We start from the raw sequence: 72,089 nt of genomic DNA on the forward strand, positions 1-72,089 counted from the left end.
ATTTACAAGTTAATATTATAACCTTTTTTTCAATTATTCTTTGTGAAGGAAATAGTGCTATCTGGTACATACATGAGTATAAGGTATAGTGTTATGATAATAAGTATATTCTTGATGTATCTATGTTTATTTTGACTTTTTGGACATGATCCTTATCAGTCTTGGGTGTTTTTTTAAAGCTTGATGGGGTGGTAGGCTTTAAGAGTCCATTTTGTATTGATGTGTTCTTTTTGGCTACTAAAATCCTGTTAACTAGGAGCCTATGGGAGATGGTTGTAATGAGAACTATTTATATAGCTTTTTTGAGGTCCAGTTTGAAGAAGATGTGGCATCTATTGACCAAGATTGGTTGAATATCATGATTGTTTGATTGTAGAGCTCTTTGTATTTCAAAATATAAAATTCTTATGGTAGATAGGTGGCTCAACGTCCTAGCATTGGTTTATTGCATTGGGGCAAAGTTGCATTAGTCTCACTGCCGAGCCGACTAGGTGGTCTGGAACCACATAACTGTCGAGTCTAGACCAAACACTAACACCATGTTTCTCTTGTGTGTGCTTCATTTGGTATAGTTGCCTTATTTTTAGCTAATGGGAATATAGCTCACTCTTGATGTAGGATAGCATTAGAACTAAATGCCACTAGCACTTGTAATATAAAGGTCAACAATCAGCTTAGAGGTCTTGAGATTAGGTAGATTGATAATTTGGGATGAGGCACCGATGACACATCAATATGTTTTTGAAGACTTATATAGAATGCTATAAGACATAATGTCTAATGTGACAAGCTCTTTGGTGGAAAGGTCCTGCGTCTTAGTGGGGATTTTAGATAATTTTTTCTAGTTGTTTAGAAGGGAGGAAGAGAGGACATTGTCAGTTTGTTCAACATTATGGCATTGAAAAATTTGGAGAGAGACCAAAGTGTTAAAGCTTATGTAGAACATGTGTGTTCTTTAGAACACAAGTAAATTGATGAAGCGCGAATTTGCAAGGTGGATCCTAGACATTGGTAATGGGATTTTACATAGTCAAATAGAAGAAGAAGGTGTTGTGTCAATCCCTCCCAAAATGCTTCTTCACACAGGGTCTACACAACAACTCATTGAATGGGTGTACACAGGGCTTTTAAAAGAAATGGAGACTATGCAAGTTTTCTTAAAGAGCATGCGCTATCGAATGTTGAGGTTGATGCTATTAATAACATTTCTCTAAGTGCAATGCCTATAGAGAACAAGGAATTCTTGAGTGTGGATTCTATGCCCAGAGCTGGTGAGGTTAACTTTTTGTATACAAAAGAATATCTTAATAGCTTGAATCTAGGCGCGGTGGTTATCCTGCTTGGTTTTGAAAGAAAAATCTTCTAAGAATTTGTATTCATTAGGGGAAGGTTGAGGTCTATGGGGGCCCTTTAAGCTGCCATATTATGTTTTTAAGTACTTTTGCTTAAGGACTCTAAGCATACTTTGACTAGGCCTGACAAGGGGATCTTTATGCAATCATTATTTGAATTTCTATTTTTTCAAATATATATTTGCTTGAGCTAAAATGGGGGTAACTTTTTGGTTTCCCCAAATTCAAAATGGCTGAAAAGCCTTCCCTCCACTTTTAGGTCCCTCCACTTTCTCTCTCTACATTCTCTCTCTAAGATGCCCTCATCTCTCTAACACTCTCTTTCTCTTCCCCTTTCTCACATTTGGGTGTGCCATGGCTCTGCATCTCTAATTAGTAAGCTCCCATAACCTCTGCACTTCCAAATGCAGATATCTCACACTCTCTCATCCTCCATGCCTCATCTTTTTATCATTTTCTGCTCTCTCTCTCTCTCTCTCTCTCTCTCTCTCTCTCTCTCATGTCTTTCCCCCATTGAAGTGCAGAAAATCCCTCTGTCAACCTCCATAGCTTCAGAGCTTACCATTTTCCATTCTTGCATTGTTTACCATACAGATCCCCTACTTCCGTCTGCAATCTACATCTCTCTCTCTCTCTCTACTGTATTATGCTGCAAAACCTCAATCTACCATTTTCTTTGCCTCTTGCCATCTTCCTTGTCCTTTCTCCTATTACCTAATCAGAAGATCTATGATCTTCTAATATCTTTTACAGCAAAACTTCATTGCACTCTCCTCAGAATACCCTATCCTCACTCTTGCATTGTGTTCTACAAGAAGCTCTTTTCAGCATTGCCTAACCCTAAAGAAAATGCCACTTGAAGATATATCTAACAGAGCACCAAAGTTCAGGTTACATGTAGATTTGGCTGTTGAGTATGCTACCATCCGCCGCAGCACAAAATCAAGTGGTGTGACCAATGTGCCATTGGGTACTCTTCGATCACAAGGGCGAAAATGTATTGACCTCTAGACGAATGGATTCATATACCCTATTGACCCGCTCACCAATGCTCCACCTCATTTTGTTAATATCACTACATTTCTTAGTTATGTAGGTGATGGAGCTAATGGTCTATTTGGCTATTGTAGGAGGCTTTCTTTTGTTGCAGCTCAGGAATCGCATTCAAGACTGCATTTTCGAGGCTTATGGCTTGAGTTGCAGCAGCAACACAAGAAGGACATTGATAGGCTTGAAGAAGTGGTGAACAACTTGAAAACTCAGAATCAGGAGCTCCAGAAGAACAACTTGCTGCTTAAGCAAGCCTTTGATATTGAACGGAACAAGATGAATGCAGCTAAACAGGATGCACGAAATAAGCAACGACACCTTGCAAGCCTGAAGAAGCTTCCAGTAGGCTTTCGACAACGGAAAAGAAAGCGTTGGTCCCTAAAAACCTTGGCAACCCTAAGTGGAGCAAGAAAACGACGTGTACGAGCAACAAGGTAACTTCTATTCTTGCCATTGTTTTGTAGGCCATTCTATTTTGTGAAACATATTGATGTTATTTTGTATTTATGTTCCATGTAGAGATATTGCTGGGGATATGATGGGATATGAAGGTGGTGCTGAGGAATGTAGAGCAGGCATATTGAAACATGTTAAGTTATCAAACATATATAAGCTGCTAGAAGATCCCACATGCAAAATATCTAAGCAAATCCGAAACAAAATTTCTGGAGAGCTGCAAAATATGGTAAGTCCCATACAGATTATGGATGCATGTGATAGTGCTGGTGTTAGTAGGAAGGGATATGAAGCCATTTACAGGGTGTTTACACTAGGTCATCGTGCTAAAGGACTTCTTCGACCCATGCTACCAACTCCATACAGTGTAACCATGGCAAGAAAAAGTGCAAACTCAGAAATTGCGAACATGTTAGGTGGCTACCGTCATGTGGAGGATGCTCTGCCTATATGTACTACAAAGGTATTTGAATACAACAAGTACAACAATGTCTTTATTGATTTAAGGACCCTTCAAAGAGCTATGATTTCTTATTATGGTCTAAGCATTGAGGAGTGCCAAGGTCAGGCTGTGTTTGTGTTAAAGCTTGATGAGTGTCAAATTGTAAAAGGACGAAAATTAGAAAGAGTCAGCCTAACACTTATGAAGAGGGCTATCAAAGGAAATCTGGAACAGGATGATAATCTTCTTGACTATAGTGCACAAGCCTCAAATTCCAACAAGGGAAGTCAATCTCAGGGAAAAGATTACTATGGAGGAGTGCAATCAAAAAAGAATATATGGTAGTTGTCAGCATTTGAGCTTCCATAGGAGACGAATGATACATTGCGATGGTACCTTACCCGAACAGGCATCCCAAATGTCATATCATTGCAATCAAAAGGAGAAACTTTGCATGTGGAAGATGTAGGAACATTTACAGTTGAGTGGCACATGGCCGGTGATTTAAAGACATTGAAGTGTATGCTGGGATGCAAGCTAGGAGAAAATACTTTTTTTCCATGTATTTATTGCTGCCATTCAAAATCAGAGTATATTGATCGCGGCAAAGCTTCAGGCAAGGTTGCAGCCACCAAGACGACCAAATCTCATGCAAAGGGCAAGAAAAATGTACAACCACCTTCAATGAGTACAACGCAAAACAAAGATCCAAAGAAACCTATGCAGTGGGTTAATGGCATCGTGAATTGTAATACCAATTGTCCGCCTAATCGTGATCAAGAAGATATCTCATGGAGCCCTATATTAGAGATTCCACTTTCCCGTGTTCATATTTGCAGGCTTCATGCTAGGTTACGCATAATGGACAAATTACTGAAGTTACATATCAATTATGCATGGAATATGGAGCCTGAACATCTTCGCAACAACGAATGCATCAGTAAGCTGGAAGATGTCCTTTCAAGCATGGGGCTTCAAGGTGGTGCTGTAAAGTTAACTAAGGATACTAAAAAGTCAAGACCGGGTCAGGATAATCCAAACAAAATATGCATGGGTGGGTCCAAAGCAAGACACCTTCTCTCAAATTACGAGGGGTACAATAGTCACACAAAATATGAATTATGGAAGGCCATTTGTGAATGCACCACTTATCGTGGGAATAATGCAGAGCTTGGTCTCTCAAGCGGGCAAGGCTGTGGGAGTCACTTGACAAAATGATTCAATTGCTAGAAAAGGCTCCACTTGTTGCTGAGGAGATTGCAAACTTAAAGACTACAATACATACATTTACTCAGCAAATGGTTGATGCATGGGGAGAAACACATATCACCCACTATATGGTATTTACCTTTCTATCTATTTACTGATATTAATCGCCAAATAGTAAAATTCTGATATGATCTTTGTTGCAGCACATTATATTTGCCCACGCACAGTTTCTTCTCGACGAATATGGTCCCACCCAAGGAATGGAGCGCTCTCATTATCAAGCTAAGGCAGCATACTTTAAGAACACGCGACATGGTGGAGGTGGTAAGGAAAAAACTAATGCCTTGCATGAGATGTTTAATTGGTTTTATCGCAGTTTAGGAGGTCGACGCCGACAGAAACCAAAAGGGCAGGTGTCATTACTACGAAGGGTTGTAAAAAATGTCAATCTGTAACGAGCAATTGCATGGCGAGCATCAAGTGCCATGCATGGGATGCGTGAGTGGTTCGCTACGCGGAGGCGTATGGGTCGAAAATGGGTTCCATATTAAAAAAAATTGTAGCCTTTTTTAAGTTAAAGCTTTTTTTTAATTTCTAGAAATTTTTTTTATTAATAAGTTTTTTTCAAAAACTATATAAACCTGTAAAAGTGAGTTTTAAAATTACATTTTCACGTTCATTCACTCGTGTAAGTCAATGGATGGCTAGAACTAAGCACACTACACGCAAAACTGAGAACCCAAACGTACCGTTTGGTGCACACAATTTGATACAGGCAGTCGCCCCGTGGCACAGGCATTTCAACAAGTGCAAAAACGTATCAAAAAGAAGCATACAAGCATGGACAGAGAGGTAGAGACTCGATAGGAAGATGTACAGCCGGATGTGTTTTCAGGACTGGACAATATTGAGGATGTCTCCAAGCAGCCTGGAGACACCGGCTCATTTAGAGCCACGCGTACACCATTCCCCCGACCTCTCTCAAAAGGCTGAGCAGCAGGAGCGTGTGTTGGAAGAGAAACAACGCCAGATTGATGAAGAGGCACATAGAAGAAGAGAGCAACAGCAAGCCCTACTCCCTCAGTAGCTAGAAGAGGAGCTAAGGGTCGCATTTGAGGAAGACCAGGAAGCACTTCTATGTATTGAGCAAGAGCAGTATCAATAGGCTGCTAACTTCTATGAAGCAGAGGAAATAAGCCGTCGTGAAGAGCAGGATAGGCTCTTAGCACAAACACTACATGAGGAACTTGAGAGGCGTCAGCCCCAGTCTCCACCTAAAAAACAAAGAACAAATATTCGTGTCAAGAGAAAGAAGGAACGTGCAAACAGGCAGCAAGAGGTGGAGATGGAAGAGGAGGATCGACGACAAGTAGAGGAGCAAAGGGAGAGGGAAAGACTGGAGCAGGAGGAGCAAAGGGAGAGGGAAAGACGGGAAAAAAGAATTCAAGAAGCACGCAGATTAAAACAAGAACAAGAAAAGAAGAAGACAGAAGCAAGTAAAAGAAGACTAAATCTAGATCCAGCTGAGCAAGAAAGGCGAAAAAAATTTAGAAATGATAGACAACCATGGGAAGAGAGGTCGCATCCACCACCACCCCCTGTAGCCAACAAGAAGAGAAGATGGAAACCGGGGGCCGTGGCTCTGCGAGAAATCAGAAATTACCAAAAGAGCACAGACCCCATCATGGCGAAGGCCCCTTTTACAAGAGTTGTAAAAGAAGTCATCGACAAGTACAGTGAGACAGGGTCACTCGGGTACAGAATACGGCACTGGAGGCCCTCCAAGAGGCGTCAGAAACAATTTTGGTCTCTCTGTTTCAAGATTCGGTGCTATGCCATGCTCACACCAAAAGGGTGACCCTAAAGCCTGTTGACATGGTACTTGCACTACGTTTACATCAAGATAAAGCACTCCATAAGGAAGGATTTATAGGATAGGATTAAGCTTTTAGGCGACGGCCTTTGTGCCTTTTGTAATCTCGAACATTGTAATACATTTTTTTGAATCTATAAGATATTGTCAATGACTCGTTAACCAACGTATTCATTTGTTTCAACCGTGTTATAAAAGCAGACATTTCATTTCTTGTACTCTTGTTTGAATGGGTAAAATTGTTGATCATGTATTAAGAGCCTTAGTTAAACAGGAACAAAATTTATATTATTGATAAGGTGATTGTGAAACATTATCTTGTTATACGTGGTATTGTTGTTGGCATTGAACAAAGAAACATAGTGCAGAAACAAAATTAAATTGAATTTATTTTAGGTCCAAAAAAAAGGCTTAAAGCTCAATAAGGCCTTAGAAAAGCTCACGGACAAAAAAAAAGTTATTTGGGGCTCAAAATCACCTGGTGAAGTCTGGCATTAGATAGAACATTTTTAAAAAAAGCAACAGTTTTTCTTTTTTTTTTATGTTTCTAGGCAGAGTAATCATCACAAAAAGTGCACACAATGCATTAATGTGTGAAAAAATGATCAAATGATGCCTGTGCACTACGGCGCGAATTTAAGCCTGTCCTGAACTTTGAAAGGCATAAATTCACGCCGTAGCGCACAGGCTTGTTTTTTTCTTTTTTGTACTCTTTCTAGCATTATGTGCACTTTTTTGATGAAAATTTGCTTACAAACATCAAAAAACATAAAAACTTTTGATTTTTTAAAAATTGTTCAGATTTTGTACTGCCAGATTTCAGCTGAATGTTAAGTGACATTCAAAGAACAAATATTTGATCATTATCAATGGAATTTCCTACACATTCACATGCCTGCCAAAAGTTTATAGGGCACAGTGTTGACACAACAAATAAACAAGAGAAATGGTTCAGAATTCTTAAAAACGTTACAATTAAAAAAGTATACATTTTGTATTGATTTCGTAGAAAGAAAATTACAAGTTCCTGATTTCGTAGAAAGAAAATTACAAGTTCCTGAGAAGATTTCTGAGAGCTTCTTTAGCTTCGTCACTCTGCGTGGCTTTCTCACCTAGGCTATTAGCTATAATAATAGGATTGGTTACACCTTTGGAGATTGATGTAGCACAATGGCTTAGCACATGGCCGGTATAGTTGCCTGCAAATGTATACATAGCTGCCTCCCTGCTAATAAGTATACATTTGTTTGCATTATTTGCTAGCCCATCTTCGGTGAGAACCCCACTTAGGGCTTTACACTTGAGCTCTGCTTGTGCCTCCTCAGAGTACTCTAAATGGATTACTCGAATAAATGATGGAGAGAGGCTAGGAAGGTAATGAATCATGGAGGTGTCTCGTCCATCGGATTGCACACGAACTCCATCTCCATGTGCAGCAAACTTGTCAAAAATATAAGCTTTCTATAAGAGAAAAAGATCAGGTGTTAGTAATAACTCACTTATAAATATAAAGGCACGACTTTGATTTAACCCCACCTCAATGTCATCATCACATTGGCTAATACGTGGGTTGCATATGTCTATACTGCTTCCACGCTGCTCAACTGATGTATCTACATGCAAGCGCTTATGTGGTTGAAATGCTTCTTGAGGGACACTTTCATACTCTGTTGCTACATTTTCTATAGCAACAAGAGCATTGGAAACAGTTTCCTCAATTGTACGTTCTGTATCATAACCTTGGAATGCTAGCGCTTTGGTAAGATCATGGTCATCAAAATCAATCTGTACACCTGCAGTCTGTTGCTCAAGTGTGTCTTCTTTGCAGAAACCAGACCCAATTGCTAATATGCTTAGGGCCTTATCCTCCCTTAACCCCAAGGATTTGCAAATGTCATCAAGGAAAAGAAATTCCTTTTTATCCATGATGATGGGATTCAAAGTGGTTACATCCAACTCAGGGATCTCTTCCACAATTTCATCCCCTTCGAGGTCACGATGAGGCTCTTCATCCTCAGTTGACCCTTGTTGGAGAAGCACCAAGGCCATGGACGCTTCAGCTTCTTCTGAGAAAATCTCTTCCACCTCACCTTTGGATTCCTTCACAAGAGCTACTTCTTTACTCACTGCCTTTCCCTTCTTTTTTATGTATCCCTGGCTTCTTGCAAAAACAGTGATAACGTCATATCCCATGAAAGGAAGGTGGTGCCTACATTACCAACCTGCAATTCATAAACGGTGTCATCATCTTCGACCCTGTATCCCTGGCTTCTTGCAAAAACAGTGATAACGTCACATCCCATGAAAGGAAGGTGGTGCCTACATTACCAACCTGCAATTCATAAACGGTGTCATCATCTTCGACCCTGTAATTGCTAGATGTAAGCCCTTTCAAAAATCGGTTGAGCCTGAATCGGAACGACTTGTCACCATGGTACAGATGCCTGATTAAGTCCACTGGAACCCATTTAGTGGTGGACTCAGGCAATTGCACGACATATTGTGCCACTACATCATTCGTGTACTAGACCTGCTCTTGAAAAGCCTCTGCGTGAAGGTCTATAGTTTTCTGCATATCAATCACCCCCTCAAAAATGGCGATGTTCTGACCTGCACCTGCTGAGAGCCCAATTTTCTCAAGCTTTGCGCGTAGCGAGTTAGAGCTTGAAGCCATGGCGGGATATTGAAGGGAAATAGAAACTGCAAGATCTTAAGAATGAAATGAGCTTTATAGAGCAAAACCTATTCTTATAAAGCATTCCACTATAACATTTAATAAATTTATAAAACATACTTAAAATTTTTAAAATTAACAAAATTAAAATCCAAATTGCAGTGAAATACAGAGGACATTGGGGCTATGGTGCAATCAATAATTTTGTATTCAAAAGTACACCGCTACAACAAAAATCACTCAAAATGTTACCTAAGTCTGCAACTTAATAGTATTTCAAGCTAAGGAACCTAGGGGGCTCCAATGACACACAGAGTGTATGTTTCTCTGACCTGTGACGCATGGGTCGATTAGAAACAACAAACATTGGTTCCTTACATTAAAGTACATGACAATACGATCTCTCAACTGAGCAAAATTCCAATCATCATTAACTACCACTGTATGCTCCTCTCATGGGTGAACTTCAATATGAAGTTCTACCTCCTCCCTAGCATAGAGATCAGAGTCCAAAGCTTCCCATTCACCATGCGAGCATTTCCACCTTCTAATAGGGTACACCATAGTTAGATTTTGCTTGTCTATCTGATACCTGCATCTTACCATTGACATTACCGCTGAGCACTTTATTACATCGCCCTGATGTTCTGCCACCTTGGTGGTCCAATCGCCTTTTAGAAATGTATCTACAGCTTCAAAGGCCCCATCTTTTCTTATCCACATTGTTGGGGTGCGATGGAACTTTCCTGCTTTGAAAATAGCAATAAACACATGTAAAGGCATGAAAAGAGATAGCACTTATCATGTGGGATCCATATGCAGCCTTTAGGCTTGGCTGAATATCATGGAAAATCCTGCGCTGAAAGCTCTCCATTGTGGTGGGGTGTGGAATGGGCCATTCCAGGCTATTTAGTGCAGGAGGAGAAATTGGCTCAAGTGCTCCAAACCTTCCCCTTTGTGGCACAACATATGTTGCAGCAATGAAAAATACTCCTCTATTTGCAAGTTTGGAACTTGTTTCCCAGCATACATAAGTCTACCTAGATCAACATGACATGCTTCGAAGGTCCCTGTAAAACATTCTAGAGGCTGCCATTCCACACATGTTGAAGGGAAAACATCTGCATACAATAGAATACATTGGAGTTCTTGATATTCACATAGTCTTCATGCAAGCATTTCTCTAAAGCAAAGAAACATTAAACAAGTTCTGAAACTTACAGTTAGTTGGGAACCGTGGTGAGTTCTCATCTTCAAGATGTATTTGGCTTGAGGTGTAAACATGTTGCACCTTTGGAAGCCGCTTTCCATCCTTGTTGCAAACTTTGAATTCTAAGATCCTTCCTTTCCAGTGATGGCTTGTGGAAGCCATGTGCCTTCGAGGAACCTTGTGTGCACCCCTCAAACTGGGCTGCATTGTTATCCACATGAACCGCTTAAAAACGGTAGGAATCCAATAACCTTCATCATCCTGTACTTTGGAAATAGCCATGGACTCAATAGTGGATGATGGCCTGCGTACACACTGCGTACACATTGAAGAGCCATAGATGGCCCAAATGAAAAGAAAGTGAATGTTAAGAATATGGCAAAAAAGCAAATACCTGCTCAGAAAGAGAGAGAGAGAGAGCTAGCTAAAGCTTCAAAGAAGTTTGCTCCAAATCCATACACACACACACACAATACACACACACACACACACACACATGCACACACACACACAGAAAGCTAAACCTTCAAAAGAAAGCAAATGAGAGATTGCATTAGGTGCCTGCATGCACAGAGAGAGAGAGAGAGAGAGAGAGAGAGAGAGAGAGAGAGAGAGAGTCTCATAATAGAGCTTCCTCTAAAGAGAGAGAGAAGGGCTGATAACAGAGCTTCCTCTGAGTAGCTGGTAGAAAAGAGCCTTCCTCAAAAGAAAGCTAATGAGAGATTGCATTAGGTGCCTGCTTGCAGAGAGAGCGAGAGAGAGAGAGAGAGAGAGAGAGAGAGAGAGAGAGAGAGACAGAGACAGAGACAGAGAGTCTGATAATAACAGAGCTTCCTCTAGAGAGAGAGAGAGAGGCTGATAACAGAGCTTTCTCTGAGTAGGTGGTAGCAAAGAGCTTTCCTCAAGTTGGAGATGAAGATAGGGCTGCAAGTGAGGGTGTAGTGAGTGGTAGATGGGGAAAGTGGGTTAGTCTAAAAGGGAGGAGAGAGAAACACATCCCTACTTTTGGAGGGAAGAGGGAAGTGAGGGGGGATAACTTTTTGAAACTTTTCCTTTAAAAAAATATTTAAAAAAAAAGATATTGAAGATTTTCTTTGCTGGCAGATCTGAAAAAGGTAAGATTCTACCTTTGACCACAAGATTTAGGTTCTTAATCAACCCAACATTTTTGTACACATGTATTTTTCCTATTGGCCTTCACACTAATCATCTCCTTAATCTCATGGCAGCTTAAAGGGCCCCCATAGACCTTAACCTTCCCCTAATGTAAGAAAAGGATTGTGTAATGGGATGAGATTAATATGTAAGCACTTCCACTCTAAGGTTATAGAAGTAGAAATAATTACACGTACAAATATCGGGGATAGGGTTTTCATCCCTAGAATAACTTTTATACCACAAGTACTTTACAATGTCATTTTGATATGAGACAAAGGTAATTTCTTGTAAAGCTTGCATTTGCCTGAATCCATCAATAAATCACAGGGACAAACACTATCTATTCTAGGGTTATCCTTGATGATTTCTCTATTCAGCCACCATGGACAATTATATGTGGCTTTCTCATGAGTGAGATCATGAGATGCTGTGAAACTATTTATTTCAAAAATTGGGTTGTATATATAAACTAGGATAGCCCTTGTTTTCTGCTCAATTATTAGTTGACCTCAATGTGATGGCAAGTCTTGCAGGTACATATTCTATATATTTTGTTTGCTAGTTATTCTTTACAAAGAAGAGGGTGTCGTTTGGTTCATGCATAAGTGAGTATAAGGGATATTCTTTTATAACAGGTTCATTAATGATGTGCATATGTTTATATTAAAACTCCCTATATGTGATTTGTTCATCCATTAGAGACTTCAATTGGAGAATACATTTTGGTTGGGTTTTATAAGGTAGATCTTCATAGGGTTACAGCCTCCTTGTAGTTCGAATTGCATCATTGTGTCTTACCCATACGCTTGTCCATAAAGTACGTCGTTTATTGACCAGGGTATGTTAAATTTTATGATTGTATAATTGTAAATCTCTTTTATCTCAAAAATCCAAAGTTTTTAATGGGATTTATGTATTACCTAGGTACAAGTCATCTTATAAATAGAGCTGATAGTTTTGAGTATAGGCATCGTTCTCTTGCAACATGCACAACAAATAGAGATTAGACTTCGTGGTGGTATTTCTCTCTCATGAAAGGCAAGGTGAGCCTAGAAGCTAATGAGAGGGAGAAACCTACAAGCAAACCTATTCAATCCTAGCATGTAAGGATCCAATACCATACATGCAAGATAAAATAGAGAAGAGAAGAGCTCATAAGTATTTGTAAGGGAATGAATGTGTATTACTTAGTGTCAAAACTGACAACGTGACTAGTTTTCACACAAGGCTGGCTAAATAAAAAATGCTCTGACCACTATTATTAGTATTAAGCAAGTATGTACATGAAGTCCTTAGACTTTCCTTGATATATGTTCAAGTCAAGAGCTTGCCTTAGCCTTGATGAATCATGTGTCATTGGCTCTTGACTTTGAGCCGCAAATGCAGCTTCCCATTATGGATACACTAGCTCTCTTTCCCAACGGGTCCTTACTCTCTTTTCACACTAGAATGCTTCTTGCAAAAAAGGTAGGGGAAAAAGAAGAAGCTATTGTAAGGAGAAAACCTATAATCAAACCTATCTAGCATGCATCCATCGAGAAAGCAAGATTCAAAAGCATACAAGAAAGAAAGAAGAGAAAAGAAGGAGACCTCACAAGTAAACTATTGCTATAAGGCAATGATTATCCATTGCTTATGTTGTAAAAAATGACTTATATACAAGTGACTAGTTTTCACACCATGTTGGTTAAAGTAAAAAATAGTCCAGCTTTGATTACTAATCTTAAGTAACTATTATGTACACTAAGTCCACATACTTTTCCTATTTGACATTAAGCATAGAGTAAAGCCACCAGCACTGTCTTACAAAAGATAAGTGCCCATTTGTATAGGTAAGATGGCAAAGCACCTTACGGTAGGTCAACGGGGGAAACCATGCTAACCAATCGAGTGGTTAACAACATAGCTTATGATAAGGTCACTTTATGTATTCCAGTTCCGTACACAAACGTTCAGTGCCTGTAAGAGAGGGTAAGATACCAAAGTTCCTTATGGTAGGTCAAGGTGAGTAAAACCATGTTAATCTACAAAGTGGTTAATATACCCCTTTCCTTATGGTGACAATGTCCTTAGGCTTCTTTAGAACAAGCTTGTTTTATTGCCAAGTCCCACACTCATAACTAGGACATAGATGCCCTGTGGCTACAATACCAAGCATTAGAAACAACCAAAAGTGGCCCGGGCACATGATACCGGAAAGGGACCAACTCCTAAATGAGGTCAAGCAAGCTAAAGCTAACTAAACCCAAGCCGTTCATGTAGCTAACCAATTTACAAAAGAGTGTGAAGACACATCATACCTTGACAACCAAAGAGGCAACTAAAACCTAGACAAACTTTCATGAAGAGTATAACCCAGCCATAATAACCAAAGGAGAAGCGGTCTACCAAAAACTTCTCCGCCATCATAAAGAAGCCCTTATCAACTAGGCACACATAAAATCCATCGCCTCTGGCATATGTCCAAAAGAAGATGGATATGATTCTCTTAAAGGCCACTGACCTCAACACCTTGCTAACCATCCCCTGTCGATACTCTTACCCTCATTAATTGTACCCTAGCCTTTTACTTGCTTTAGTTCATTATTTTTTTATTGGACCCTATCTCGACCCCCACCTTCCACACCATCTTAGCCCAATACCATGAAACCACACTAACCTTGGCCATCCTTTTCTTCTTCAACCAAGCCATCTCATTGTTGGACACAACACTTTTGTATTCCATTGGATCCCATCTACTTTTGTCCAACCTCACCACTTGCTCATCAATTCTACACACTTTACTGAGGAAGGTCACTTCCTCAAACTCATAGTACCACTCCCGGCCTACCTCACCAATGAAGATCTCCTTCACTCGGCCATGCTAGTCATGAAGACCCTTGTTCAACCAAGGAGAAAAGTCCACCTACCATCAGCTTTGTCACATGCCTTACAACCAATACAACCTACATGGCATCCTCATACTATATTAAATAGTCTACATTTACCTTTAGGAAGTCCTTGTGCCACCGAATATGACACCGACCACACCATCTATATGGCTTATTCACCGTAGACGTTTCCATCGATGAGACACATGAGGTCTATGCCTTTTTTCCAAAGCCACAAGCCTACAAATGAAGAGGATGACCTTAAACATTCCTCATAGAAGGAAAACAAGGCAAGATTGACCAACATTTAGAGAAGAAGATCCGCATGCCAATGTGGCACACTCTTTTGGAAATTTAGGTGACAAATAAAATACCCAAGAGCCAATCCCAACCTTGTTCATAAGCGATCTTGAAGCCATTCCACCCACCACTTTGCCAGTACAACACTTCACCCCTCCCATAACCCTCCCTTCAATCCATTCGCCATTATCCTCAATGGTATAACCTACTTGATCCATAGTTCATCACCCCCCTACCCCCCTGAGCTTATAGATTCTTCCTCCCCAACTTAACCACCCACCACTCTGCCAGTACAACACTTCACCCCTCCCATAACCCTCCCTTCAATCCATTCGCCATTATCCTCAATGGTATAACCTACTTGATCCATAGTTCATCACCCCCCTACCCCCCTGAGCTTATAGATTCTTCCTCCCCAACTTAACCACCTTATCAAAACTGTATCCATCATCCCCCCATCATCATGAATAATTTCATGACAAGCCGAATGTCAATGAGGCACTATCACCAACTACTTAGGAAGAAGCAATGAAGATGATGGGAAGAGGTGTCCTTGCCTATCCATGAACAACAACTCACATACCCTCCCAATGGGTGAATCTCACATTATAAGGAAACTTCCATGCCAACTTTGATACACCCTTCTGTTGAGATATCGAGCTCATCTAGTGAGGTGGTGGACACTGATGACCCGCCTGGGGGATAGGCCCCACACTTATTCCACTGGCATGGTTGGATCTTGGGTGATATCTGGCCAATGGGATGACAGGCTGTGTGACATCCATTCTAGAGACTGGCATAGTTATAGCGCCAGCTCATTTAGTTGGGTTCACACTATAGAGAACCCTTGTATGTATTGGTTGAGTACCTTTTCATATATGTGTACTCTTATCTTGTATATGGTGTGTTGAGTGTTGAGTGAAGAAGAAGAAGATTTTCAGTCTCTCACCTTGTGTGTTCTCTATTAGGGTTTTGTGAGTGTGTGTGTGCTTGCAAGAGCTCAAGCTCTCTTCCCCCCTGCATCTTTTCACCTTCAATATGGCCAAATTCATTTGTTATCAACACATGAATCACTTGTTTGCCGAGTGGAAGACCAACTACCTATGGCACACTAAGAGGCTAGCACTTTATTGATCCTAAGGACTACCCCTAGCCACAGGTTACATATAGGAGTCCCAAATGATGCACATCCCATCTCCTCACTGATACTACCAAATGTGGTGAGACTACATGGTTTCCACCTAGAGAAGAGAGAATCTACCCTTGCAGGTTCATGCCAAAGAAGGTGGTTGTGGTGCAAGTTCCTGTGCATGGAAGACAAAGAGACCATCTACAACTTCCCATACATTGATGTCCCCATACCACTCATAACCACAGAGATCCTCCCTAAATTAAGAACTTTAATGGGGGTATTTTATTTTATTCTTTGCATTTTTGTCGTCCCAACACTTGGATTAATCCTGTTGGCCCTTTGGAACCTTTTTTGGACCTTAATCCAAAAATTTCTAAAAATACGGACCCTTAGGCTAAGGCTCTTATACACATATTCAATTAATTCCTAATGCACATTGGAAAGTTTATTTTTAACTTCTGTTTCAAGGGAATTCATTTTAGATATCAGGAGAATTTTTGTATCCAAAAATATCTCAATTTTGATTTACCTCTCTCTAGATATTTTCTCTCTCGAGGCCAAAACTGGGTAAAACAAGATCTTTTTCCATTTCTGAGGGGGATGATTACAAGAGATAGAAGGGGAGGTTCTTACACCTTTACATCTCAAAATCTGGAGCCTTTGGGAACTTCTCTCTTTGATTTCCCCAATTCTTAGGCTGAGGTCTTGCATTACTTTTGCATTGAAACTGAGGGTTGGTTTCCCTGATTTTGATGTAAAGAACCTTGATTACTCTGGAAGGAAGATGCTGGAGTCTGGAATCTTGGTCCCTAACTTCCTTGCCCCAAAAACCTTGATCCAAAAGGAGTTGGGCAATCCATACGGCGATGTCCATATCCTTGGCAGTTAAAGAATTTAACTTCTTTGTTCAAGGGTGGAACTTCTGAAGTTGAATTCCAGGGGATTGTGTTCCGAGAAAAAGACCTTTCTTCCATTCTAGAATTTTCCGTATCCTAAGTTTGATCTTGTTGTCTCTTAGGAGACAAAAAGTTGGAATCACCTTTCGGAGCTAGGAATCTTTTGAAAGATGATGGTGCTAGCTTGGCGCGACCTTGACAACAAAGGCCTTCGCAAAATCCTTCACCATCCGTACGGCTTCAGCCATAGAAACTGGCTTGGCATTCTTCACTAGGGTATTCAAAGGTTCGTTCATTCCCTGAATGAACCTGGCCACATCAGCTGTTCTTCATTCAACGGCGGTAGCGAGTATTTGAGGAGGAGAGCGAACGCCTGGTGGTATTCCTCCGTGGTTCGGCTTCCTTGGGTTAGCTCCAAGAATTCATTCATCTTAGTTTCCACGAAGCTGAGAGGAGGATAGAATCTCTTCCTTAGTAGGTAAGTTTTGAGATTATTCCATGTTTGGGTGTTCCGATCCAAACGGTTTGTCTCACAGTAGTTCCAAAGACGCTACTCTGGATGTTTCTATGATTTTCAGCCTGGCAAGAGCCACCTTACTTCTATCATTGTATCTAGTGACATTGAAGTATTCTTCCATGGCTTTGATCCACTTCTCACATTCGTATCAAAGCTAAGTTCTTTATTTTCCATGTTTCCATTGAGCTACTCATTACTAACTCTAATCTCTACTTCTTAATCTCTTCTCTATTGATTTCCATAAGCCTCATATTTCTCAAATCTTCTCCATACAAATAATTATTGCTTAATAGATTGGGCATACCTCTTGCCTAATTGATTGAACTTACTTCTTGCCTAATAAATTGGGCATACTTTGGAGATTCTACATGAAGCAAGTGGAGTACATGACAACCTTGAAGAATCATTGAAGCAAATACCAACAAGGAGGAATCAACGGAATTGTTCTTCACATCATTAGAGACAATTCATAATTACCCAACCAAGTAATGTTGTTGTGTTGCATCTTTTTTTTTTGCTTTGTAATAAGTAACTTTCCATTTTGCTTATTGTTAGAGTAAATGGCTTCTCAAGGTGGGAAGGATGAAAATGTGGGGAGAAGGGGGAAAACCCAATGTCCTCTTTCCACATGGAAGAGGATATTACAAAAACAAATAAAATAGATATGCAAGATTTAGATCTTAATGATGTTAAATTTGCAGCAATGAGCTATGGCGGATCAAATGCAAGAATCAACATAATTAACAAGTGATTAGATGATGATTAAGATGAGATTAGTGAGTAATTAATCTAACAGGATAATCTAGGCATGGATACTCAAAAACTAGCAAATTATCATTAGGCCAATGCCTCAATTTATAGGTTGTACATCCACAAGATGCCAAGCATCTAATCCCACTGATTTCTCCTTGATTTGTGCCACCTCCCCTACATCTGGGGGCATCTTTTCCTAGAATCTTTCCACATCCCTATATTCACTCATGTTGTACCCTTGATTCTCTCATCAGTATAGATACCTCTCACCTTTTCACTGCTACCCACTTAATTATAGACTCCCTTTTATAGTCATCTTCTACCTTCTTGCCAATGGCTGCCAGATGTTGCTTAATGCTTTTGTATTTGTTCAAGTGTGTGGTTAGAGGTTCACTTTACTTCATATCAAGTTTGTAGAATTGCATTAGCGGATTTATCTTTGAATTTTTTGCTTGAGTGCTAAATAATTTGTTAACACTACTAGAGCTTGAGAGCATACCGACGTTAAAATACCGACACAAATGTCGAACGTCGGTATGCCCGTCTTAATCTTGGAGGAAACAAGTCGGGCGGGCTAATTTTAAATTTTCGTACACCGACGCGTATACCGACGCTTTTATCGTTGCACATACCGATGCATATTCCGAGGTATATACCGGCGCACATACCGACGCACATACTGACGCTCGTAAGTTTTTTACAGCCGAGAGCGTATTGTTCTCTATTTTTCGCGGCGTTGCAGAGAAGGTGCGTTTAAGCATCTCCTTCCTTCTTTCCTCTTTTCTCCTCTTCTCCTTCTCCACTTTAACTTGTATGCTCTTTCTTTTACTAATATGCTCTTTGCTCTTGCTTTTGCTTTTTAATTTAGGATATAGGACGTTTAGGGTTTTGTGTTTTTTTTGGTTCTCTATGCATGTTGAGAGCTCTCTATGTATGCATAGATCTCCTAATGCATGCATAGAGATTTTAGGGTTTTGTATTACTTTGTATTAGTTCTTATTCTTATGTTTAATTTACTAATTACTTTGTTTAATATTTTGTTTTGCAGCTCTTTCACTAATCTTTCACCAATCCTCTCCTTCAGCTTCGCAAAAAAGAGGTAGACCCTCTTTCCATTTTTCTTGTTTATGCTTTTTTCTACGTATTATTGCACCCATGTTTTATGGTTTAGGGTTAGTTTAGGGTTCTTGCAATTGCAAGCTTGTACATAAGATTATTGCAAAAATGCTGCAAAGCTGGTATTCAAACAGGCAGCTGCTGCAAGCGGAGTGTTTGGAAGGTGTATGGACATGGAAGGTGATGTTGTATCGATAAATAAAGAGGGGGGATGTTCATGTCTTGTTCTCCCCACCATGAATGCCCAATCAAGAGCTTTTCAGACAAACCATGGGATGTATATACAGAGATTTAATGTTTCCCAAGAAGGCTTTAATCTTTTCTTAATGAGGATCATCATCCTCATTAATCCTTATTGGGTTTCCAAATGGAGCAAAAGGTGGTAGGCTGTGTTTTCCACCTCAAGACCATGCAATTGTTCTCTAAGAAGAGATCCCAATTGCCTTCATGTTTCCTGAGAAGGGTTTTTGCATGCTCTACCACCTCTGCACTTGGCACAATTGCATGAAACCTAGCTTTTCTCATTCTAGAGCACCACCCTTTGCACCCTTCATTCCTCTCTGTCCTGGCCTCCCCCTCACAGGCCACATTGTTTATCAAGGCCATAGCTGCCTCCCCTTCAATTATCTGCCTCTCCTCACTCTCCTTCCCCTTGAAGCACACATTCATGGAGTCCAAAAACCTCCATTCAAACTCCATTGCCTTCTTAAACCTCTCCAAAAAGTCCATTGAGCCTTGCTCTGTGTCATTCTCACTCAATATACATGCATCTGGATTCAAGCTGTGAATAAATTACAGAAATTTATCCTTTGCACTCATGGTTAGCTCTTCTCCATCAACTGAGCTTGGATCAACCTCATCATTGATTTGATGGAAGCAAAATTGCTCGCAAATCACCAATGCTTCTCCATCATTAAGGCTTAAATCATCTTTTTGTAGAGACTCTAGTTGCTTAGAGATGATTTTAAGCTCCACCTTCAAACCCAATTTCTTCGCAAATGGCTCTAATCTAGATAAAAAATCAGCACTTGCATCAGCCACCACAACATGGAAAAGAGCAATGAAATTTTGCACTATGGTTAGCCTCATGAGTTTGGGGGGTCCAGAGGGCCTTGTTGCAAGAGCTTCAATAAAAGTTGGCCATTGGGTGCCTTGTGAAACACCCATGTCCACAATATGCACTACATCATGACCCTCACAAGCTTCCAACATAGCCCCATTGGCTATGGTGTACACTGTCTAGTGCCAAGGGCTAGCATCATGAAATCTAAGTAGAGCACTTTGCACAAGCTTAGGAGCACAATTAGCATAATCATTGGGATTAAGAAGCTGGCTTATTGGAGGAGGTAAACTAATACTCCTTGTCACCCTTGAGAATAGAGCTTTCAGTCCATTGGCTGCTAATCTTTGATTAGCATCTCCGGTGAACGAGGCTAGATCGTTTAATACCCACATTAAGTGCTGAGTGCGGATTAAGTTGTTGCTAGCTATGGCTGAAGCAGAGCCACCATTAGCTTGGGATTCTCTGCTTTTTGGGGGTGTAGGTTTTTGATCCTTCTCAACATTGGCTTTGTGGAGAGGTTTATTAACATTGAAGCTCTCCCCCTCATCTTCTCCTTCACTGGAAGTACATGAAATGGTTGGCTTCTTACTGTTATGGGGAGCTATAATGTCAGTTTGTTGCCCTTGATCAAGGCTTGAGAAAACTCTCTTCTTGTTGGGGCCTCCACAGCGAGCTTGGATTCTGGCTTGAGACTGCATTTAACAGAAGAACACCATGTGTCAGCATTACTTCTTGTTCATGGATATGGGCACAATAAGGGTCATGAATGGAGAAACAATGAGATCAGAGAAAACTTAATCTAACCCTTCCTCAGTGGGGGGCTGGGGGGGAGAGAGAGAGAGAGAGAGAGAGAGAGAGAGAGAGAATGAATGGGAAAAATGTACACACTTGCATCGCATAAATGCATTCAGCTTACTACAATCATATGCTCAACATTGAACCCAACTGTGAGACACAGATTAGAGAGAGAGAGAGAGAGAGAGAGAGAGAGAGAGATTTAGTCTCACAATTTCGTGTTCACAAGGGCAAATTTGCATACTTTGCATTGCATGCAGCTTAACAATTGTGAGCTCAACATCAAACCCAACTCTGTGTGTGTGTGCGCGCGCGTGTGCAGCTTAACAATTAAGCCCAACTCTGTGTGTGTGTGTAGCTTAACAATTGTAAGCTGCACATTAAACCCAACTCTGTGTGTGTGTGTGTGTGTGAGAGAGAGAGAGAGAGAGAGAGAGAGATCTAGTCTGACAATGGCACGCGCATGTAGCTTAATAATCATATAATCAACCTTACACCCAACTAATTACCTCATTAAGCCCAAATATTTATTAAGACTAAGCTAATTACCTCCAGCAATTCATGACGGGCCTCGTGATTGCTGTTTCCGTCAACAATATCGAGTATCGATAAAAACTCCGACGACTCGAAGTGATCTCCATCATCGCCGGAGTTCTCCTCATTAGAGGAATCAGTGTACAGCCTTGCGAGCTCATTAAGCATGCCGGAGTCCTCGCTGCTGAAAGGGCTTCTGGCAGTGTTACTGCTGTCATTGTACTCTTCTATCAAGAAGCCATCAATGAAAATCCCGGCAGCATCCACGGTAGCGTCAAGCTCAAGGGCAGTGGGGTTGTCAGCGATGAAATCCGACCAAAAGTCATCGTGATCCAGCAATTCAGAGCGATCTATGATTAAAAGCAGGCGAGGGGGAGTCCAGCGGGCAAGTAAGGCTAAGGTCATTAGGGTTAATGAAGCAATCGTCCATGGTGATTAGGACGGGTAATTAGGGGTGGTATGAGTCTTCTCTTCGATTCACTAAGTTATATTGCTTATTTGGAATTCTCATATGCTCACAAGTTATCTTCAATTCACTAAGTTATATTGCTTATTTGGAATTCTCATATGCTCATCACAAGTTATGTATTGGTAAATAGTACATATAATTGCTATGTATGTAGGTACATATCCTTAAAAGGAGATAGATCCTACATCCATTGAGATTGCTCGTCTCAATGCTATTGAGGTAGTGTGTATGACCGAGGACAACTTTCCAAGAACAATTCTCATTGGCCAGTTGCATCTTGTGGTGCATCTGGTTTATGAAGTGGCATTGTGTGGTGTTGTTCATGTTCAATGGATGTTTTTCCTTGTTGAAAGGTTCATGAAAACCTTAAGTGAGACAAAGAGCAAGGCCATAAGCAAAGCATGGCAGAGGGATGGTTGATGCAAGAGCCTCTTGTGTATATCTCAAAACATCTATCTCATATAGATCCTTCCACGCCATGATTGTGGAGCTCAGGGGCTTCACTATATGTAAACTCTCTATATCACGTGTGTTCAAGGCCTAATTAAAAAACCCCTTATTTGTAATTTTTCATGAATAAAAAATACCCTTTTCTATTCAATCTGTAAATACTCCCTTTAAATAGTATACTTCTGTATGTAAAAAATATATAAAAAGTGGATTTTAAATACCCCTTCTGTTGAACTCACGTGCTACGCTTACATAGTTATGAGTGACCCCCCCCCCTCCCCTCGAGTCGTGGAGCAATGATGAGGAGGATGACCGACTAATCACTAATGTGCCTTAGGGAAAAGCAAGGCAATGAAGACGGGATGAAGCATTACGCCACACAAGGTGAATACAATCTGCATTCTAAATAGTCCCATCATGGAGAAGTGGATTGGGAGATACAAGGATGAAATCAATAGACGAAAGTATGAGAGAAGAGATTTCAGAAGAGCAAATAGACGCTTGCCATTCTCACCTAGCTTGGAATCTCTACCAAATGTGATCAATATAGAATGGATTCATATGGCAATATCGATGGCATCGCAAAATGGAGAGATGATCACAAGAGAAGAGCATGAGTATGCAAGGATGTGACCCTCAAGTAAGTACATTCTTCATCTCTATCTTATGTATATCTTGTTTAATACACTATACTAAATGTCATGCTTTCTTTTAATGTTAGAACAAACTATATAATGCAATATGGTCAAAGGGAAGGCACTTTCTCATGGAGCATGTGGATTCTAAAAGAAACACATTTGGCATGATGGCAATGTTTGAGCAAGAAAGTTGAGCTAGTAGATATGATACCATTGTCATAGAGGACAATCTTGAGTATTGTGGAACTATTCAGGATATTCTTGAGTTTGGATTTAGATCATTTAGTCTATTCATCTTCTTTAATGTGAAATGGTTCAAAAGGTGATATATAGAGGTGCTCAAGTAATTGTGAAGAAACATCCAAATGGGTTCTTTCAAATTGATTCCACCAAGTTTTAGAATGATGAGAAAGATACCTTTGCACTACCTCAACATTGTCAACAGGTGAGTAACCCAACCAATCCTAAATTAAATCTTGACGTAATATAATAAAAGTGGAACCCCTTTTCTTTGTGATATTAGGTTGTGTTTCACGCCAATGGAATTGCTCCAAAGTGGTGGTATGTTATACAAGTTTTTCCTCATTCAAAACATATCTTTCAAGATCAAGATCATGTGTGGAGGCCAAATCTCTAGATGAGGTGCAAGTACTACCTCAAATCGGCTCATTGGAAGAAGACGATGAAGAAAACATTTTGGATGGGACCGATGAAGAGCATGAGGAACATTAATCCAAAGAAGATGAGGAGTCACCTATCAATCATGAATGCTTCATTGGATCATGATAGTGATATTGATATTGATATGGAATCCCATCTTTTCATTGAGCTTCCATTAGATATAGACATTGATGAAATTACAAGATGGGATAGATTCATGATCTTGACATTGTTTCGCTTCTCAAAAGTTTTTAACTATCTTTTTTTTTGCTTGGAATATGGATCCAAGAATCATAGTTATGTTCAATTTTATGGTTAAAATTCATAGTTTGATTTTAAGCATAAAAGAGGAACTACTATCATATTTTCATTACAAGCTTTTACTCTTTTAGGAAAAATTGAGAATTATTAGTAATAGCAGAGCGAAGCTATGGTAATTTTTTTCGAAAATAATACATATCTTATTTTTATGCATAATGCTAAAAGTGGACTTCCTACCATATTCTAGGATTGGACATCCTATGCAAAAAGAATGATTTTCATCATATTCATGAGAAATAATATTTTTGTAATTATGCATAATTAATTGACTACGAGAAAAGAGTAATTTTTGATAAATTTATTTTTATACAAAAAGAGGAATTCCCATGATATTTGAGATCCAAGTAATTAAATGGTAAAAGAGAAATCTTTGGTAAATTTATTTTTATGCAAAAAGAGGAATTCCCATGATAATTGAGATCCGAGTAATTAAATGGTAAAAGAGGATTTTTTGGCATAATTCAAATTATGAGTATTTATCAAAAGTAAAATTTTGAGAATTATTAATTTTATTAAGAAATATGGGTAGAATTGATTTTTGTAAATCCCATGAATCTTTTACTCAAAAAGAAGAGTATTGAATATATTTTACTTGAGAAATTTGAGAAAGAATATGAATGGATAGATGTGAATGTGAATGAATGAATGAATGAATGGATGTAGATGAATGTGATGAGTTGTGAATGGATGTGGTGTGATATGGATAGATGTGGATGTGATGTAATGTAGATGGAATGAATGAGATGTGGTATGGATAGATGTGGATGTGATGTAATGTGGATGGAATGAATGTGATGTGATGTGGATGGATGTGAACGAGATGGGATAAGATAAGGATGGATGTGACGAGATGTGAATGGATGTGATGAGATGGAATGAATGTGATGTGATGTAATGTGGATGGAATGAATGTGATGTGATGTAATGTGGATGGATGTGAACGAGATGTGATAAGATAAGGATGGATGTGACGAGATGTGAATGGATGTGATGAGATGTGAGTGGATGTGGTGAGATGTGGTGAGATATGAAGTGATGTGAATGAATGTGATATTGTGTGGATCCGGTTAGATATCAATGGATGAGATATGATGTGGATAGATGAGATGTGATATGATGTGGACTTGGGTAGATGTGAATGGATGTGAAGTGATGTAAATAGATGTGAACATGATGTGACGTGATATGAATGGATGAGATGTGATGTGGATATGTTATGACATGATGTGATGAGAGGATAGATGTAGATAGATGTGATGAGATGTAATATGATGTGATTGGATGAGAATGGTGAAGGACGATGGGAATACATACGACTGGATGTGGAATAAGCAATGTGAATTGATGTAAAAGAATGTGGAATAACGAGAATGATGTGGAACAATGTGGAAAGATGAGAGTTTGTTAGAAACTATATTTATGACTTGTTTTTAAATGACTGTTTTATGTCAAGAATGCTGGGGAAGCATTTTGACCATCTTGTGAATGAGGTCTAGAGACCTAAGTGATAATGTTGCAACGGCTGACGGAGAGTCAATGGAGGACATCTCGTGTAGCAAGGTCGGCCAGCCAGCCTTAGTTCAATTTAAATGGTGAGCTTCCGGTACGGTGGATGAGGGACCAAGGAAGCGACCTATGAGTGAAGCGCTAGGTGACCTGCGAAGGAGCCTAGAGGCTGCTGACCATACGATGCTCAGGCTCTGGGTCACCAAAGATACCCACACATGTGTCGTGGAAGAAAATGGAATAAGGAGTTAGAGTTGTGTTTCGAACTTGGGCATGGATCTGGTTGATTGGCCTTACTGGTCCTCAACACAACGGATGAGTCCATGGCTCTTTTATATGGATCTGTTGATTGATCTTGCTGATCTTCAATAGAGAGTCCATCTGAATTTTCTTATGTGATTATATTTTCGGGTACTATGAGCTAGGAACTATTGAAAAGGCCCCTGAGTGAACAGATGGTGAGAGTTATTGTTGCCAATGATGCGATAGGTACACCGATGAAGGAATGATAACACCATATTGGGGAATATGGGAATTTCCCACAAGTTTGGGACACGTGGTCAAAAGTTTGGATTAACCATAACTTGAATACCACTAATCCAAAATGAGCGCTTTATAGCTCTTTAGATTCCATTTTTCAAACGCTTTCCAACGATAGGTCATATGATAGGGTTTTGAGAAACTTACAAACATGTTATCCATGTCCCCTTTTTTAAGTATTCAAAAATGGGAATTGGAAAATTCCCAAATTCACTAATATGGTGTTTGATTAGAATTCAAGCTAGATATTTTGGAGGATTATGATCAGTGATACTATGGTTTCATTAAAAGATTATTTTAAAGATAGCTGAATCTGTGAAACAGGCAATTTTATATTGGGTGTGTAAGTGGTGTGACTATCTTGAAGTTTGCTTGAAGCGCCGGCTAGGGGGCCTAGGAACTCTTTTCCCTAGTACTCGGAGCAAAACATAACCAAATTTCTAAATGGATCCTATCACTATAGTGGTTGGGCGGTTGGCTAACCCATGGGATTGGCTGGACTGATGGATCCCTGAAATGAGACTCAATTCTGTTAAGTTACGATAGTTGAATAACCCTTGTTCTATGGAAAAGAATCAACGGCTAGGAAAAAAGCGTTGGACTCTATGATCCAAGTGCAAGTCTCTTCCTTGATCTGACCATGTGACTTATGGGTTCAGTCGGATCAGTTTTGTTAGTTAAGGCTCTTTACTACGTGTTAGAATGGATTTTTCTTGGTGGAATCGCCTATGTCTGCTATGTCTGTTGGGCGAGGGAAGTTTTTTCGAATTCGGTTTTGGAAGAACCGAGGGAGTAGTCTCTTGTCCGGATATCCGTGGGCGAGGTACCGAGTAAGAGGCTCTGCCCTGTGTAAGAAGTGCTACTTCTGCTGCTAGCACCCCAAAATTCATTGGCTAAAGTGGATCAATCGAGAAGCAAGAAATGTCAAAAGTTTATAAAGTACCAATAAAAGATTTTAATTGTGTGATGAAATTCATACAAATTGATATTCAGAATAATGAAGATTCATAAATTCGAAATCGGGTCTTCAGATGGAAGTACCGCAATTGTATGGAATCCTTGACTTGCTTCTTAAGGCCTGTATATGATGGTATTTACCTTATAGCTCCAAGGACCGTGAATACCCATATATACTGTGGATATATCTACAGCTCTTTACTGACAATATATACGAGTAAATCTAAGACCTTGAAGTTATAAGCAAAAATGCTATCCAGAGAATGAATTCGAATGCTAGTTGATATGATTTTTTGAATTCTGGTTGAGAATTGATGAATTGATTTGGATTCTGATTGATAGATGATGATTTCTGACTTCTAGTTGAAAGAAGATAAGTTGAACAAAGCCACAATGAGGATGAATGGGGAGAATCCCAGTGATGATGTTAGTAACTGGAAGACGATTATGACTTCAGCAAATCACTATGAGATTAGTAGATTGTGTTGATAGATTGCTGCTGTTTGACCCAGTGGATCTAATTAAGGGATGGCAAATTGAAAACCTGCATAACTGAATTCCTGTGGAGGAATGTTCAGATGGAATTTTCGGTCTGATGGACCATTATTGTGTTAAGAATATGAATGAATTATTCTCTGGTAATGAGTTATGTATGTTCTTCTTATAGAAGGGATCTTTATCCTAGGATTCTATGGGGGGCTAACCAAACTATAAAGAATCCTAGAATAAGTTAGATCTAAAGTCGGATTTGAATTATAAATAAAGTGGTCTTTTCACATGAGCATCTTGGTTAATTTGGAAAAAAAAGGGACTTAACAAGAATTTTTATATTGATAGGATCATGGATCGAGGTCATCGTGGTGGGAATGTTAACCCCCAACTTGATGAGGAAGAGCTCAATCTGGATGTTCATAAAACCCTTCATAGATCGCAGCCTGGACCTTTCAAGGGGGAAGGGAAAAACTTGGGTAAGGCTGTGGAGAAAAGGATCGAAGCAATGGAATAATACTTCGATGTCATCGGGTACAATGAAAAATGTAAAATGGCTCTTGCAAGGCTGAAGATAGTAGCTAGAGTGGCATGGAGAAACCACTGCGAGACAAGCCGTCTGGATCAGAACACCCAGACATGGAATGATCTCAAGATTTACCTAAGGAAGAGATTCTGTCCTCCCATGAATGAATTCTTAGAGTTAACCCAGGGGAATAGAACTATTGAAGAATATCATCAGTCGTTCGCTCTCCTCCTCAAGTACTCGCCACCGTTGGATGAAGAACAATTGAAGGCAAGGTTCATTTGGGGAATGGATGAACCTTTGAATATCCTAGTGAAGAATATTAAGATATAGGCCTTGGAGCCTTAGTGAACAAGGGTGTAAAAGGTGTGTGGGTATGAATGGTCCTAAGGGAGCTACCTAACCCTAGGCCAATAAGTAGCAAGCCTATTTAAAGGCACATTAGAGGGTAATACAATGATGCCATCTAAGTCTTTATTTGATGTCGAACGATGAAGATTTACACCTTAATGATGGTGCACCGATGAAGATTTACACCTTAATGATGGTGCACCCCACTCTTTGTGCTTGCTTGACCTCTTGTAGTTGACATGCTTTGGACATACATGCCATTGTTTGACCTCTTGTAGTTGACATGATTTGGACATATATGCCATTGTTTCCACATGCTTTCCACCTTGACCATTCTCACACAATGATCAAAACAAGGCTGCCACCCTTGCTTAAGTGGTTTGCACATAGATGTTCCTTCAACATGCTTGATGCTTTTCTGCATACCATACCTCCTGCATGGGCAATGAGGGCCTTCCTTCTTAGAGTAATGGTTATGAGGTAGATTTATATGGGAAAGGGAAAGGGAGGGTCTTACCACTTGCCTTATAGATTGGTCAAGGACAGTGTCTACTCCATACAACAAAATCTTTTGTGCATGATGTTGGTTACATGATACCCATTAGGGTTTGAAGGCACAAGCTTAATGAAAGTGAGTAAGTGGTTGAGGTAAATGCTCAAACCAATAAGGTACATCATTCTTGGCTCAAGAAGGTGAGGGCATGGCTCATAATGTTGCCTATGCCTCTTACAAAGACAATGCCAAGAGATGCTTAAAAACATGACAAACAACAAGGTAGAGCACTTAGTGATGCTATGCTCAACCTTAAAACTCATCTTAGAGAATGAAAATGTTAAATATGCAGCGGATTAACATGCCTTGGGCTTGGGAAATGAGAGCATGTGGCTTCTGACATGCTTATACCTCTTACAAACAAGAGCCTCAAGGGTGATACACAAAAATATTAAAGATGAGCATATGGCTTATGACATGCTTATGCCTCTTACAAACAAGAGCCTCAAGGGTGATACACAAAAACATTAAAGATGAGCACTTAGTGTACATGTGCCCAACTTTAAACCACTCAAAAAAATTGAGTTTGTTGATTAAAAACTAGAAAACTTCAACCTCTTTGGCTTATGGGATGAAGACAATGGCTTATGGTTGCACCATTTCTCCTTGGAAGCTTGCCAAGGTAAGCATAGAAGCGGGTTGACGATGAAGACTTATAATGTGGCACTTATGGTGTGTGCCCGGCCTCCAATATTGATGAAGAAGATCCTCCTTAGTGTTAAAGACCTTCTCCTTTAATGGTTATGACCACTATTAGTGTTAAACAACACTATTAGTGCTTATAAGCACACTTTGAGAAGCTTTGTGCACTTGAAGTTGTTGATGAAGCTTGATGAGAATGAGGCTCATGAATACCTCATGGTGTAGCCCACAACATCAGAGAATATGGAGCAAAACACTTCAAGAAGCACTTAAGAGATTTGAAGCTAATAAGAGGAGATTAGTGAAGGAAAACCTTTGATTTTGAAGCTTTAATGGAAGCTTCAATGGCTTGATAGAGAGTAGCCTGGTTTTTCTCTGATTGTGAGAGCTTGGAGCAGCCATTAGGGCTAGGATTTGGACTGTAGACTCTTGAGACAATGGGCTTCAAAAGCCCTAAGCCCACGCAGCCTATTATGCGCTGCACAGGCGGCAATGTCGCGACGGAGAGAGGGTGATTCGGCTGATGAGCTATACAAAAATGTCCTCCCGGATGTCCTCTTCACTTTCTTAGTTGAGAGCTCTCCAAGATTTTGCCTCCACGAGCTACTAGAGCTCCTCCACTGGCAGGAGGTTCAGCTCCACAAAAGAAAAAGGGATAAAATTGACCTATTTTACACCACAAAAATGACCTAATCTTGCCAAGCTCTAGATACCAAGTTAGAATTTCGTGGTGCTCATGCTAGATCAACTATGTGGAGGAGAGAGACTCACAAAATATAAGAAAATATCTTGCTTATTAAGTTGCTCAAATACAACTAGGCTTCTTGCTCTTCATACGAATGCCTTTGGCATGTGCCTTTAAATAGGCTTGCTAGTGGCCTAGGGATAGGTGGCTCCCTTAGGAGCATTCACACCCACACCTTATACACCCTTGTTCACTAAGGCTCCAAGGCCTATATCTTAATAAAGAATGCCAAGCTAGTTTCCATGGCCAAAGCAGTGCGGATGGCAAAGGATTTCGCCAAGGCCTTTGATGTCAAGGTCCTTCCAAAGCCAGCACCATCATCTTTCAAAGATTTCTAGCTCCAGAGGGTGATTCCAACTTTCCACCGTCTAAGAGATAACAAGGTCAATCTCAGGATATGGGAAGTTCTAGAATGGAAGCAAGATCCTTTTCTCGGAACTCAATCGCCTGGAATTCAACTTCAGAAGCTCCACCCTTAAACAAAGAAGTGAAATTCTATAACTGGCAAGGATTTGGACATCGTAGTATGGATTTCCCAACTCCTTTTGGATCAAGGTTTTTGGGGGCAGGGAAGTCAAGGACCAAGATTCCAGACTCCAGCTCCTTCCTTCCAGAGTAATGAGGTTCCTTTTCGTCAAAATCAGAGAAATCCCAGAGATAGACCCTCTAACCAACCCTCAGTTTCAATCCAAAGTAATGTAAAACCTCCACCTCAGAATAGGGGAAGTCAAAGAGAGATGTTCCCAAATCGGCCATCTACTTCCAAGGCAGTAACGTTGGAAGTGATTGAAGAGGAATAAGATGAAAGAGATTATACTCCACCTGCGAGATGAGGACATCTAACGTTTTTTTAAGTGGGGTAGGATATAAGATTCTTCCCTCCATCTTTTGAGGTGTAAAGGTGTAAGAACCTCCCCTTATGTTCTTGTAATTATTCCCCTCTCTGAAATAGAAGAAAGATCTTTTTTTACCCTATTTTGGCCTAGAGAGAGAAAATATCTAGAGAGAGATAATCCAAAATTGAGATATCTTTGGATATAAAAATCCTCCTAGTGTCTAAAATGGATTCCCCTAAAACAGAAGTTCAAAATGAACTTTCCAATGTGCATTAGGAATTAATTGAAAATGGTATAAGGGACCTTAGCCTAAGGGTCTACATTTTCAAAAAATTTTAGATTATGGTTCAATTAAGGTTCCAATGGGCCAACTGGATTAATCCAAGTGTTGGGATGAGATAAATCCAAGAGAATTAAAAAAAAAACCCAAAATAAGTAAATACTCACATAAGATGAAGAGTTGACTGAGTACAAGGTTTTTTAGTTAAAAATTATGAGATATTACTAAAAAAATGAGATATTTTGGAATAATGATACATTTTTGAAAACTTGGTAAGGAAAGGGGGACACTTGAGGTAGACGAATCTTTCACATGTGTGGAAGGGTTTTTAATTCAAAAATAATTGTGATATTTTTACATCTCCTCTCTCCTAGATCAAACCAAATAAAAAAGGGAGCTAAACTGGTCCAAATCTTGTCCAAATTGAGTCAAACTGAACTTGGAAAATTTTAGACCCAGTTGGACTTGTTAGTGGCCTCCTTCACCTATAAATAGACCCTCAATCATTTGTAATAAAATATTAGAGCTATACCATGCTAGTATTATATTAAAATAATCATATTTTCTATTATCCCTTAAATTTTTCTCTCTCTTGGGAGCTTGGATCTCTCTCTCTCTACAACAACTCTTGGAGTTGCTCTTCTCCTCTTCGTAAACAAATCAATGCTTATTTATATATACTTATTTATAATGCTTTCTTTAAGTAAATATCTCTCTAAAAGAATAGCCATTTTTATGGCTAAATCCCTTGAAAGAGGATGCTTCTCAATGATAGTCTCTGAATTCAAAGCTAAACTCTAGGCTTGATAAGCTAGAGATTAAGAAAATGATATTTTCATGATTTTTTACTATTAAAATAATGGTAAATTCTTTTAGATTGTTTATGAGTATTTGAAAACTACTCTAATTCATTCTAAATATGAAATGGATTATCCTGATAATTTGGGAAAAGAGGAATGTTGAAATTAGCTCAATCTAGTGGGATAATCATAGGTATGTTTAATTTTATGGTTAAAATTATGATTTAAATTCATAGTTTGATTTGAAGCATAAAAGAGGAACTACTATCATATTTTCATTACAAGCTTTTACTCTTTTAGGAAAAATTGAGAATTATTAGTAATAGCAGCGAAGCTATGGTAAAATTTTTAGAAAATAATACATATCTTATTTTTACGCATAATGCTAAAAGAATGTGTGTGTGTGTGTGTGTGTATGTATGCATATACATACATACATACATATATATATATGTATGTATGTATGTATGTATGTATGTATGTATATGTATATGTATATGTATATGTATATATATATGTACTCTTGCCATGCCACGTGTAATGCCCGAGTTCAGGCATTACACGTGGAAATATTCAAACTCGAGCATTACACATGATGCAAAGTATGTGAAGGGTCCACCCTCGAGCTCTCTATCTTGGTAGATAACCAAAGAGACTCGTCTATTCTCTCTAAACTAGCACTTGCTCATCTTGCTACAGAAACCTCAACTAATCTCTTCGGACTAGTTCTCCTTTCTTATGAGAGAGGTGGTTGCTTTTATATATAAGTATGATCGCATACAGCATGCCATACCTCCAAAAAAGATGAATCATGCTGACATAAACCATGTAGTGACTCCAAGAGTTCACTCTTGAGAGGGTGGTGAAACTCAACTCATCGACCATCGGCATGTGGCAGAGCATATCTGCTACTACGTTAAATTTACCTCTCTAGAGTGTAATGTCAAACTCCTATAGGATCTCCACCCACCGAGCTTTTCTACCCTTTAACTCACCTTGACTTGAAAGCCATTTGAGACTTTTATGATCCATCCAAACCTTAAACATAGTGCCATACAAATAATGTTGCCACTTTTTTAGAGCATGAATAATCGCAAGTAACTCTCACTTATAAGCCGAGTAGTTACACTGGGCACATTCAAGCTTCTTGCTTTAAAATGTAGTCCAGTGCATTCCCTTTGCAATAAAACCAGCCCAATGGCCTCCCCACTACAATCTCTATAAAGTAAATGGCTCATTGTTGGGGTCCACAATGCTCAATAATGGTGATGTCGTTCGCAATGGCCACCTTGAGCTTCTCAAAACTTCTTCCATGAGGATCCCCACAACAAATTGTTTTATCTTTGCGTAGTCCTTTAGATACTATTAGTAGAGCCCCAACATACCTAGAAAAATCTATAATTCCTCGATATTTCTAGGTTTAGGCCATCTAACAATGGCATCCACCTTGTCAGGATCCATCCACATACTATCTACTATATACAGAGAAAATATGGCTAAATAGTGGATCTCCTTAGTAAAACCTTTGCACTTGGATTCCTTCCCAAATAGCTTATTTTCCTTGAGGAGTTTAAACACGAGCAAAAATTTTGGAAGTGTTCTTGTTAAGGAGTTTAAAAATTTTGTAAGTGTTCTTCTTTCAACTTACTATATATAAGTATGTTCTCAAGGAAAACTACTACAAATTTTTCCGAATATGAATGTAAAACCTTGTTCATTAGCGTCATAAAAAATGACACTGGAGCATTTGTGAATCTGAATAGCATGACTAGGAACTCGTAATATCCAAAATGAGTCCTAAATATGGTCATGGGAACATCTTGTTACCTAATCGTGACCTGATGTGATCATACCTTGATCAATATTACAAAAATTCTTCACACCATTGAGTTGGTCAAACAACTAATCAATGCGGGGCATCAATTACTTTTTCTTAACCATTATTTGAATAAGAGCATAATAGTCTACACACATTTGCATAGACCTATGTTTCTTTTTTACCAAAAGAATGGGTGAAGACCATGGCAATGAACTCAGTTGTATAAACCCTTTCTTTACATACTAGGCTAACTACCATTCCACTTCCTTTACCTCTGAGTGGCTTAATCTGTAATATATATATAAGCAGGTTTGCTTATAGGTTTTGACCCTGGTAGCACATCAATGCCATGGTCAAACTCCCTAGACATTGGAACCCCATCTAGGAGATCATCGGGAAACACATTCCTAAACTCTCACAATAAATCACTCAAAACTCCTTAGACATTGGAACCCCATCTAGGAGACCAGGAAACACATTCCTAAACTCTCACAATAAATCACTCAAAGCAACTGCGTACTTTTGTTTTATTATCTTAGTATTAGCCTTGGTATTTACATTTTGTTCACAAGAAGATAAAACAGGTTTTGGAAAATAGTGGTCTCAACCAAGGCCATTTAAGTTATCACACAACTTAAATTAGTAGCAACTACGGAACCTTTATCAATCACATTTATTTCATCTATGGAAATAAATTGATGCAAGAAAGTATAAATATATACCTGCTATATGTTATCAACGTTGATGGCATGACGCAACAATAGGGACAAAATCATGGGACAAGCTGGAACCTCATTCTCACCATGTAGCCTCACTACTCTCCCATCCTACACAAACTCTAGGCTATTATCATGGTAGCTTTGACTCAAGGTAGAGCCAAGGATATACAAACTCCCTGCCTAGAAAAATATTGGCTCTGGCCAAGTGCATGACCTAAAAAATCAACACTGGCCTCATAGCTGTGCATAGCTAAAGGTACCTCCAAGACCACCATGTCCCAAACATTCTTATCATGACCATTAGCCCACCACGAATAATATACTGTACTTATACTCGCTCTTGGTCTTTTGCAATTGCAACTTCCTTAACTAATGCGTAGTTAAGGAAGTTGTGAGTGGCTCCATGGTAACAGACTCTATGACCACCTAACTTGCCATATAAGCGGACCAAATCATGCAGTCCCACTAATGGGCTACCACATTGCCTTGGGTAACATAGCAAGTGTGGTACTATTTGTATGTCTAACAGTTACCTCTATGAACTCTACCGATCAATAAGGTAAACGCTACATAGTATGCAACTACTAAGAGGATTTACCATCCTTCTTCACGTCTCTCTGGAACTACCTCTAGCTCCCAAATTTGGACATGCTATTTTACTATGTCCAGCCTCGAAACAATTAAAACATAGATTTTCCTTTATAGTTTTCTTGTACAGTTCCTTGTTAGTGGATTTAGATTGGTTTTCCTCTCAAAAATGTCGTGAATTCTTTTCCCAGTGCCTACTCTTCCCTCTTTGTTGCTCACGTTGTCCCCCTTGCCCCATGTCATCCCAAAAGAATTTCCTCTTAAAGCTAGAGTCCTCTTTACCCTTAGTTGTCTTGCTAAGATTGTATTTAGAGTGACATGAAATGTTGTCATAAATTTTTGCATACTTTATGGGCTCATTGAAATCTGTCGGGTACTTAGACTCTACAAAAGTCTCATTGTATGTGTAAGCCTCTCATGAATCCACGTAAACTATGGAATTCATCGATTCTCTATAATTTCAACACAATCTCATTGTAGTTGGAGATGTAGCGTGTGAGGGAGATGCCTGTTTCACGGGAACACAGATTATGGAAGGAGGCCAGAAGCAGTTAATGTGAGAGAGCGGGATTGTAGCCATGGGAACATAAAGACGCACATAATTTTTCCATATTTTGTGCCGAAGTGCAATGTAAATCGTTTTTGGTCAATGTGGGTTCTAAATAAGACTTCTAAGTGTATTAAGCAAGGCTCACTTATGGGTTGTCTGCCCATGTGTGAAAGAGGCCTAGGGTTAGGGTTAGTGACATCTTTATAAAAGAGATGTTAGCTAAAGAAAGGGGACGTTTTTTGGCCATTCTCATAAGCTATTGAGTGAAGCTCTTGAGCTCTCAAGCTATGGCAACTCCCTAACTCTCTCTCTATTGTACTCTAATGAGCATCAAGCTCCAATGAGTATAGCTCCACTTCTTTCTCTTAATCTGTTTTAGTATCTTTGAAGTAGATTAATCTATGATTAGTTGAATGCTTCTTTCTTTCTGTTGTGTATGCTGCATGCTTGTAGTGTGTGTGTGTGTAGTCTCCATTGATGTAAGAGCTCTTGCCCACTTCATTGGCAATGAGTTATTCATGGATAGACTCTCTCTATGAGCTTGTGGGTTTGTGAATGTTACATTCTATGCTTGCTTAAGCTTGTGGGTTAGTAGATGCACGCTTATGGATTTGCAGACATTAGGGAAAGCTAAGATTTAATCAATGTTTGAATGGGATTAAGAGATTGCCATGCATTGCTTGTTCTCTTGATTAGTGTAGTGAGTTTAAGAGATTGAGAGATTGATTGAGGTGTTGAATGGTTGAATCGTCAAGTGGTGGTTCGTGTATGTGAGCTCTCCCGCAAGGGATAAGCCTTCATGCACTAATCGGGTCGAGTCCTCAGATTGACATTGTGTTTCTTAACACATTTGTTGATCGCGGGTAGTACTCTATGAGCACTATATTGCACGGTAGAGAGAACCGCTCTACAATGGCGCCGCTGCCCCGGGGAGCGAGTGCCTACATTAGTTGAGCACCATACACACACTACCACTCCTTGTTAAGCTCCAATCGGTTGCAAAACTCTTGGATAGGAGAGCAGGATTTGGGACTAATTTTGGTACTTATTTAAGACTAATCTGTTGTTAAATTCTCTTTAATTGTCTTGCAATTCGAGTGCGATTGGCTAGGTACACTTCTCCCTTGAGGTCAGGACAAGGATTCAACACACGGGAAGGATTGGAGGTAGGAGCTAAACCTACCAATTTCAATTTGTGTGTGAAAGAGAGAGGCCTGTTTTGCATTTCTGTCATTCTGTTTGAGCATAATTTTTACAGTTTCAATTCTCTACATGTTCATTTTATTTTCTGTTCTTAGCTTAGTTTAGTTTTCTGCATCTTTAATTTTGTGCATTTTAGTTCTCTGTTAAACCTGCACCTGTAGAGAAACTGAAATCTGTACACACACATGAAGATTGAACATTTCGAATGTGCTGCAAATCTCACAGCTGCACACGCATTTAGTTCACTGCACACGCACTTCAAAAAAAGAAAGAAAAATAATAATAAAAGAAGGCGGCTGTGCGTGAACAGCGCACCGTGCGGAGAGACCCACACACCGCACCATAAAGACCGCCACCGCACCGGATAAGGGGATGCCAAAAAAAAAGTCTGAAATTTTTTTCGTTTTTTGCCGCAAAAAATTGGGAGGTTGTCTAACTTTTCGAGAGGAGTTAGAAAACACCCATCGTCGAAATTTCGGTCCCGGAACTATTTTCCCATAGAGTGAGTCAGTACGGGAAACTGGTAATTTTTAGGCGATTTTTGATCCGAAAAAATACGCTATTTTTTGGCCTAATGTGTTCGAGGGGGTTCAAAATGGATTCTGGCAAAGTTTGAGCCAACTTGAAAATTTTTGGATTTTTTTTTTAAAAATTAAAAAAACCTTAAAATTTGACCTTATGCACTTGTGGTCGGGACGTGTCATATAGACACTGCCATAGGGTCTAGGGCACCTTCTAGAGTACTGAAACCTTTTTCGAATCCCAATCTGATACCCTTTCCAGGACAACTAGCTCATTGTCTATGGACAATCTAGGGCCATCAAATAGTCATCCCTTAGCCCCAAAAAGGATACCCACAAGATCTTTTAATCCATTTGAAGCCGACATCATGGGGTTACCACACTCAATGTGAGACTTCAATATGTCTACATGAATGCTCAAGGAGCTGAGATCTTTAGGGATCCACAACAACGGTTTCTCGTTAAGATTGTAGACTTTTTCTCAGAGCTTTGATAGAGCACCTCTAGTCAATGACGAGGGTAACATGTACATGGGCGGAGATGGTGTTCACTCTACGAAGTCACCTATCATCGAGAGAATGTAGACAAATTAGGGGGGCTCTCTAAGAGTGAGTTCCTAGACTTATCAAAGCCTTCCAGTGCAAGGGAGTCTAGAGATGATTGGCTCATTGAGCCGGACATGCCTGGACCATCCAATGCCCAATCCTCAAAGCCATCCATAGATGATTTACTTTTTGTAAATCTAAATTTGGAAAGGGACAGGAAAGGCAAGAGTAAAATGGATCAGGGGACTGAGAACCAATGGGAGTTGGTACGACAAATTCTAGTGACAAAGGTCTTTCAGGATGACCCACTTCAAGAGGTCTATAAGGACTCTTTAGAAGGATATTATGCCACAACTAGATTGCCAGAGCTAGATCTTCCTCTAGCACTTGTGGTGGTAGTCGAGAAGCTTGCAAGACACGAGAACCAAATCATTGAGATAAATGGGCCAATGAATATCGAGCCTTACATTAGAAGAAGATTTGTGAGCTCACGTGGAGAGGACAACCATTATTCATGGAAGTGTTCTCAACTAATACAGCTAAACCAAGAGAGACAGCCGTTCTTGGAGAAACTGTTGCTCCTCCCCTACGAGAGTTCACTAGAGAGGGACCATCAACATCAAAGTGGACCACTGCAAGTAGACCAACTCTAGCACCAAGATATTATCCTACACCAAAAGTGCGACCACAGATCACACCACAACAACGTTTCTCTCACTATGACAATCGGAGGGTAGGGGAGCCAACTCGACCTCCCATAAATGCACCTCCTGAAATGCGGGTAACAAGATCTTTGGAGGGGGTTGGTGAGGCACGTAATAGGGGACCCACACCAATTTGGGATGCATGTGGACCATCTTACCAAAGAGAGGAACAATTCCCACTGAGAGAGAGAGGCCGTAGGCCTGATGATGAGTATTCAAGACGAGTAAGGCCATCAACTCTTCAGAAACTGGTAAAGAAGTACGAAGGGTCGGGAGATCCATATGACCATGTAGCAGCATTTAGGCAAGCAGTTCGAGCTGACTAACAAGCATACGCAAATTGAAGGATTTGAGCTCACTCTTGAGGGAAAGGCCCTTGCTTGGTTTCAGGCACTAGAGGCTTCAGACAAATCTTCTTTACGAGTTTTGGAAGAGAGATTCATTGCTGCTTTTTCCCTGATGGGGATTCAGGAGCATGACACAGTAGCAAACATCTACTCTTTCAAGCAAGGCGCGAGACTGAGAGTGTTAGACACTGTGTAAGTAGGATGAAGCAGTACATTAATCGTTTCCCAGAAGATGAGAAGCCCACCCAGAGTCGATTAATTTCTCTTCTTAAAAGGACTCAAAAATTCAACACTGCACACACATCTCTATGCAAAGAAGCATACAAATTTCAATGAGTGTTGCCATGATGCTATGGATTTCATAGATAACTTCAAATTCCAAGATGGTACTGGCCCCCCTGAGGTGCAACCTAGAGATCACTGGGGTGATGACCAAAGTTCAGGATCTAGCGCACTACTAGTAAATCCAGACCAGATAGCTAACCTAGTACTAAGGAGATTGGGACAAACCTATCGCCCACCCATGCACAACAACAGCAGCAGGGAATGAGGAGTGTACTACCTACAGGTCCTCATCTTTGTGGAGCATGTGGCGGTAACCATAAAACCGAAGAATGTAATACCTTTTCTCCTCTAGTCACAAACCAACCCACAAAGAAGTGGTGCCAAGCCTGTGCTAAGAATTATACCCACACCACACAGGAATGTACTCGCATTGCGAGAATGCGACAAGAGCGTGAGTAGCAAAGGGGTGCAATGGCTCCACAAATGCATCAACTGTATACTAATTTTGAATGTAAGCCATGGCACAAGAGCAAGCATGACTTGTACTTGGAGCTCAACCTCCTGCTCCTGGGACTGCTCCTGTAAGATTTGTTGACTACGACAATTCAAATATGTGTAGAGACTTGGTAAACCCAAGCTATGTGGAGGAGGAATATGCTTCATATTTATCCAAGGAAAATCTCTTTGAAAGTCCCACATATCCAAGCCAAGCACTGGAGCCTCAACCGGGGGAACAAAATTCTTTGATGTTGCTAGAGGCGGCTACCAACCTAGGACTCCAGGCCCTTCAGGTCAATGGCAGCAAAGGAAAGTAGAAGCCAAACTAATGGGCCCTTGTTATGAGTGCGGAGAACCCCATTGGGCTCGTGATTGTCCACATCGCCCAAGGCAAGCAGCTCCATCCAATACAACAGTACCACAGTTTCCACCAATTGAAACATATTGTCTAGGGTGTTGTGTAGAACACTTTCCAAAGGATTGTTTGCTGAAACCACATGAGGAAGCCACCTCTCAACCAAAGGTCTCACTCAACTTTGTACACTCAACTTTGTAGAGGCAGTTCCATTGCCACCTTCATCAGAGAATGAGGATGTAGTGCCACTTAGAGTCATGACTAGATCACAGACACGAAATGCCGAAATGCAAACTGATGAGACAACTCGAACTAGGGATGCAAAGGCAAATCTAGTGGACAAGACCCTACATTCCAATAGAAAAAGGACCACTGCATCCAGTAGTTCTCAAGAAGTCTCTAAACAAAACATGAAGGATCAAGCTTTTACATCCCAAAAAGTGCATGAGGAGCATCAACCTCAACCTGGGCCTAGTGCTAAACAAGATGAGGCTACCACAATCGAGGATAGTTCAGGGGGTTCTATTTTTGTGGATAAGGTGAACGAGACTCTAGATGCCATCATTGATGCTCATAGAAGTCGCATTGCAGCTTTATCTCAGCTACCCAAGAAGCTTCAAGAATACCCAAACCCTCATGAGGAGAAGATCAATCTAGCTGTACATCAGCAACTCATTAGGGAAGCTCAATCAATACTTGAGGGCCCACCTCCACCTATCCCTCGGGGCCCCACTTCTCTTAAGCCAACATTAGAAACCATACCAGAAGTGTCATCAAGTTGGAAAATGAAAAGTGAGCTGATCTCACATAGCGAGGAGTCTCCACCAATTGACACCCCATTGAAAGAAGGCATTCTGCCACCACCTAGTCTTGCCTTCCCATGCAATGATGAAGTTATTGATGCTAACGAGGACATGGCAAATGAGATGTGGGCAGCAGTTCATGAGAAAGTTAATGAGAATATGTCCTCTATTATTTCACCTCCATTCTCTGAAGTGGATTTTACCGGGGGCACAGAAAACAACTTAAGACGCCCAAGCATCCAAGAGGAAGTTCAAACAATTGCTTCTCCTAGAAGTAAGCATACAATGAAAACCTTACCATCTTATTTGGGAGAATATGAGAACTGTTCTCAAACCTTGAGGATACCCTCCATGCATAGAAGATTGACAAAGGAGATGAATATGGGTATCGTGCAAGCTACTTTGTCAGCACCAGTGGCTTGTACCTTACCTTTGCTTGATTTGATATGCTTGATTTGATAAAGCTTCGACCAAAGTTGTGGAATGATATTGCCACATGTTTGTCAGAGCAGGTATTGCTACAAAAGGGTCACCATCAATGTACTATACACCCTGAGACAAAGCATGTTATGCCAGTTCCTATCAACAAAGTAGGAAAATTTTGTGAGAACCATCAGGGAAATGCTACCCTCCCATTAGAAGTGCAAAAAGTAGCTTCAACTGTAATATTTGATAGTGGTGCAGGAGTGGGCAAGGTCCATTTGGGAAAAGTGGGGCAAACCAGCTATTAAAAGTACAAGGATGCGCTTGCAGCTAGTAGATGGAATCTTAGAACATCCCATTGGACTGCTAGAGAACATATTGGTCACCACATGTGGGATTGAATATGAGCACACATTTGAAGTAGTGGATTTTGGAAAGCATCCAAACTATGAAGTGATATTGGGTATACCATTCATGCGACAATTTCAAATGATTCAAGATTGGGGATACAATTATTTGTACCTCCGACATGATTCTGTCATCACAAGGGTCAACCTAAAGAATCACTCATATCGTGATGTAACGCGGTCTCTCATAGATGAGTTTGATTCTGCTTCATCTGATGAGGGCTCAAGAGTTACATTGTCAGATGGGCGAGAAGATCTGTGGATGTGTGGAGCCTCATGTAAGGATTTCAACACTGAGAGACTTAAGGGTAATCAAAGTGTATCAGATGAGGCATACATTCCACAACCCTTCCCTGAGCACTTAATTGATCCCCTGGAATGAAGTCATGTCCTTGCAACATTATCGACATGTGCTTTACCTAAGCCAATTCAATTTTGTGACTCAGATGGATATGACATTATTCCTATTTGAATGGTACAACCACGTGACCTTCTAGATGATTTGTACTATGGGGATGCATCCACAACAGCACGGCATGTAGAGGAAGTCTCAGTGGAGGATTTAACACTCGAATCTGCTAATGATGCTGATAAGGAAGATGGATAGGACTCTGATTTTGATGATGATGTCATAATCCCCGATGAAGAGTTAGAAAAGGCACGCCTACTCTTGAGATGAAGGGAGGTTCAAGTAGAGATCCCTCAAAGACGACCTAAACGTAAATGCTGCAAGAGCCATAAGAGAATCCGTAAACAAGATGAGAGGGAACGATGTGAGAGAATACAAAAAGAAGACGAGGAGTTTAAGAATGAACACTCTCGACCACCACCTCACTTCTCAAAAAAGAATGGATATCTATACTATGTCCAAGCACAAGATAGTATCAAAGACCAAGTAAAACGATCAGATGGATTCCAACCAGGAGAAAAGCTAAAAACTGTTAGCAAAAATCGCAAAAAAACAAAGAGACCAAAACAAAAACTCAAGTCTCAAACAGATTCAAAAGAGAGTGTCGGAAGTGCAAAGATAAAGATTGAACGAAAAACTCTGATGCAAGATTGCAAAAGAGAGCTCAAAACCGCATGGTCTTCAATTAGTGATGACTCAAGTGGACAAGAACAAGGTCTCAATGTTCCCCCCAACTTCACACAGTACACTCTTCAAGATCGGAAGATTGTTCTTCATCAGCCCATGCGACAAAAGCCAAGCATGCCAGGGGTTTCATATGATGGTCCAAAAGATGCCAAAAAAATTGATATCGCTGAGCTAGGAAAAGAGCCTCGCTATGTGTGGACTACCACAGACTTGTCCTTAGATGAGGAGAAGTTATTAATTCAAACAATAAAGGAGTATCGCGATGTTTTTGTTTGGAGTTATAAAGACCTCAAAGGAGTTGACCCAAGCATATGTCAGCATACAATTCCATTGCGAGAGGATACAAAGCCTTCCAAGCAATGTCCTTATACTTACAATGAGAATTTTGCATAAAAGATAAAAGAAGAAATAGATAAGCTCTTAGACGCAGAATTTATCTATGAGATTGAACACACTGAATGGGTCTCCCCTATTGTAGTGGTGCCCAAGAAAAATGTAAAACTTCGAGTATGTGTAAACCTCAAGAAGGTAAATGCAGCTACTGTACATGATCATTACCCACTTCCAATCACGGATCATGTTTTGGAACATGTTGCAGGGAAAAAGGCATATAGTTTCTTGGATGGATTCTCTGGTTACAATCAAGTGTCAATTGATCCGAAGGATCAACACAAGACCGCCTTTGCTATTGAAGATGGCATCTTTGCCTATCATGTTAGGCCATTTGGTCTAATAAATGCACCTGCAACCTTTCGCCTACAACCTTTCGGCAGTTAATGAGTCATGTATTCAAGGAGTACCTTAGGCTATTTCTTGAGATCTTCATGCATGATTTATGTGTTCATTCACAAGAGCGTGATGATCATATAAAACACCTCAGACTTGTGTTTAAAAAGTGTCAAGTTTATCGTATATGCTTGAATCTTGACAAGTGCAAATTCATGGTAAGACAAGGGAAGATTTTGGGCCATATTGTTTCTCGCAATGGCATTTCAACAGATATGGATAAAATTGATGTCATTGTCTCATTACCTCGGCCTATCAACCCTAAAGTGGTACAAATATTCATGGGACATTGTGGCTATTATCGTCGATTCATCTACATGTACGCTGTCCTAGCCAGACCATCATATGCTCTTCTTGTAAAGTTTAATTGGACTGACGAGTGTGAGGAATCCTTTGAAAAGTTGAAGCAAGAATTAGTCTCAGCACCCATCTTACGGGCACCAGATTGGAACCAAATCTTTCATGTCCATATTGATGCTTCAAACTTTGCAATTGGATGTATTTTGGCTCAATCGGGAGAACATAATAAGGATTTCCCAATCTCATATGCTAGTCGACAGTTGAACAATGCTGAGAAGAATTATACCACAACAGAAAGAGAAGGTTTGTCCATGATATATGCAGCGAAAAAGTTTTGCCATTACCTTTTGGCAAACAAATTTATATTTTTTGTGGACCATCAAGCACTGCTATATTTGGTGAATAAGCCTTGTGCAACTGGAAGGATTGTGAGGTGGTTTGTCATCCTTCTTGAGTTTGATTTTAAAGTGGCAGTCCGAAAAGGAACAACTCATCTTAGGGCAGATAATTTGTCTCGAATCACCTCTGGAGAAGCTCCCGTGGGGTGTGGATGATGATATGTTAGATTCAACACTTTTCCTTGTAGAGACAGCTCCTAAATGGTCTGAACCCATCTTAGAAATTTTGACAAGTGGGAAGATACAACTAGCAGGTCCTAATGTGGACCTATGGCGACCATTTAAGTTAATCTCAGGGAGATTATATCATCATGGTAATGATGGAGTGTTGCGGCTTATACCTAACCCTGACCAATATGAGGAGATCTTGGAATGGGCACATGAGGGTATTGGTGGAATCCATGCATCAGCTACTACTTGTGTGTGACGTATAACTCAGGATGGGCAATGGTGGCCTACCATGCATGCAGATGTTGAAAAATTTATTCGTAACTGTGCTTCATGCAAATTCAACAACCAATTCATAATGTCACATTATTCCAAATTTCAACTACACCAAGTTGGAGTAAGTATATTGTGGACTATCTTCAGCATGGTCATACTGATCGAACAATTCCTGAACATCGAAAGCGTGCTATTGAAGTTGAAGTAGCCAAATATATGCTGATAGAGGGCCAACTCTACAAGAGGGGCAAGGATGGCAACTTGCGCATGTGTGTATGTGAAGCTGACTAGTTGAAAATCTTGACTCGTGCACATGCAGGTGTTGGGGGTGGGCACTTTTTGGGCAATACCACAGCTAAGTTGATTAGGTGGTCTGGGCTTTGGTGGCCAACCTTACAAATGGATGCCGAAGAATATGTGAAACGTTGTGATGATTGTCAAAGGACCAAACCTCCCATCACAAAAAAGGACAATATGCCATTTGCGGCCTATGTTAAGCACATGTGCTTTTGCCAAATGGGGTATTGATTTTGTCGGTCCTATTAAACCTCTAGCTCATCACACGCATGCCGAATATATTATAGTTGCAAGTGACTATTTGACCAAATGGGTAGAGGCAAAGGCTACAGTAAAAAATGATGCCAGAACCACAGCCAAGTTCTTGTATGAGTACGTGTTTACACGCTAGGCTTACCTATTGAAATTGTTAGTGATCAAGGTGTGCACTTTGTGAATGAGGTCATAGAGTTTTTACTTCAAGAATTTCTGGTAATTCACAAGCGTTCTGCACCAATCATCCCCAGACCAATGGTCAAGCTGAGAGTACTAACAAGATTCTCTACGCAGCACTCACAAAGATTGTTGAGGGACATAGGACTGATTGGGAGCTAAAGTTGCACTCAGTTCTTTGGGCATATAGAACAGCCTATAAAACATCTGTGGGTACAACCCCATTTGAGCTTGCTTTTGGTCTAGATGCAATTCTTCCCATTGAATTTCTTGTACCTACTCTACGAGTTGCTAAACAATTAGACTGGACTAGTCATGAGCTTTCTCAACACATTGATGAATTGGAAAATCTTGATGAGACCCGCTTATTGGCGGTAATGGGGATGTATGCCGAGAAGAGGAGACAAAAGCAATGGTATGATCGAAATGTAACAACTGGCCGATTCAAAAAAGAGGACCTTGTGCTCTTGTACACACTTAAGAAGCATAAGCGAAAGCTTAAGAAACGTGGCCTAGGACCGTTTGTGATTAATGAGCTTACTCCTAGTGGTGCAGTGCGTTTAGAGACACTAGAAGGTGAGCAAATGCCTAACTTCATTAATGGAAGTCATCTCAAGAAATACAATGAACCACTAAGTGAAGCCATGCTTCAACAAATGCATGCTGCCAACACACAGAAAGAAGCACATGAATTACTTAAATGTCAAGCTCAAGAAGAAGCTAAAGCTAGAGTTGCAAAAGCCAAGGAGTGTCGCAAGGCTTCTGTATTGACCTTACAGTTGGCTACTGATGAACAATATGTCGATCCTTTCAATATTCACGTGTGTCTTCATCTTCATGAGACTACCTACTTTGTCTCTGTCTTAATTGACTCTGTGCAGATTATAATGTTCTCTCACTTGACACATGGGTAGCCTTGGGACAACCCACACTTGTGCACATTCCTATTGACTTACGAAGCTTCTCAGGTGAAGATAACCCTATAGAGGAAAAATGTGTCATTATGATGTCAATTCAGAATCACCAGATGTCCGTTCCCTTTTATGTGGCTAAGTCCAAGGCAGTGGTAGAGGTTATTCTTAGTCGATCATGGTTAAGTGCTACCAATTGTTCATTAGATTGGAAGAATAGACAATACAAATTGCAAATTGATTCGGATTGCATCTCGGGATCTGTTGCTCCACAAGTTTTATCATGTCAAAAGGGTGGTAGTTCTACCTTACACAACCCAATTTCAACATCTGCTCTTCAAGCTCCAAGACAAATGATGTGGATAAGCGATGAGTCCTCAAATGAGGGCCATGGCTAGCATGTTCCAACTACTCTAATCACTACTCAAAGAAGGCCAGGCAAGAAGGAATTGTCAATTTGGCTACCCAAAGATGCGTACAAACTTGTACCATCTAGCCTAGTCCTCCTAAAAAGCATATCTTTTCCAAGCCTAAGCCTCAGATTGTTACTCATTGGGTCCCAAATCATGTTCTTAAAGCACAAGGCTATTATGAGGGTGCAACAGCACTTTGGCTTCCCAAATGCCATGGTTTGCTAGAGCCAATCAATCAGATTCCAAAAGCCACTCTTGGTTTTTCATATCAGTGGTGCAAAGGAAATCAACACAACCTCTTCAAGATAGGATAGGTGGTTGTGACAGCACCTACAAATCTCGTTGTGTTGACCTTCCCTAAATATGTATTGAATCACCAATTGTCCCAACTTCTCCTTGTTACATACTTCCACCATCAACTTGTGTACCTAAGACACATCCAACTCTACATGAGTCTCCTTTGAGCATAGATTCTAGCGTTTCACTGCCTAAATCCTCTTATCTTACTCAAATTCCTCGACAATTGCTATCCTTCCCACCTCTTAAGAAGGACATATCCAAAACCAAAGGTAAGGCATTAACACTACAATTGAAGCTCTTTGGTAGATCAGTGTTTGAACAGTCTCACTTTTACTAATGTGGTTCCTTATGCCTTACAGGATTGTGTTCTTTTTGAGATGATCTTATCTACATTGTTTTTGATAGGGATTGTAATGATGGATATGAGTGTATAAAGTTTGAAGTTTCTAAATTTCATTATTCTATGCCCAGATACCTCCTGATGGATACTTGGCGAGATACATGTCCACCATGCATTGACCCTGATAGTACTCAACCTGAACATCGCGGGGGTTATAGTGCTCCTCCTTTTCAAACTCATTCTAGGTACTTTTATGCTCCCTTAGGTGAAATTTACTGTGGGCATCACTTTGTCACTTTATTCTATCAACAGCATCATCCATTTCCACATTGTCAAGAGTGTGCACGACTCGTATTAGGGAAAGCTTCACACATTTGTTGGCTATGCCGCTCTTACTTTCGACGATATGGCACGGGCTTAATGAAAGAAATTGTGGGAATTACACCCCAACGCCATAACCTTCTTGATGTGAGAGTACCAGAGAGAGGACTAAATCAATGTAGATTACCTGAGGAGGTTCAAGCACAACAATGGAGAGATACATGCATAAATGACTTGCAACCACCTATCTTGCAAGCCCTTCTTCCCCTAGCCTCAACATGTCAATTTTGGATCACTATAAACACCTATATTGAGCAATTCCAAAATTGGAATTGTCTGCTTAACCTTCCCATAGAACCAATGCCATATTTTAGCGAGGAAGCACTCCTTTCTCTACCACCTTCTCTAGAGGCCGGCTTTTGTACAGGGTTGTCCTTGCATCCTGAAGTGATTGATACCATCTTTCTAGCAGAAGTGGACACGGATCCACCACCAGTGCAAGGGTAAGCTCATCAACTCCACAATAAGATCGACAAGCCAGGGCACTTTTCTTCCACTGGGTTTTTTCCCTCGGCTATATTCGGTGATTGGCACCAATAACAAATTTTATTCTTTTCTTTTCTTGTTTGTTAATAAGACATTTTGTAGAGATCTCAGCTAAACAAGAGCATGCAAACAAGCCCCAATAGTCCACCTACCGTGCACACAAATTAGGAAGGGGGGAGACATGCAATGCCTACAAAGAGCAAAGAGAAGCAGTATGCACATCAGCAATGCATCAAGACAAACGCATAACATCAACGAGCACTACAACAGGTGTATTCAAATCATAATCTTTTGTTCTTTATGTGCTTTTCACTTTTGCATATATTGTTTGCATGTTCACACACAATTGGCCGGTTTGAGTTTTAAATTAGTTGTTACTATGTGGAGAGTGATTTCTAGATTCTTAGAGGACTTAGTAGAAGGTATTTCTATTTGAAGATGGTGTAAGATATATGCCAACAGAGTATGCCAAGTTCCTATGCTCTAGAAGTATATTAGTTATCCCTAGTGGTAGTTACCTCTTAGGTATGGGCTAGGTGCTACGATTAATAAAAAATTTACGAAACACATGCCCTAAAAAATATATAGAAGTGACTTGAGACATGATGTGTCTACGGCCATGTGGAATGCTTGGTAGGACCTTGGGTTGTTTTAGCACCTTGGGGCCGATGCCTTGGTTTCCATGGGGTGAACACTGACGTCTAAAAGATTAAGAAGAAGACCTTCAAGGACTCTATCACCTTGATAGATGCTGGTAGGACTCTGGGGTACATTATGGGCCCTCGAGATCGATGCTCTCATCTTCATGGGGTACTCCTTATGTCAAAAAGAAAGAAAAGGGTCTGTCACCCTTGAGATACTTAGCGGCCTTTAGATTCTCTTGGCGGAGGTCTCTTGGCCATTGCTTGGGTCTCATTGGGATGGAACCTTCCTCTTTATCATCTTTTATACACACACACACACACACACACACACACACACACACACACAAAAAGAGAAAAAGAAAGAAAGGAAGGAAGAAAGGTCCAATCACCATTGCTCATATTTAGGATTAGGGTTGCCACTTAGGAATAACTTAAACACTTGTAGAACATTGAGACTGCGGTCATAACCTGCGGTGTACAAGCACACTTACCTTTGCATAGCACTATCTACCACTTAGTCTCACCTTGACTAGTCTTTACTCACTTCTCTTAGCACTCTTTAAAACTCTAATCGGCCTTTCACTTGCATGCTCACATGTGAGATTGTCATTGCTGGTTTTTTTTTTCAATAAAAGGCTTTACTTGTCTTCCATTGTTTTTTGCAGCTTTTGCTTCTACCGTGCCGCCCGAGGACATGCTCGATGTAGGAAGGGGGGAATGTTTCATGGGAACATGGATTATGGAAGGAGGCCAGAAGTAATTAATGCGGGAGAGTGGGATTGTAGCCATGGAAACATAAGGACGCACATAATTTTTCCATATTTTTGTGCCGAAGTGCAATGTAAATCGTTTTTGGTCAATGTGGGTTCTAAATGAGAGTTCTAAGTGTATTAAGCAAGGCTCACTTATGGGTATTCCGCCCATGTGTGAAAGAGGCCTAGGATTAGGGTTAGTGACATCTTTATAAAAGAGATGTTAGCTAAAGAAAGGGGACGTTTTTTGGCCATTCTCATAAGCTATTGAGTGAAGCTCTTGAGCTCTCAAGCTATGGCAACTCTCTAACTCTCTCTCTATTGTACTCTAATGAGCATCAAGCTCCAATGAGTATAGCTCCACTTCTTTCTCTTAATCTGTTTTAGCATCATTGAAGTAGATTAATCTATGATTAGTTGAATGCTTCTTTCTTTCTGTTGTGTATGCTGCATGCTTGTAGTGTGTGTGTGTGTAGTCTCCATTGATGCAAGCTCTTGCCCACTTCATTGGCAATCCATTATTCATGGATAGACTCTCTCTATGAGCTTGTGGGTTTGTGAATGTTACATTCTATGCTTGCTTAAGCTTGTGGGTTAGTAGATGCACGCTTATAGATTTGCAGGCATTAGGGAAAACTAAGATTTAATCAATGTTTGAATGGGATTAAGAGATTGCCATGCATTGCTTGTTCTCTTGATTAGTGTAGTGGGTTTAAGAGATTGAGAGATTGATTGAGGTGTTGAATGGTTGAATCGTCAAGTGGTGGTTCGTGTATGTGAGCTCTCCCGCAAGGGATAAGCCTTCATGCACTAATCGGGTTGACTCCTCGAATTGACATTGTGTTTCTTAACACATTTGTTGATCCGTAGTACTCTATGAGCACTATATTGCATGGTAGAGAGACCGCTCTACAATGGTGCCGCTGCCGGGGAGCGAGTGCCTACATTAGTTGAGCACCATACACACACTACCACTCCTTGTTAAGCTCCAATCGGTTGCAAAACTGTTGGATAGGAGAGCAAGATTTGGGACTAATTTTGGTACTTATTTAAGACTAATCTGTTGTAAAATTCTCTTTAATTGTCTTGCAATTTGAGTGCGATTGGCTAGCTACGCTTCTCCCTTGAGGTCAGGACAAGGATTCAACACACGGGAAGTATTGGAGGTAGGAGCTAGACCTACTAATTTCGATTTGTGTGTGAAAGAGAGAGGTCTGTTTTGCATTTCTATCATTCTGTTTGAGGATAATTTTTTTTTAATTTTCTGCGTGTTCATTTTATTTTCTGTTCTTAGCTTAGTTTAGTTTTCTACATCTTTAATTTTGTGCATTTTAGTTCTCTGTTAAACCTGCACCTGTAGAGAAACTGAAATCTGTACACACACATGAAGATTAAACATTTCGAATTTGCTGCAAATCTCACAATTGCACACGCATTTAGTTCACTGCACACGCATTGAATTTGCTGCAAATTTCAAAGCTGCACATGCATTTAGTTCACTACACACGCACTTCAAAAAAAGAAAGAAAAATAATAATAAAAGAAGGCGACTGTGCGTGAACAGCGCACCGCGCGGAGAGACCCACACACCGCACCATAAAGACCGCCACCGCACCGAATAAGGGGGTGCAAAAAAAAAGTCTGGAAAATTTTCCTTTTTCTATCGCAAAAAAAATGGGAGGTTGTCTAACTTTTCGAGAGGAGTTAGAAAACACCCATCGTCGAAATTTCGATCCCGGAACCATTTTCCCATAGTGAGTCAGTATGGAAAACTGGTAAATTTTAGGCAATTTTCAATCCGGAAAAATACGCTATTTTTTGGCCTAATGTGTTCGAGGGGGTTCAAAATGGGTTCTGGCAAAGTTTGAGCCAACTTGAAAATTTTTGGATTTTAATTTAAAAAAAAAACCTTAAAATTTGACCTTATGCACTTACAGTTGGGACGTCATATAGACACTGCCATAGGGTCTAGGACACCTTCTAGAGTACCTATGCAGGAAAGTGGGACCCAATCGGTAGAAAATTTGGCAGATAATGCTGAAACCTTTTCCGAATCCCAATCTGATACCCTTTCCAGGACAACTAGCTCATTGTCTATGGACAATCTAGGGCCATCAAATAGTCATCCCCTTAGTCCCAAAAAGGATACCCACAAGATCTTTTAATCCATTTGAAGCCGACATCATGGGGTTACCACACTCAATGTGAGACTTCAATATGTCTACATGAATGCTCAAGGAGCTGAGATCTTTAGGGATCCACAACAACGGTATCTCGTTAAGATTGCAGACTTTTTCTCAGAGCTTGATAGAGCACCTCTAGTCAATGACCAGGGTAACATGTACATGGGCGGAGATGGTGTTCACTACGAAGTCACCTATCATCCAGAGAATGTAGACAAATTAGGGGGGCTCTCTAAGAGTGAGTTCCTAGACTTATCAAAGCCTTCCAGTGCAAGGGAGTCTAGAGATGATTGGCTCATTGAGCCGGACATGCCTGAACCATCCAATGCCCAATCCTCAAAGCCATCCATAGATGATTTACTTTTTGTAAATCTAAATTTGGAAAGGGACAGGAAAGGCAAGAGCAAAATGGATCAGGGGACTGAGAACCAATGGGAGTTGGTACGACAAATTCTAGTGACAAAGGTCTTTCAAGATGACCCACTTCAAGAGGTCTATAAGGACTCTTTAGAAGGATATTATGCCACAACTAGATTGCCAGAGCTAGATCTTCCTCTAGCACTTGTGGTGGTAGTCGAGAAGCTTGCAGGACACGAGAACCGAATCGTTGATAAATGGACCAATGAATATCGAACCTTACATTAGAAGAAGATTTGTGAGCTCACGTGGAGAGGACAACCATTATTCATGGAAGTGTTCTCAACTAATACAGCTAAACTCGGAGAGACAGCCGTTCTTGGAGAAACTGTTGCTCCTCCCCTACGAGAGTTCACTAGAGAGGGACCATCAACATCAAAGTGGACCACTGCAAGTAGACCAACTCTAGCACCAAGATATTATCCTACACCAAAAGTGGGACCATAGATCACACCACAACAACGTTTCTCTCACTATGACAATCGGAGGGTAGGGGAGCCAACTCGGCCTCCCATAAATGCACCTCCTGAAATGCGGGTAACAAGATCTTTGGAGGGGGTTGGTGAGGTAGGTAATAGGGGACCCACACCAATTTGGGATGCATGTGGACCATCTTACCAAAGAGAGGAACAGTTCCCACTGAGAGTGAGAGGCCGTAGGCCTGATGATGAGTATTTGAGACGAGTAAGGCCATCAACTCTTCAAAAACTGGTAAAGAAGTACGAAGGGTCGGGAGATCCATATGACCATGTAGCAGCATTTAGGCAAGCAGTTCGAGCTGAGACAAGCATACGCAAATTGAAGGATTTGGGCTCACTCTTCAGGGAAAGGCCCTTGCTTGGTTTCAGGCACTAGAGGCTTTAGACAAGTCTTCTTTACGAGTTTTGGAAGAGAGATTCATTGCTGCTTTTTCCTTGATGGGGATTCAGCATGACACAGTAGCAAACATCTACTCTTTCAAGCAAGGCAAGACTGAGAGTGTTAGAGACTGTGTAAGTAGGATGAAGCAGTACATTAATCGTTGCCTAGAAGATGAGAAGCCCACCCAGAGTCGATTAATTTCTCTCTTCTTAAAAGGACTCAAAAATTCAACACTGCACACACATCTCTATGCAAAGAAGCATACAAATTTCAATGAGTGTTGCCATGATGCTATGGATTTCACAGATAACTTCAAATTCCAAGATGGTACTGACCCTGAGGTGCAACCTAGAGATCACTGGGGTGATGACCAAAGCTCAGGGTCTAGCGCACTTGTAAATCCAGACCAGATAGCTAACCTAGTACTAAGGAGATTGGGACAAACCTATCGCCCACCCATGCAACCACAACAACAGCAGCAGCGAATGAGGAGTGTACTACCTATAGGTCCTCATCTTTGTGGAGCATGTGGCGGTAACCATAAAACCGAAGAATGTAATACCTTTTCTCCTCTAGTCACAAACCAACCCACAAAGAAGTGGTGCCAGGCCTATGCTTGGAATTATACACACACCACACAGGAATGTACTCGCATTGCAGGAATGAGACAAGAGCGTGAGCAGCAAAGGGGTGCAGTGGCTCCACAAATGCATCAACAGTATACTAATCTTGAACATAAGCCACCGATGGCACAAGAGCAAGCACGACCTGTACTTGGAGCTCAACCTCTTGCTCCTGGGACTGCTCCTATAAGGTTTGTTGACTACGACAATTCAAATATGTGTAGAGACTTGGTAAACCCAAGCTATGTGGAGGAGGAATATGCAACCAAGGAAAATCTCTTTGAAAGTCCCGCATATCCAAGCCAAGCACTGGACCGGGGGAACAAAATTCTTTGATGTTGCTAGGCGGCTATCAACCTAGGACTCCAAGCCCCTCAGGTCAATGGCAGCAAAGGAAAGTAGAAGCCAAACTAATGGGCCCTTGTTATGAGTGCAGAGAACCCCATTGGGCTCGTGATTGTCCACATCGCCCAAGGCAGGCAGCTCCATCCAATACAACAGTACCACAGTTTTCACCAATTGAAAGATATTGTGTCTAGGGTGTTGTGTAGAACACTTTCCAAAGGATTGTTTGCTGAAACCACATGAGGAAGGCATCAACTTTGTAGAGGCAGTTCCATCGCCACCTTCATCAGAGAATGAGGATGTAGTGCCACTTAGAGTCATGACTAGATCACAGACACGAAATGCCGAAATGCAGACTGATGAGACACCTCGAACTAGGGATTCAAAGGTAAATCTAGTGGACAAGACCCTACATTCCAATAGAAAAAGGATCACTCGGAGACAAAAGAACCGCAATAAGAAAACTAAGAGTGCATCTAGTAGTTCTCAAGAAGTCTCTAAACAAAACATGAAGAATCAAGCTTTTAAATCCCAAGAAGTGCATGAGGAGCATCAACCTCAACCTGGGCCTAGGGCTAAACAAGATGAGGCTACCACAACCGAGGATACAGGGGATTCTGTTTTTGTGGATAAGGTGAACGAGACTCTAGATGCCATCATTGATGCTCATAGAAGTCGCATTGCAGCTTTATCTCAGCTACCCAAGAAGCTTCAAGAATACCCAAACCCTCGTGAGGAGAAGATCAATCTAGCTGTACGTCAGCAACTCATTAGGGAAGCTCAATCAATACTTGAGGACCCACCTCCACCTATCCCTCCGGGCCCCACTTCTCTTAAGCCAACATTAGAAACCATAGCAGAAGTGTCATCAAGTTGGGAAATGAAAAGTGAGCTGATCTCACATAGCGAGGAGTCTACACCAATTGACACCCCATTGAAAGAAGGCATTCTGCCACCACCTAGTCTTGCCTTCCCATGCAATGATGAAGTTATTGATGCTAATGAGGACATGGCAAATGAGATGTGGGCAGCAATTCATGAGAAAGTTAATGAGAATATGTCCTCTATTATTTCACCTCCATTCTGTGAAGTGGATTTTACCGGGGGCACAGAAAACAACTTAAGACGCCCAAGCATCTAGGAGGAAGTTCAAACAATTGCTTCTCCTAGAAGTAAACATACAATGAAAACCTTACCATCTTATTTGGGAGAATATGAGAACTGTTCTCAAACCTTGAGGATACCCTCCATGCATAGAAGGTTGACAAAGGAGATGGATATTTTGACTAAACTAGTACCCCATTCTTGTTGGATCCGATAGTTCTTTAAAAGAGCAGGTAAAGCAGCAGCCAATGAAGGTGGATGAGAATATGATTCATGAACCGGCGAACATGGATGAGTATAACATACAGGATTTGGTTAAGGAAGAGCTGGTAAAGGTGCATAAGAAGAAAACACAAAAGGGGACTCATGTAGTTAAACGAGAGAAGAAGCATGAGCAGCGACCTCCAAAGAAATCTTTCTTGAACCCACCATCGTACCCTTCCAACAAGCAACGGTTTCCCTTGCACCAATCTATAAACAAAGAAGAAGAAGCATGCTTAACATCAGGGATTTCATTAACGTCTTCACAATTTCGTGATCACGTTAACAAAACCTATTGTTAACATATTAAAACTTGTGATCACATTGTATATTCACATGACCTGAGAAATGACCTGCCGGAACCCACTATTCCAGTAACACCTCCGGGCTTCTATCATTCCCGGCGGGCCCGCCGGGGTACAAGTTTTCCCGGCGGGCCCGCCGGGAAAGCCAAAAGCCCGGCCGGCCCGCCAGGAAAAACAAAAAAAATCGGCGGGGTATTATTCTGTATATAAACACTGCCCGACACCCATCGTACAACTTTTGGGAAGATAGTCCTTGTTTTGGGGGCGTGATATCTCTCCTCAAAGTACTTATAGAGCTCTCGAGTTGCTAGAAGTGTCCTCTTGGGAAGAACGTCCTTATTTTAGGGGCTGTCGTCTTTCCTTGTAGGCACTCCTAAGGCTTTTGGGCCACTCGTCCTTAGTTCTTTGAACTGGGGGCAGGGTGTGGTTCGTAGCTAATACTTGCGGAGATTTAGGGACAAATTTGGAGTCATTCAGCTTTGCATTTGAGCCACGTACGTAATCTACCTCATTCTGCTTTATGAATGGTTTGATGGAGCCAAGAGTCCTGCTTAGGGGCTTGTATTGGTTCTTGATACTTGATATAGTTTAGAGTAGACAAGGGTCTATTGTCCTATACTAGAGTATTGGGCAAGCATATATCTTTGATTTTTTTTGTGAATGTTAGAGAAGGTCTATTGTCCTATACTAGAGTATTGGGCAACCATAGATCTTTGATTGTGTAAAGTATCCTTAATTGGGTACAAAATGCATCTTTCATTGGGGGTGCAATGTGCATGATAGTTTCGAAGTAGTTTTGTAGTAAGACCTTGCAAGATAGTTTGAAATAGTTTTGTGTTATGTGATGATCTTTTGTATTTGTCAAGATAGTTTCGAAGTACTTTGTCTGCAGATGTATGTTTTGTTATACGTGAGTGATTTGTTGTTTTTTCATTTGTGTATTCATTGTTATATGCTTGGTTGAATAGGTTATTTGTTGAGATGGAGGACAATGTTGGATCCAGTGATACCTCCAATAGAGTCCAAATTTCAAATAGCAGGAAAAAAAAGGCACCTGGGATAGAGTGGCAATATGCAATTAATGTTGGTGATCGATTCATAGATTGGGAGTGTAAGCTATGCCATGCAGTAAAATCAGGTGGGGCGCCTCGACTAAGAGAACACTTTTTAGGCGGACCGAAGAAAAAGTCATGTACCCACCCCTCTGCACCTATAGTGGCCAAATGCATAAGAGAAGAAATTCAAAAGAAAGATTCAAGAAAACATGACACTCCTACCGTTAATGTATCAAGGCAGCAAGAACACTGTTGTTCTAATCATCAAACTCCCGCTACATCGCCTACTTGTACCTCGAACGGCAATATGCAGCCAGAAAGTAATCTACCCAGTGCATCTTCTTGCAAGCAAAACTTTGACGTAGGAAATATACCCATGCGTCAAACTTCATTGCAAGAAAGCCTACGTCAAGGTCGACTCGATGATGCACAACTCGTCCTTGCTGAAGCGATTTACTTTTTTGGGAGTGCTATGATGATGGTGCACAGTGAGCATTGGAAGAGAGCATGGAAGAAAATTGGTGAGTTTGGACCAGGGTTTTCACCGCCTACGTACCATGCTATGCGAAATGATCTATTAGAGAAATGTTATGCGCAGGTAAAAGAACGTGTACAAAGAATAATTCTTAGCAATATAGAGCTTTCTGGATGTAGTATAGTAAGTGATGGATGGTCTAATGTGCAAAGAAAACCATTAATTAATGTAATGGTTATTTCACCTAGAGGTGAGACTTTCATCCGTGCCGTGGATTCAGCTGGTTCAATCAAAACTGGGGCTTACATTGCTCAAGTCATTAGCTCTGTGATAGAGGAAGTGGGTGCCAAAAATGTAGTCCAAGTCGTCATGGACAATGCAAAAAATTGTAAAAATGCATCCAGAATCCTACAGCGACAATATCCACATATTTTTCCGGTAGGCTGTAATACTCATAGTTTGAATCTTGTATTAAAAGATTGGTATAAATCTGATGATACCAAATGGTTTGCCTCAATCGTCGACACTGCTCGCCAGCTTGTGAAATTCATGCTCAAGAGACAGAGAGTTTTGGATATGTTTCGACCTCACATGTCAGTTATGTTAAAGCTTCCTGCGGAGACTAGGTTTTGCACTCACTTTTACACTTTTGAGTCTCTTCTTAGAAATAAAGATGCAGTTTGTGAAACATTTACATGCATGGCATTTCATGACTGGGAGAACACTCAACTTGAAAAAGTGAAAGAGAAAATCAAAGTCTTGAAGGGAGCGCTTACGAGAAGAAGTTGGTGGAACAGTGTGATGGATGCATACCATGTAATGATGCCTGTTATGTATGCTGTACGAAGCCTTGATCAAAGAGCGCCTAATCTCGAAAAAGCATGGATGCAATGGTGGACTGTCCAGCGGAGTTTGGAGTGTCCTGAGAAATTAGAGCATTCAGTGGTGGAAAAGCAATGGCGTGTACCATTCTCCAGTAGACAAAGAAAAGTTCTGTTGAAGTACTTTCATGCTAGATGGATTGGAGCGCATTCACCACTGCACAGTGCTGCTTACATGTTAGATCCTGAATATTGGAATATGGATTTGATGTCCAACGTTGAGGTGGTGCAAGATTTTTATAAAGTGGTAAACACTTTCTATAATAATGATGATGATCGTATACAGTGCATAAAGGAGATGACCTCATTTCGGTTGAAAGAGGGTTTATTTTCCAACTCCCTTGTTCAACAAATGGCTAAAGAGCAACCTGCATGGAAGTGGTGGATGATGAATGGTGGTGAGCATTATGCTTTATTGCGCAACCTTGCGATGAAGGTTCTAAGTCAGTGCTCTTCAAACTCAGGCTCAGAAAGAAACTGGAGCATGTATAAATATATTCATAGTACTATTCGCAATCGACTTCTTGCAGATCGAGCAGATAAACTTGTTTACATGTACTGCAATGAAAAGATCTTGCGAGACATCGAAAGCGAAGAGTATGAAGAAGATATGCCCATATGGATGTACAATTGTGAAGATGTAGTAGACGAGAACTTTGATGTTGGACGTACGTTGTGCACCACCCTTGAGATAGAAGACAATTTAGACATTGACTTAGATGAGCTTAATTTAGCAGACGAGAGAGTAAACGGTGAAAGAATTTTGGAGCAAGATACTGACATAGAGGAAGAAGTCACTTCATTAATTTAATAAAAAGTACTTGTACAAATGATCATATTTGGAGAAATTATCAATACAAAAGTAGAATTTGTTTTTCTTAGCTCTCATCTTGAAATAAATTGCGAATTGCACTAGGAGTTGCATCTAAAGGTCCTGGTGGTTTATATTCGCTAGCCATGCCGAACACTGTATAAATACCTTGATTTATTGGGACATTGCACAATGCACATGTGGAAGTATTTTGCATTTGTCTCACTAAACATATTAAGTGGTAGTAGTGTCCACATGGTAGTATATACTGGCCGCTCCACCCATCGAATACTTTGTAACATACAGGACATTGGGGGGTGGAGGAACTTGTAGCCTCAGCAAAAACTCCCACAAGATCAGGATGTATCAAAAAATGAGAGATGTGGTTTCCTTGGTGCACAGGAGCAATACGTGAAGAGATGCTCTGCACATCTTGGCTGATCTTTGTTAGCTGCTCTTGAATCCCTCTATTGGCTGGGGGAGGAGTTGACGCTTGAGTTAATCGGTCAGCTTCTTTCTCCTTCTCTGCTAGCTGTGCCCCTAAGCTTTCTTTGACCTGGTTTAACTCCAGTCCAACGCCCAACACCATGAGAGCAAGTTCTTCTCTTGTGAATGTCACTGTCTCTTCACGTATGTCGTGGGTGTTGACAGTGGCCTCTCTGGAGGCGAAGTCCACTGGAGTTTCCAGGATAAAGTGAGCATATAGCATTTTAGCAAAATAGAGTGGAGCGTGGGTGTTATGGAGAGGACGACCGTACACCTCCAAGAAAATGCGCTCGGCATTAGTTTTGATATCATTGTGAGTGCAACGAGAAATCTTCCATCTTCCCTTCTTAATCTCGCCATCTGGACATGGCCATATTTCCTTTATCATCTCTGTGGTTACGCGTTTGTTTATGTCTTTCCATTGGGCATAAGTTGGATTTGTCCATTTCGATAACCTGCACGCTATTCTTGTAGCTTCGCGGGCTGTCAGGCCATGTGCAAGGGCCTTCATTCGCTCGTATGCCTTCTTGGCTAACTCTTGATGCTCGTTCGCTTGCACCTGCTCCATATCTGCATGAACGTAAACGACTTTAGGATTTTAATGAACTGTAAAGATCAACGTAAGATAAATTGACCATTACTCTCAAAATCTTGAAGTCAAACACAACGAGAGGAGATATGTATTGCAATTACTCGATGAGAAATATCCACTTGACTCCAAAAACACTTCAAACAATGCTCGCACATCAAATTTTGAAGAGAAAACATAAACTTAAACACCACAAGAGGAGAGAGATATTGCAAAGACTCAATGAAGAGAGAAACAAAATTTTGAAACATTGGACACATCAAATTTTGAAGAGAGAAACAAAATTTTAAAACATTGGACACATCAAATTTTCAAATTCCTGAAACTTCATCTCTTGATACTGTATCATTACAAAGTTGGGGTGAATGCCACCGATAGCTCTACAAGAGGACGTTGTGCCCTCGTAGGGTCAGTATTTAGTGATCTAAAAAATTCAACTACTTGCAAAATTGGTTTTCGCTTATCGTGATTAGGCAGAAACATCCAATTTTTGACTCTATGAATAATAGTATCCATGGTAACTTTGTCATGGGAACTATTATCCATCCACAACTCTTGCACTTTCTTCCAAAATTCATATAAAGTTTGTAATAAATAACCCAAGGCAAAAACATCAGATGCAGGAGTGTATGCATCTGCCAAAAATGGATCATAAAGCTCTGGGGCTATCCACGGCCGTTTATTTTGCTCTCTGTCTGCGTAGGAGACTGCTTGTGCCACCTTCTCCGGGTTCTTGTCTGCTTCAAAAACAAAATTGAGAGACACCCGTTTTTTGGGCGCTCTCAGCAGCAACCCCCAATCGATAATACCTATGCGTGGCTTTAGCTCTTTTGTATAATCCAACACTACATTAAAAGGATGTAGGTCGGTATGTACAATACCTGCCATATGTGCTGCCGCTAGACCTTCCACTAGGGCATGCATAATATGTGGCATGTTTATTACTACCTCTTTTATTTTTGAGAGTTCTAGATGACTTAAAGGGATATTATCAGGCGGGGGTTGTCTCCATCCTCGATCCAAACGAAAAATTGCTCTGGTGAACTCACTGAATCTGAAGGGAACCTTCAGAAGAGTATCACCAAGAGCGCCGCCATTATAGTACGGGAAAATTGTGATCCAAGGAGCCTCTTTTGTAAAGGCAATGCATCGGACAATCGATGGATGTAGCACTTGCATACCCTGCTCTGCCTGGAAGCTCTCGAACTTCGCGCTGCCTTCTCCTTTGTAGTGCTTTCCGCAAAAAGTGATGTGCTCCGGTAAAAATGATATACCTTTAATTGCATACTCTTTTACTGTTCCAAACACACCGGAGCCTATTGTTCGTCCTTCGTGAAGAGCTTCGTGCGGGATGCCAATAAGATGTGTGCACATAGAATTGTAGATGGTACGATTAATGACACCTGTACCACTTGCATCTGCCTGACTGGACGTTGCAGCGACGTCCTGGGCAATTCGCACTCTTTTGGGGAGGGACTCTGCATCCAACGCCTTCATGCGCTTGCTCTTGGCTCTTTGCTCGCTCCATACAACGTCCCATAGCTGTAGACGTTGCATATTGGCTTCAGGCGGGGCAGCATCTCTAAGATCACTGCAGGCTACACGCATGCTCCCCAAAATGGTTCGTGTTATGTGCTGATGGTTGAAATCTGCTATCTTCTGTCTATCTAGCAGCTCAGCGTTGCCTCCGCTTCGAAGCCGACGCTGTGCATTTTCCCATATTTGGTCTATGAGATCTCGCATGAGTATCTCAGACTCGTTGATCTTTTTGACGACATCATCAGTACATTGTGATACTGTGATGACCGCTTCAACGCGAATTGCTCGCAGAACAATTTTGCGCTCTTCGGGAGAAAGCATGTTGATCGTCTTCGTAAATCTAGCAAATATCACTAAACACAAAAAAACAGAATATCAAACATTACTGAAATAAACATCAAGCAAACGTGAGAGAACAGCAACAAGTATATCAATATCGTCAATGTTCATACAAAAACGGAATATCAAATAATTTTAATGAACTCAACATCGTCCAATACATCATCAAACGTGAGAAAACAGCAATAAGTGTATCATTACTTATCAATGATCAAACAAAAACAGAATATATCAAACAACATTACTGAACTCAACATCATGCAATACATTATCGAACGTGAGACAACCGCAACAAGCGCATTATTACTTACGAAGTGTATACATTATCGAATGAGAGAGAGAGAGAGAGGGGGAGGAAGAGAGAGAGGTGTGACAGATAGAGAGAGAAAAAATTAAATGATATTTTTTATAGTTTTGTGAGTTCCTAAAGAGAGAAAAATAATGTTTTGTAATCCTAAAGCACTCCTCATCTACATACCTATCGTGATAGAGAGAGATGTGAAGTGTATCATGAGAGAGAGAGAGAAAGAGTTGTGAAGTGTATCATTGTGAGAGAGAGAGAGAGAGAATTGTGAAGTGTATCATGAGAGAGAGAGAGAGAGGAGAGGAAGAGAGAGTTGTGACAGATAGAGAGAAGAAACATTAAATGACATTTTTAATGTTTTTGTGAGTTCCTAAAGAGAAAAATAATGTATTGTTTTAATTTTTAAGTAAATAGAGGAAGAAAAAAGAAATTATTAAAAATTATGTATATTTTAAGAGAAATAAAAAAAAATCATTATCTACACATCTATCGTGTTGTGAAGTGAATCATGAGAGAGATAGAGAAAGAGTTGTGAAGTGTATCATGAGAGAGAGAGGGGGGTAAGAAGAGAGAGATTCATATTTTTCGAGTTACGAATCACGATATTATAAAATAAAACGTTTAGACAATATGATGTAAACTTTGATCCATGAAATACTAATGCCACGTTAGCAACCAAGTATCGCATGGATCAAACACAATAAAAACAATACAAGTCAAATCAAACAAATTTACGACATTTATTCGACCGCGTTAACGATCATATGCCGAAATACGCAAGCAAATTTACGACACTTTTTCGACCGCGTTAACGATCAAATGCCGCAATATGCAAAAAACATTTTATGTACTAGCGGACGACACCAACTTGCCGTGTTAACGACAAAATGCCGTCCGATTCTATGGGAATACCAATAGGATACGAACATACACTGGCCGCGTTACCGACCATATGTCTGCATTTGACAAAGGGAAGGGAAGGGAAGGTGACATCGCCATAACGATACTATGCTTGCCGCGTTACCGACTAGTACCGCTACGGCGTGCCATACTTACCATAGGACACAGACTAGCCGCGTTACCGACTAAGTGCCCCAGGGTAAGCACCATTCCGAAGAATGGCCTTACACACACACAGCTTTTTTGAGAACATGTTAACATGTGAACATGTTAATAACATGTTCACACATGTTATTAACAAAAAAAATTTTGTGATCACGTGAATATAAAATCAGAGCTTAACATGGTAGGTTTAACCCATGCTTATGGATTCAATCCAAGTCTTTGGATCTACAATAGATTGAATCCAAGTTATTTAACTTCTCTTGACAAAATATTCCTATGATAAAATTTTGTAGCAAAACACACATATTGTACTTGCAAGATGAAGCAATTGAGAATACATGTTTCAAATTCATTGGCATAAAAACATGGCATCTTTTCTCATATTATATCTATTTATAAAGAATTAGGTAAAAGCTTGGTTTACCTCATTGAACATAAATCAAGTCTTTGATATATCTTCAAAGCAACAAGTTTCATTTAGGTTTAGAGTCGCGTTTGCTCAAATTCAATTTCCTCAAATCATTACCTCAATGTCATGAGCTCAAATCTATCTCAACAGTGGATGCACACTACAATGTATATACTATTGGCAAAATTATAGTAATGTGAGTTTAGTACATTGTTGAAAGCCGAAAATCAATTCTAAATTCCTAATTATTCGAGGGCACAGATTCTCACGAATCAAGTGAGTCCAAATTATAATGGTGTGCACATTCTCATGCACACACGCAACTCACAGATTGATAGAAATGTATTTCGCTCAGTAGGTTTGGCTCACATGCTCATGCATAGTGCACACATGCCACTTACAGTCAACTCGATGGAAAGACATTTCACGCAGTAGGCTTGCATGCTCTAATCACGATTCCTGATTTCTAGTTCAAGCTTTCGTAGGTGGCAAGTCGCTTATTCTTTTGTAGTTCAAGCTCAAAAGTGAGCATCGGCTAGAGATGTCTCTCTCTCTCTCTCTCTCTCTCTCTCTCTCTTCTTCGTTTTAAACTCTTTCCCCTTTTCGTCTGTGTGGATATGCTATTATTCATGTGACTTTGTTTGTGGACAATTGCGGAGTAAGCATGTCTCCAAATAAGAGTTTAAGACCCCAGGGCCTGTTTTTATGTTCACGTCTTCACATGATTTTTTTGGACTTCACGCGACATGAATACCCATTTTACACATTTATGCACGCAAAGATGGATTTGCACTATCCGGTGATGGTTGACCTGCAATTGGCCAATTACCGGTGGTAATATCCATACTATCTTCGATAGTTTACACAATTACCGACGGTATATTGCAAATCACTGCCGATAATATATTTAATACCGCTGATAATAGTGTTGGTACTACCAGTAATAGTCATACTACCAACATTAAACAGGCTATTACTGGTGGTAATAGTCCTGGCCCAAGTTATATAAAATCGTAGAGGGCTCATTTGATGCTAACTAAGACAAAGAAGAGGTCCTCTCTGTTTCTTAGTATAGGTCGGGGGCTTGGTTTGGGGTTTGGTTCCTGTCCCGCCTCCTTAACTGGATGGGGGGGGGGCATAAGGGAGCTATCTTCTGAATCTGATTCCCTCGACCTTGCATCATACATGGGAAGGAGTTTTTGTCATTTTTAAAAAGAAAGTCTTAGTTTATTTTCAGGCATTTACGCATTGCATTAATCACACTTTATTTGCAATGTGCACAAAATGATTACAATAGTTTGCATATGCGTGCTTGCATATGATTCACTTCCATGAATTTTATGAATTGCATAAATCACACAGTACACACTGCATTTACATGAGATAATTGGATTATTTGCATGTGCATGCTTGCTCACGTGTCATTGTTTGTCTAAAAATGCAGTACTTTGATCGTATGATTTGAGCCTTACACCATGCACCGTGCAAGCATAGGAAGAGGCTTAAGTTTTTAGCGAGTATGGCTTCCATATCAGGGACAAAGAGAAAGATTGGTGAAGAACTTGGCAGTAAGGAGTGTAGACTTGTGAACAAATGTATTCGTGATGCCTTTTTTGCCAAAATATGTAGTATGGAGGAGAGTGAGATGCAGGCCATAGTCAGTAGTCTCCAAGGGGTCAATTCCATGAAATTGAAGATATTGGAGATCCAGGTGGTTCTAAGGGGAGGAAATGCAAGCCGCAAAAATACATTGAACAGTGAACAAATATCCAAAATCGATGTATTCTATGAGAACGTCCTTCATATCATCCATGCCTTGGTGGATGAATTAGGGTGCTTGCATGATGGAGATTGGATACACACAAATTTGCATCCAAGGAACATCCTCCTAGATTTTGTAGGCAAAAGTCCAGGTGTCATGTTGGGATCATAGATTGGGGGATGGCCATCGACGCTTGTGAGACTCGCAAGGCATGTAAGATCTTGAAGAAACAATCTTTAGAGATAGATGCTGAGTTTCATGAACATAAACAAAAAAGAGAAAGAGCATGATCAAAAGAAGTGACCTGAGCTTAAGATTCTTGGTCCAAGAAGCGCATACTCAAAGCAGTCTGATATATATGCAATGGGTTGGATTGTCAAGGAAATCATATGTTTTTTGGAAGATTGCATTGGCAATGGTTATAACCTCACTCAAGTTGATGTAATGCCAAAGTCTGAGATGCTCAATGCTATGAAAGGACATGCTAAGGACACAATGATGGCTGCAAACTCACAAGCTCGAAAACCAGCGGCTAAAACAAGTGATATCCTACGTCGAGCAGGCTTCAACAAAGAGCTTGCAATGAGGCCTCTGGAGGAAGGTCCTTGGCAACTTCTTGGCATCCTGCATGGAAGGTGTGGCCCTAAGTGGCACTAGTTGGCGAATGTTTGCTAGCCTTGAAGGGCTCAGCTCTGAAGACAGCTCAGGTAGTAGTTCACAGTTGCAAATTGTTTGCATGCACCGATCTTGTTGATAAATAGAAATATTTCTCCTTTCTCCAAATATGCTTTTCAGGAGTGCCATTTAAAATGGCTTCGTACAAAGTATGTGCAGGCTGTCAAGTTTAACTGCAGCATTAACCCCACCCATGGTATGGGCATGTCACTCATTAATGGCACAGGAAAGATACCGCCGGCGCCATACCATCGATACAGCTGCAAGCTGCCACTCATGTAAGGTCAAACCTGTAAAGAGGATGAGATCAGTGTTCGAAAAAAACCCGGGTATAGTGTAATTTGCACCTTCAGATTTTTAAAATTACCTTCAAATTTCAAACTTAAGGGTATAACAACCTGCAGATTTTGAGGGGTTGTAGAACAAAAACCTTCAAAATTTGAAAATTTTCTTTATAAATAATTTCACAATTTTTAGATGAAGGTTTTTAACTTTTTGGGAAAATAGTTTTTTTCGAACACTGGATGAGATGGTATGTGGATTGGACCTGATGACTGGGTAATTCAAGGTGGAAGAAGAGGATTTAACTATTGTACTAGTCAGCAACGTGCTGAATATGCCAGACAAACAGAGCTTTGAACCTGTAGGACTTACAGAAGGATTTTGTTGGCCTATAAAACAAAACTTCATTCTGTCAATTTAAACTCTAGTGGAGCAGCACTGAGGCCTTCAAAAGGCAGTTCCAGAGGATAGTCTCACACGCTCTAGCGCATTCTCACACAAGGCACTTTTGTTCATTCCCTATATAGTGAACTTTACCATATATGGAAAATTTTGAGAGATTTCCTGGTTATGTTGATGAAATTTCCTATATATATCTAGACAATCGTATTCCCCATTTACTCAAATTTCATATATAGGAAATATGGGCTTATATCTAGGTAATTGAATTTCATATATAAGAAATATGGACTAGTATCTAGGTAATTAAATTTCCTATATAGAGAGTATGAGCCAATATCTAGGTAATTAAATTTCCTATATAGAGAGTATGAGCCAATATCTAGACAATTCAATTTACTATATACACAATATGGGCCAATATCTAGGTAATTCAATTTCCTATATAGAGAATGAATAAGAAATATAGGCTATTATCTACATAATACAATTTCCTATATAGAGAATGAATTGCATATGTGGAGAATTGAACCACAAATGAGTAAATGGATATTTAAAAAAATTAGTTATTTTTAAAAAATTGGTTACTTTAAAACTTTTATACTTAATTATTCAAACATCAATATTATTACAAATTGAAATACTTAAATTCTTCTTCTTCTCTCTCTCTCTCTCTCTCTCTCTCTCTCACACACACACACACACACACACCTTTCTATCACCCAATGTGTAGTAGATTGGTTGGCTCATGGAGTTGTTATTCAACACGTCTTGTGTTCGAATCTCACTCCCGTTGGATAGATCATATTTGGTTTCTTGGGATTGTTCCTACGACGTTAAAAGAGCTTCTTCTTCTTCTTCTTCTCTCTCTCTCTCTATCTCTCTCTCTCTCTCACTCACACACACACACACACAAAAACTCAATGTAACATACGTTAAAATGTAGGTATGTCCTCTCATCTTATATCTAAAAGTAAGAGAATTATTTTACCAATACTAGCATGCCCATATTCAAGCTAAACGGCCACCTACCTTAAAAACTAAGGTTTTCTTTCTCCTTATCAAACAAACAGATATTATCTCTCTCTCTCTCTCTCCCTCTCCCTCTCATACATAATCCAAAACCTTAGATCATTATCTCTCTCTAATGTGTTGCAGCAGTAATTAATGATTGTAGTAAGGTTTTACACCTTAGCGAAAATGGCTCCCTCTCTCCCCCTCTTAGTGTGTTCGTATCCATCTCTTTTTCTCACTTTGTGTCAAACGTCTCTTAGAATGTAAATTTTAAAAAAAAAACATATACAATAGCCTTTATCTCTCTTTCACTAGGTCATTGCCCAACAAGAAAATACTACACACAATGTATTTAAAGCCTCTCTCCGAATTCTCCAGAATATGAAAACCTCTAGAGCTCCGAACCTCCAGTCATCCACACGTCAAGATTTCATCTCTAAGGATCTCTAAGGTTACCTCTCACCACTTCAAATTGATTAATTGAAAATAAAATTGGGAAACCATACTAATCTTGCACTAAGTTAAAATATATACAAATAGGACAAAAGATTTGTCCTATTTGTATATACAAATACTAATCTTGCACTAAGTTAAAATATATACAAATAGGACAAAAGATTTGTGTTGATATTGCGAAACAATGGGAAAGAACATTTTGCATGGGAATGGTGAGAAAGAGTGAGTGCTTTTTGTTAGAAGCTACGTACATAGCTTTCAAAGGGTAGCTGTAGAGCCTCTTAAGATCTCATAATACCATATCCATGAGTTCATGATCTTTCTTAAGATCTCATAATTTATGTAAGATCTCATATAATTTCATAAAATCTTGTTAGAGATCTAATGAGATCATAAGATCCATAAGACTTCCTCTATGAGCCCATAAGATCACATAAGGGTTGAGAAGGGCTCATCGAACTTAGCCTGGTCCTAGTGCTTATAATATTTTAAGATGATCAAAGCTAAGTTCCGTAGGAATGTACCCAGACAACAAATTTTCTCCTAGTCTTAGGTATACTAGCTGTGAGAGAAACATTAAGAGAGTGATGCTAGTGTCCCACTCATTAGATTGCTACTTTGTGGAGATACAATGTTTCTTGTGTCATGTAAACCAATCACCAACCCACTCTCAAAACTAGGAATCTTTGGCACTGACATAGGAGATGCCAAGATAGGAGAGCAAGAGATAGACACTAGCGTAACTATAGCCATGATAAATTAACCCGCCAAAACCAGTGCAGCTATAGCTCTAATAGTGAAATTTTTTTGCCCCCAATTGTCAATGACTCCGTGTCACTTAGATGAGAATAAGTTTTTAGCATTCAAAAAACATTATTATGCTACCCAAGTCAAACCTTACAAAAACACATATGCTAGTGACAAGCTAGAGAAGCAAGGAACTTGCTAGGAAACGGAATTATATTTAAAGACTTGAGTCTAAAAGTAAAGATATCATGCCATGAGTGCTTGGCCCACAAATAATTATAATGGTTCGAAATAAAAGTGGACACAATAGTTGTAATCAACTTAGTGGCACACATAGACTTCTTGGCTCTAGTAATAGGACCATGTCAAGGTAATCTCACATGCACAAAATGATAGGAATAAGATTTTGACAATGTGTGTGCGCTTGTGAATGCTTTTGCATATGTGAATGTGACCTTAGAAGCTCTTATGAGCTTATAGAATCAGATGAAAGTTCTTTGTCCCATCATATGACAATATGAATGGATAGTTTTTTTAAAAGATAATAAATGGGTAGTGTATTTATTTTTGAGATAGTTTCTTATGTAAAAGTGTATGTGACTAGGAATCGTTTGAGAAGTAAAAGTGGGCACAAGATTTGCCTCATGCTCATAAGAGTTCTTTACACTTTATATACATTTGCCACTGTGCTTCTTCTTTTCCATATTGAGGTGGTAGTCATAAACAAGATCTTGCTTGCATGACTAGGAATTGTCTAGAGAAGTAAAAATGGACACAAGATTTGCTTTATGCTCAAAAGAGTGTTTTAAACTTAATATACATTTGCCACTGTTCTTCTTCCTTTCATATCAAGGTGGTAGTCATAATTAACATGATTTTGCTTGCATGTATACAAAGATTAATGTGACCATCTTATAATGTCATCAGATTTTATGACCACATAGTGTATGGTAGAAGCTCTTCATATCTCATAAGACTATACATGAGCTCATGATCTATCTGAAGATCTCATAATTTATGTAAGAGATCATATAATTCATGTAAGAGCTCATATAATTTTAAAAAAACCTTGTTAGCGGTCTACTGAGATTATAAGATCCATAAGACTTCCTACGAGCACATACGATCACATAAAATCTTGAGATGATCAAAGAAAAGTAGAAATCACTAGAGATCTAGTCAACGTGAGATGATTAGAGATGATTGTGATCTAAGATCGAAGATGACTTTGAGAGTAAGTCATACCTAAATCATAGGTGCTTACAAGATCTTGAGATAATTAAAGATAAGATTACCTAAGACCCACCAGAACCTAAGTTGAGAACTAAGAGGTTATATGCATTGAGAAGAGCTCGTAGAACTAGTTATTTATTTTTTGAGATAATAAATGGGTGGTATATTTATTTTTGATATAGTTTCTTATGTGAAAGTGTATGTGAGTAGGAATCATGTAGAGAAGTAAAAGTGGACCCAAGAGCTACTTCATGCTCATAAGAGTTCTTTAAACTTAATATACATTTATTGTTTTGCACAGATGTGCTTCTTCCTTTCCATATTGAGGTGGTAGTCATAAACATGAATTTACTTGCATATATACAACTTAGATTAATGTGATAGTCTTATAATCTGATTTTATGACCACATAGTGTCTGGTAGAAGCTCCTAAGATCTCATAAGCCCATATATGAGCTCACATAATTTCTTAGATCAATGTGATCATCTTATAATGTCTAAGATTAGCTTTTATGTATGGTAGAAACTCTTAAGAGCTTAAAAGACCATACACGAGCTCATGATCTTTCTTAAGATTTCATAATTCATGTAAGATCTCATGATTTAGAGATATTAAAATCTTGTTAGAGATCCAATGAGATCATAAGACCCATAGAACTTAGCTTGGTCCTCATGTGTATAAGATCATAAGACCCATAGAACTTAGCTTGATCCTCGTGCTTATAAGATCTTGAGATGATCAAAGCTAAGGTCATTGGAAATGACTAGAGATCTAGTCAATGTCAGATGATTAGAGATGATTGTGATCTAAGATGACTTTGTGAGTAAGTCGTACCTCAGTCACATAGGTGCTCACAAGGCCTTGAGATGATCAAAGGTAAGATTACCTAAGACCTACAAGATCGAGTGTAGCTTGGAGATGTATATGCATGTATATTATAATATAATATATATATATAGAATATAGAATATAGAATATATATAATATAATATATATATTTATAATATATATATATATATATATTATATTATATATATATAATATATAATATATATAATATATATTATATATTATATAGAATATAGAATATATATAATATATAATATATAATCTAGAATATTTAATATATAATCTATATTATATATTATATAGAATATATAATATATAATATATATTATATATATATATAATATATTACACGTACACCTACTAATTCTCGCCCGTTACACCTACCCCTGCTCAGTTAAATTTTCTGCAGAGAGCTCGGCGCCCAAATTTGTTTCATCTGCCCAGGCGCTCATCAGCTGCTCCATTTCAATCTGCCCTCTACTACAGGCGCTCATCAGCTGCTCCATTGCGATAAGTGCCTCGACCATTTGCATGCTCCTCAACGTCCATTTCGATCAGCGCCTCAACGTCCATTTCTGCAGCTGCAGCACGGTGCCGCGTGCTCGTGTTGCACGTGACGTCTAGTGCGCCTAGCTGGGCGCAAGCTGTGCGCGCAGGCCGCCCAATACCTCGAGCAGCTGCTGGAGCTGCAACGCCAGCTGGGACACCA

Source organism: Cibotium barometz, chromosome 50 (assembly GCF_041138505.1).
Source record: "Cibotium barometz isolate CiBa-2024 chromosome 50, ASM4113850v1, whole genome shotgun sequence".
Lineage (NCBI taxonomy): Eukaryota > Viridiplantae > Streptophyta > Polypodiopsida > Cyatheales > Cibotiaceae > Cibotium > Cibotium barometz.